General features: G+C 37.6%; 6 protein-coding genes and 1 pseudogene across 6 annotated transcripts; 2 read left to right on the forward strand and 5 right to left on the reverse strand.

The window, feature by feature from the left end:
• Positions 1-10,137: 10,137 nt before the first annotated feature.
• On the forward strand, positions 10,138-11,082 carry LOC118662982 (olfactory receptor 52E2-like). Its single transcript, XM_036322178.1, has one exon. It carries the CDS (start codon positions 10,144-10,146, stop codon positions 11,080-11,082), a length of 939 nt encoding a protein of 312 aa, XP_036178071.1. The 5' UTR covers positions 10,138-10,143.
• Positions 11,083-16,480: 5,398 nt separating this feature from the next.
• LOC118664313 lies at positions 16,481-19,049 on the forward strand (annotated as a pseudogene).
• Positions 19,050-24,071: 5,022 nt separating this feature from the next.
• Positions 24,072-25,019, reverse strand: LOC118662988 (olfactory receptor 52E4-like). The gene has a single exon (XM_036322192.1). The coding sequence runs from the start codon at positions 25,017-25,019 to the stop codon at positions 24,072-24,074; it is 948 nt and encodes a 315-aa protein (XP_036178085.1).
• Positions 25,020-32,647: 7,628 nt separating this feature from the next.
• On the reverse strand, positions 32,648-33,592 carry LOC118662993 (olfactory receptor 52K2-like). The gene has a single exon (XM_036322206.1). The coding sequence runs from the start codon at positions 33,590-33,592 to the stop codon at positions 32,648-32,650; it is 945 nt and encodes a 314-aa protein (XP_036178099.1).
• A 7,845-nt stretch (positions 33,593-41,437) lies between these two features.
• Positions 41,438-42,424, reverse strand: LOC118664316 (olfactory receptor 52K2-like). Its single transcript, XM_036324289.1, has one exon. The coding sequence runs from the start codon at positions 42,422-42,424 to the stop codon at positions 41,438-41,440; it is 987 nt and encodes a 328-aa protein (XP_036180182.1).
• A 10,161-nt stretch (positions 42,425-52,585) lies between these two features.
• Positions 52,586-53,572, reverse strand: LOC118664317 (olfactory receptor 52K2-like). Its single transcript, XM_036324290.1, has one exon. The coding sequence runs from the start codon at positions 53,570-53,572 to the stop codon at positions 52,586-52,588; it is 987 nt and encodes a 328-aa protein (XP_036180183.1).
• A 9,237-nt stretch (positions 53,573-62,809) lies between these two features.
• LOC118662998 (olfactory receptor 52D1-like) lies at positions 62,810-63,754 on the reverse strand. The gene has a single exon (XM_036322222.1). The coding sequence runs from the start codon at positions 63,752-63,754 to the stop codon at positions 62,810-62,812; it is 945 nt and encodes a 314-aa protein (XP_036178115.1).
• Between the last annotated feature and the right edge of the window lie 8,335 nt (positions 63,755-72,089).

The raw sequence follows: 72,089 nt of genomic DNA on the forward strand, positions 1-72,089 counted from the left end.
GGTGCCCAGGAGAGGCCAAGCTTAGTGAGAGGTACAGTGTGACTTAGTGAGAGGTACAGAGCATACTGAGGCCAGGTGATACTTGTTTGAGAAATTTTAAGCAAGTGTGAAGCATGAGCCAAGACAAGCCATTCATATAGAAAAGCCACTGGAAGCAGCGTGGGTGGGCCCACAAGTTAGGTGGGCTGGGGTCTCAGGGAATTATCAGGGCAGAGCTTCTGCCTGCTCTGTGGGGGAAAGGCTCAGAAAAGGAACAATGGCCTCTGCCAGCCATTCTGTCTGGGAGAAAGCTGCCCCTAAAGATCTCATCCTGATACTTCAGTTCCTCCCCTTAGTTCCCTGGTTCCTTCCGCTCTGTTGTTCTAGCACTAGAGCTCAGAGCAGCCGTGGGCAAACTACGGCTCGCGGGCTGGATCTGGCCTGTTTGAAATGAATAAAACTAAAAAAAAAACACCGTAACTTTTATGTAATGATGTTTACTTTGAATTTAAATTAATTCACACAAACACTCCATCCATGCTTTTGTTCCAGCCCTCCAGTCCATTTTAAGAACCCATTGTGGCCCTCGAGTCAAAAAGTTTGCCCACCCCTGGCTCAGAGTGATGAGTCCAAGAAAGTCTGTGTATGGGCCCTTTAAGATAAATGGCTGGGACTCCAGCAGTCCTCTGTCTCACTCACCTACAATCCCTACTGGTTTTTACAGCCAGAAATTATGGGGACCTCTCTTTCTGGCACTGGGACTCAGGGGATCCTGGAGGGGGGAGGCTGGGACTCCTCTCTCCTCAAGGGGGACTTCTGCAACTGCGATACCCTCCCTATTATTTATTTATTTATTTATTTATTTATTTATTTATTTATCCTCACCCTAGGATATGTTTCCACTGATTTTAGAGTGAGTGGAAAGAGAGAGAGAGAGAAAAAGAGAGAAAGAGAGAGAGAGAGAGAAAAAGAGAGAGAGAGAGATTGGTGTGATAGAGAAACATCGATCAGTTGCCTCCTGTATGCACCTTAACAGGTAATTGAACCTGGAGACTAGTAAGTGCCCTGATTAGGAACTGAGCTCACAACTTTTTACTATATAGGACTTTGCTCCAACCAACTGAGCCACCTGGCCAGGGCCCTCCTGTTTTTTATCTGCCACATGTGAGTGTGGGACCAGCCTGTTCCACACCTCTACTTCTCCTACCAGTCTCCAAATGGCTTATTATTTATATCTTTAGTTGTAGGACATCTGTTCAATTAGATTTCAGTCAGTTCTGAATGATGGTTGTTCTGTAGTTAGTTGCAATATCTTAAAAAAATATTTTTTACTGATTTTTTACAGAGAGGAAGGGAGACGGATAGAGTTAGAGACATTGATGAGAGAGAAACATTGATCAGCTGCCTCCTGCACACCTCCTACTGGGAATGTGCCTGCAACCAAGGTACATGCACTTGACCGGAATCGAACCTGGGACCTTTCAGTCCTCTGGCCGATGCTCTACCACTGAGCCAAACAGGTTAGGGCATTAGTTGTAATTTTGATGTAGTTGTAAGAAGATTCAAGTACTGCATTTATATATGCTGCCATCTTGACAAGAAGCCCTAGCGTTAACAACTTCATACCAGGAGAATCCAAGAAGGGTTGGGGGAGAGAAGGTGAGTCTTTCTTTATATTTCTCTGAAATCATATGTATGTACCAAGGAAGGAAATCTAGTGTATAATCCCTTCATTTTAAATAATGCCTTTTTATTTCTATTACTAGAGACCCAGTGCACAAACATTTGTGCACTCGGGGGGGAGGTCCCTCAGCCCAGTCTGTGCCCTCTCACAGTCTGGGACCCCTCGGGGGATGACCACCTGCTGGCTTAGGCCTGCTCCCTGGGGGATTGGAGAGTGGGCCTAAGATGGCAATCAGACATCCCATGGCAGCCAGGCAGCCCTCAGGGGATGTTCACTTGCTAGCAGGGAGCAGACCTAAGCTGCAGTCGGACATCCTTAGCGCTGCTGAGGAGGCAGAAGAGGCTCCCACCACCACCGCTGTACTGGCAGCCATCAGCCTGACTTGTGGCTGAGCAGAGCTCCTCCATGTGGGAGCTCACTGACCACCAGAGGGTGGCTCCTGCATTGAGTGTCTAACCCCTGGTGGTCAGTGTGTGTCATAGTGACCAGTCATTCCCAGTCTTTCTGCTGTTAGGGTCAGTTTGCATATTACCCTTTTACTATATAGCTTAAAGGCCTGGTGCACGCGTGGGGGCTGGCTGGTTTGTCCTGAATGGTGTCCCGGATCAGGGTGGGTGTCCCTCTTGGCCAGCTTGGGTGAGGGGCTGATGGCTGTTTTCAGGCTGCCCGCGCCCCCTTCAGGGTGGGCGTCCCCACTGGGGTGCCTGGCAAGCCTGGATGAGGGGCTGAGGGCTGTTTTCAGGCAGGCCAAGCCTGCAGCTGAAGCTCCCAGTCTCTCCTTTTTTTCTTTTCTTTTTTTATTCTGGGATTTATTTACCTTCTGTAATTGAAACTTTGTTGTTGCTCCAGCTCTGAGGCGGGCTGGCTGAAAGCAGGTATCTGGGGTTTGTTTAGCTTCTATAATTGCAACATTGTTGCTTAGAGTGCAGCTCAGAGCCTAGCCGTGGCAGGCGGGGAACCTTGGCTTCCTCCATCACTGGAGCAAGCAAATCTCATGTTCTTTCAGCTGCGTGGCTGCCGGACGCCATCTTGGTTGGCAGTTAATTTGCATATCACCCTGATTAGCCAATGGGAAGTGTAGCGGAGGTATGGTTAATTACCATGTTTGTCTATTATTAGATAGGATAGAAAGACAGAAAGAAAAAACTAACATTAACCATAATGTAACCTTGATATTTCATTTAACAGTATTCCATGATTTTCATATTTATATGATTTTGAATATTTCAATCATGTTTGACTTTAAATTTTTATATCGTGTTGTGATATACATGTTAATTCTTTTCATAGTTCATCAGAATAAATTTAAGTAAAATATTTAATTATATCATGATGTGATATACATCTTAATTCTTTTCATAGTTCATCAGAATAAATTTCAAGTAAAATATTTAATTATATGAAATAAAATTGAATTTTGATGAACATGTAATTGCACCTAAACATCAATGTGGAAAATTTGATATCTTTAAGCATGCAATCCTCTCAGCAATCTAGATTTAGTGTGCTTTCACATGTACTCCAAGCTCCTTTAAGATATCTGAACAATTTTTAAAAAAATTTATTAAATTTATTGGGATGGCATTGGTTTATAAAGTTACATAAGTTAGAAGTTTACAGTTCTGTACTATATCATCTATATATTGAATTATGTATGAACCACATAAATTCAAATCTCTTTCTGTCACCATATATTTGATCCCCTGTACTTACACTCCACTATCTACCCATCCCACCCTCCTTCTCCTCTACTAACCACCATAGTATTGTCTGTCGAGCTTTTGTTTGTCTTATTTGAACATTTTTTAAGTCTTTTTTAATGTCAATGCTACCAAATTTTAAAATGCAGAACTTGAAATTATATCATTTTATTTTTACACTTAATTGTATTTTTTATGTATATCTTAAGTATGAGACTTCTATAAATCACAATGCAAATTTGCCTACTCCCTAAAATTTCTGTGTAAAACTAAATAAATACCTGTGTCACTTTAACAGTTATTTGAAGATATGCAAAGAGGTGGGAAAAATTTTGAGTTGCCTGACAAGCACATCCCCAGCTGAATTTGATTAAGGTGAGAGTCTAGCTTTTGATTTTTAGCTGTAAAAAAGTGTAATTTTTGTATTCTATTCAGTGCCATGTTTTTTTAATGCTTTTTTTTTTTTTTGACAACTCCACTGTTTAAAATGGCCCCAAGGACAGCACTGAAGTATAATGGACTAAATATTTTATTTATTTATTTATTTATTTATTTATTTATTTATTTATGAAATGCACTGGAAGAAAATAATACTTTGCTAGTGTTCTTAAGTGCAAGAAGGTTGTAATGTACTTTATGGAGAAAATACCTGGGTTATATAGGCTTCTTTCAAGTATGAGTAATAACACTGTTGGTTGTGAGCTCAAAGTTAATGAATGAAAAATATGGTACACCCAGACAAAGGGAGAGGGAATTTGTCTATCTGTATATGAAGCCATGCTGGAATGTACTAAAGAAAATTCTGTTGTGCGTGGTAAAGGAATGAAAAAGAGGCTAAATTTGTGGGTTCATGAGATAACAACTTATTTTAAAAAAGGTGAAGTGGACGGTACTGTTGCAAGGTCAAAGATATCACCATCATAGAGTCAGAAAAGCGTCACAGTCTTATTGACTGTGCTGCCTAGCTAGCACATTTCAAAAGGCATCAAGGCATGAAAAGCAGTCAACCTACTGCTGAGGCAGGTTCTGCTTATCAGGAGGCCAGAGAAAAAATTTTTGAATGTCTGCTAAGTGTACAGGAGAAGGATTCTGTGAAAAAGCAGGTTTTCAACACTGATGAGACTGGCTTGTTGTGTAAGATGTTGTGAGTGAAAGTATATAATGCAAGTGGATGCCTAAGCTTCTGGCTTTTAACCATTTAAAGATCATGCAATTAATAATTTGTAAGAAATATGTATTAAATGAGTTGTCTTTAAGGAGAAACACACTTAAAACAAGATTGCATATTTATTGATTGACAAAATGTGACAAGAGGCTACAGGAAGCTAATTCTGCATTTCCCTTAGGAACAATAGTTCTATTTTTTAAATTTAGTGTTCAGAATGACTTTATAGAACACTAATGGGAATAATGAGAATAGACTATGTGTTCCTGCAAATACATATATATGTGTGAACACACACATTCGCACAAACACACTGTCCGGGGGTGGGCTTGCTCTCTTTCCCCCGTGGGAGAACTCATGGGCTGAGGGAATCTGTCCTGAGCAGAGCAGTGCTAGGTGGGAGGAGGGGTGATGTTGGTAAAGTAAAACTTTACTTCATATTCTTTCAATCTGTCTTTTCTCCTTCTATGCTCCACCGGGGTCATATAACCTCACCTCTGGATTCTGGAACTCTCACAAAGGTCTTTTCATAGATTTATGGTTGTTATCTTGGTGTTTCTATGGGGGGGGGGAAGGGAGGGGAGGGGGGATACTACCTCCTATTCTGTCATCATATTACCCTAAATCTCACTTTTCTGCCTTCATTTCCTTAGAAGCCAGAGCTCCTTATTTCTCTCTCTTACTGAGTTAGAGCCAGATTAGACACTAGATCCTCAGAGATCTGTGTCCTTTACAAAATGCCTCTAGGGGATTTTTCCATTGGAAGCTCCTCCCAGGCAAAGAGTAGTGCCCTCATAAAAACCAAGCAGGTTGAGACAAGATAGAGACAGGATTCCTGGTGCTCAGCCCGGTGAGTCTTCCCCATGTCCAGCTCTCAGAGCATCCTTACATCACAGTGATGGATGAAGGAAGAAACAAACTGAGGAGAGGAAGAGAAGAGACACAGGATATGCTTTGGGGAAAGAAGACTAAGGCTGAAACTTAGGAAACGAATAGGATCACATTTTATTTTTATTTATTTTTTTTTTTTTTTTCTTTTTTTTATTTCAGCTCCCCTTCTATAAACAAGCATCTAATGTACAGTCAACTTTTTTGCATTTTTGTACTTGTGTGTATGTGAGAGATTTTATAATTTAACATAGCCCCTATGTGTAGAGCTAAAGTTCTGTCTACTGTTCATAAACACAAGATTTTGATGTGCCAATAGAGAGAATAAGTGTGCTAGATTAATTTCATTCAGCCTTAAGTGATAGTCCTGTTGGAAAAAAAGCTCAGTGAATCAACAATATATTAAATACAGTATCTTTAAACAGAAATACACCTAATAAAAAGGGATGTATTGGTTAGCTGATGAAACTTTATGACTAGAGGCTCACAGGAAACTCTAGTCATAATTATGACTAGAGGCCTGATGCATGAAATTCATGCAAGAGTAGGCCTTCCTTCCCCCATCTGCAGGCACCAGCTTCCCTCTGGCACCCAGGACCCAGGTTTCCCTTGCAACACTAGCTTTGTCCAGAAGGTCATCTGGAAGGATGTCTGGTCTAATTAGCATATTATGCTTTTATTATTATAGATTATTATTATGATTATTTCTTTTTTTTAATTAAATCTTTATTGTTCAGATTATTACATTTGTTCCTCTTTTTTCCCCCCCATAACTCCCCTCCTCCCAGATCCCGCCCCACCCTCCGCCCTCACTCCCCACCCACTGTCCTCATCCATAGGTGCACGATTTTTGTCCAGTCTCTTCCCGCATCTCCCACACCCCTTTCCCCCCCAAGAATAGTCAGTCCATTCCCTTTCTATGTCCCTGATTCTATTATAATCACCAGTTCATTCTGTTTATCAGATTATTTATTCACTTAATTCTTAGATTCACTTGTTGATAGATGCATATTTGTTGTTCATAATTTGTTTCTTTACCTTTTTCTTCCTCTTCCTCTTCTTAAAGGATACCTTTCAGCATTTCATATAATCCTGGTTTGGTGGTGATGAACTCCTTTAGCCTTTCCTTATCTGTGAAGCTCTTTATCTGACCTTCAATTCTGAATGATAGCTTTGCTGGATAAAGTAATCTTGGTTGTAGGTTTTTGGTATTCATCACTTTGACTATTTCTTGCCACTCCCTTCTGGCCTGCAAAGTTTCTGTTGAGAAATCAGCTGACAGTCGTATGGGTATTCCCTTTCTCTTGCTGTTTTTAAGAGTCTCTCTTTATCTTTTGCTCTTGGCATTTTAATTATGATGTGTCTTGGTGTGGTCCTCTTTGGATTCCTTTTGTTTGGGGTTCTCCGCGCTTCTTGGACCTGTAAGTCCATTTCTTTCACCAGGTGGGGGAAGTTTTCTGTCATTATTTCTTCAAATAGGTTTTCAATATCTTGCTCTCTCTCATCTTCTGGCACCCCTATAATTCTGATGTTGGTACGCTTGAAGCTGTCCCAGAGGCTCCTTACACTATCCTCGCATTTTTGGATTCTTTTTTCATTCCGCCCCTCCGGTTGGGTGTTTTTTGCTTCCTCGCATTTCAAATCATTGACTTGATTCTTGCGCTCCTCTGGTCTGCTGTCGGGAGTCTGTATAATATTCGTTATTTCAGTCCGTGTATGCTTAATTTCTAGTTGGTTCCCCAACATAACATCGAGGGTCTCATTAGTTTTCTTGTAGATCTCATTAAGTTTATGGGCGGCTTCTAAACAGTTCTTGAGAGACCTTAAAAGTGTGGTTCTGAACTCTATATCTTCCATTGACAATTTTGTCCTGTTTCTTTGTCTCCGCATTTTGTTATGCTTCCTTGGTGCACCCCCTAGTGGTCTTTGTTCCAGGATCACATTTTAAAAGGGCCATATAACACTAGATTTCAGCCTGAATCCTTTTGTTGTGCATTTTAGAAAAATGAATTTCTTGATATCTAAAGAATGACAGATAGCATAGTATTTTTTGGAATAGGTTCAAAAATATTTTAAATGAATTACTTGTTTAAAACTATGAACACATTTATCTTATCTGTATTTTATAGGTAAAAATGCTCGTTGTTTGCTTTCTTTTCATTACAGAGTGAATAAGTTTTAAAGTTAGTTTCAACGCAATTAGTCTGATGGTGGAGCTCATGCTTTTAAGCATTGCAAAGTTCTGTGCTATAATAAACCCACAGAATGATGAGGATTTAAACTAGTTCTATCAGAATACAACAAATGTACTGATTTTAAAGATATTGAAGATGCCGAAACCGGTTTGGCTCAGTGGATAGAGCGTCGGCCTGCGGACTGAAAGGTCCCAGGTTCGATTCCGGTCAAGGGCATGTACCTGGGTTGCGGGCATATCCCCAGTGGGAGATGTGCAGAAGGCAGCTGATCGGTGTTTCTCTCTCATCGATGTTTCTAACTCTCTATCTCTCTCCCTTTCTCTCTGTAAAAAATCAATAAAATATATTTTAAAAAAAAAATAAAAAAAAAAAAAAAAAAAAGATATTGAAGAAGTAGAATCAGTTGTGTTTTTAAATGCTTGGGAGGGGAGGAAGATGCTATTCAGATTTTTTCATCTAGCCAGTTCACGGAATAATAATGATGCAGGACAAACAAGTACAAAAGTTCATTTTTTCTGTATGTCTTCAAATTATTGCTACACTGTCTTTTTACTTAACCAGCTAATAAGGCTCTATTGCAGAACACAATTATCTGAGTTGAGAGATATAATTTCCTCATTATTTTGTTTTTGACTACAGAATATAATGCCATCCTTCCCTCTAAGAACAACTAAAAAAACCTCACAAACCCCAGAAAGGCAGCTTATTCTCTTGTTTAATGATGAGCTCTGCCCCTACTAGCCAAAGTAATTCTATTTCTTGAGAATCTAGTGCACATAGGAATGATGGAAAAAAGGAAAACATTGTTTTCTTACTTTCCTGAGACTATTTGCCTACACTTCTGATCTGAGATGTTATTTATGAATACAAGAGCTTTATTTAATACAAGAACTTGCCATTGGAACTTACACTGATAAATCACAGAAAATTTTGCTTTCATAATTGGATCCTACTTTCATTCCTTATGTTGTCCATGTCACACCTTTTTGCTGTCCCATGACCAGGCCAGAGCATTATATTAGAAAGACTTTATTCCTTTAGACATTTCACAGAGTGTCTCACTCAAATGACATCTAATGCTCTTAGATCCCTTTCCAATATTTAACATTTACTCCTAGGAGTTCCTTGTTTCCTCACCCATATTGTACTTTCCTTTTATTACGTATTTATCATGAACAGAAAGGACACTCTTCTTGGCTTTGTTTCCCAGGTATCAGTGTCTTTATAATATCACAACTGTCTTAATGAAACTGTGATCATAATTAGTATTGTTCTTTGGAATCCTCCAGTGATGCCAAATCATGAAAAGGCACTTTTTACTATAAAACAGCTATACATAATGAATTGTCAAATGCTTTGAAAATACATACTCTAAGGTACATGAAATTACATGAGAACAGTGTAAGTATCATTGAAAATGATTGATTCAGTTTGTTCAGAATATACTTTCTATCTAGTTTCTTCTTCAAAATATTTGCCATGTATCTTAAACACTTAAAGTACAATTGCTTCAGATTTATAGTGAGGATACTGATATCTCTTTTTTAGATATATGTGAGCTTAAAAGACACTGTGTTTGAGTAACTGTGTGTGAAAGAGGGGGCTCTGTATATATGACATGAGTGTGAGGCGTGGATTATATTTTTCTTATGTTCATTATCTTTCCATTTCAACTCAATTATATTCTCTCCACTTTCTACTTACTTTTTATACACCTTTATTAATTATAAGCATTTTAAGCATTTGGCAAGTCATTTAAGCTATTTCAGGTTCAGATCAATATGTAAAAATTCAAGTTAAGAGTGTTTATAAAGATTAGGGATGATATTTGCAAAGGTTCTGACAGCATTGAAAGTGGTAGGCAGTACCTCAATAAATGGTAGTTGATAATGTTTTGTTCACTACATTTACTTCATATTTTGTAATAATAAGAAATAAATATTAACAAATGGGTTGATTTTAATCTTTTAGATTTATTTTTAGTATTTGAGAACACATCTTAATGAATCTGGGTGTTCATCAGCACTTACTGCCCATCTTGTAATTTAACTTGAGTGTTACTATTCAACCAACCAAATGGAATTAATAGAAATAACCATTTATAGAGGCTGATAGAGCCCTTTGAATGTTAAAATTGAAAGTAAATTATGTTGGTGATGATAAGAAAAGGTAATTAATGAAGCCGGTATTAACGCAAAATCTTAGCATATTACCAATGAGGTAACCATTGCAAAGGAGACCATTCTTCTAACAGAGGAGGAAACGGTGCCAAGAAGGATGAATATATTATGTAGAATTTTTATTACAATCTACATGTAACTTCTTTTAAAGCCTTCTTATTGATAATTCACATCTTCACTTTGCTTTTTACATAGTACATTTCTAATTGTGTGAATTAACTAAAAAAGAGAATATTCACAACTGTCACTTTTCTTTAGGTCTAAAACACTGCAGAGTTTTACCTGGTAACCTACATACAGGTTGGCAGAAGCACATTTGGAAGGAACATGGACTTACGCATTACCTATCAGGATGTCCCTTCTCAATGACACTCAGTATCATCCCGCCTCCTTCTTGTTGTTGGGAGTTCCAGGACTGGAAACGCTCCACATTTGGATTGGCTTACCCTTCTGTGCTGTGTACATGATTGCGCTCATAGGGAACCTCACTATTCTGTTTGTGATCCAGGCTGAGAGCAGCCTCCACCAGCCGATGTTCTACTTCCTGGCCATGTTGGCCACCATTGACTTGGGTCTCTCCACAGCTACTATCCCAAAGATGCTTGGGATCTTCTGGTTCAATCTCAGGGAGATCATCTTTGATGCCTGCCTCACCCAGATGTTTTTCATTCACAACTTCACCGGTATGGAATCTGCAGTGCTCTTGGCAATGGCTTATGACCGTTATGTGGCCATCTGCAACCCACTCAGGTATAGCACCATCCTCACCAATAAGGTCATTTCAATGATTGGTCTTGGTGTGGTAGTGCGGTCATTTATTTCTGTGATTCCATTTGTATTTCTCATTTTGCGATTGCCCTTCTGTGGGAATCATGTCATTCCTCATACCTACTGTGAGCACATGGGTCTTGCTCGCCTATCTTGTGCCAGCATCAAGATCAATATCATCTATGGCTTGGCTGCTATTTCAATCCTAGTGTTTGACATTGTAGCCATTGCCCTTTCTTACGTTCAGATACTCCGTGCTGTTTTCCGCCTTCCTTCCCGTGAAGCCCGGCTCAAGTCTCTCAGCACATGTGGTTCTCATGTTTGTGTGATTCTTGCCTTCTATACACCCGCCCTCTTTTCCTTCATGACACATCGCTTTGGCCGGAATGTCCCTCGCTATATCCACATACTCCTGGCCAATCTTTATGTCGTAGTGCCACCAATGCTCAACCCTGTCATATGTGGAGTCAGAACCAAGCAGATCTATAACCATGTGAAAAAAATATTATTTAAAAATAAGTAATTAAAAAGAAATAGTGCCTAATATTTATGAGATGAAATGCCTTGTTATATTAAATTCAGTAAATTTAAATGTGCTTGACATAAATGTTTCTTTATTTTGGCTCCCTTCTGTAAGCATTTTAATGAGTTCAGACAGTCAAAAGTCTAAGCTTTGTTGTCCAATTCATATGGCAAAATATGGCTCATCAGTCTTTATATGTAATTTTTTAAATCAATGGTATCAGTAGATATTAAGTAGGATTTAAAGAATGTGCCATATTTCTGTGCAATAGCTACTCTCTATCATTCTTATGAATTAAAATATATATACATATTGATTTCAGAGAGGAAGGGAGAGGAAGAGAGGTAGAAACATTGAAGATGAGAGAGAATCATTGATCAACTGCCTCTTGCATGCCCCTATTGGGGATTAAACCCGCAACCTGGGCATGTGCTCTGACTGGTAATTGAACCACTGACCTCTTGGTTCATAGGTTGAGGTTCAACCATTGCACCACACTAACCAGGTACAGTATTCTAGTCTTATTCCAGCTGTGAATGATAAAGTTTAAATGTATTAATCTGTAAATGTTTTCTTTTAAAATTTTAAAGGCTACCTTATATGCCCTTTTTTTTTTTAAACAGTCTTTTTTATGTCTCTAAGCATTAACTTTTCTTTATACTTTCATGGCCTAAACGGTAAGTTGAAATCAGTGGCAAAAGCACTGAAACTATCTTTAAGTGCAGTTTCTCCTCAGATATATTTATAATATAATGCCCCAAAATATAGAAATATGTAAATTTCCATAGAAGTAAATTTATAGTTCTAAATACCTAAATGCCTCTATGTTAATTAATAAATTACATCACTAATTAATTACCTTTTCACCAAAATCAGGTTTTGATGGCTTTACCAGTGAATTCTACCAAATATTAAAGGAAAAGAAAATTACAGCAATTACCTAAAATCACTTCCAGAAAAAAATCACTTCATTTTATGAAGTTGGAAATACCCCAACACCAAATCCAGCTAAAGATATTATCCAAAAAATAAACAATTTTTAAAACGCTGAATATGCCTCAAAAATATTTCTCATGAACAGATGCAAAGATACTTGATAATATATTAGAAAATTGAAGCTAATAATTTATAAAAATAACTATATAGCATGACCAAGTGGTGTTTATTCCTGACATGCAAAGCTGGTTCAACATTCAAAAAACAATCAAGAAAAACAACGTAGAACCTCAGCTTAAGGGAGAAAAATTCTATTCATTGTATGAATGATTAACAAAAATATTTTTTAAATAGGTTTCTATTGATTTCAAGAGAGGGGTTGAGAGAGGGATAGAGAGATAGAAACAGTGATGAGAGAGAAACATTCATCAGCTATCTCCTACATGCCCACCACTGGGGATCAAGCCTAAAACCTGGGCATATGCCCTGACTGGGAATCAAACCAGTGATCTCTTGGTTCATGGGTGTATGTTCAACCACTGACCTATCCTGGCTGGGCAAGAAACATCTCTAAGGAAAACATGGCACATATTTATAGTAACACTTGCAAATAAGGAATAGAGAACTTTCTCAAGTTGATTTAAAAATAATCAAAATCTACAACTAAATATCTAATCTAATAAAAGAGACACATGCAAATTGACTGCACTTCTGCTACGCCCAAGCCATGCCCACCAGCCAATCAGAGTGACTATATGCAAATTAACCCAACCAAGATGGCGGCCGGCAGCCATGGAGCTGGAGCAAGCAGGAGGCTTGGTTGCCCCAGCGATGGAGGAAGCCAAGCTTTCTGCCTACACTGGCCGGCTGCGGCCTCCGCTCAAGGCAACAAAGTTTCAATTATAGAAGATAAATAAATCCCAGATACCTGCTTCTAGCCAGCCTCCACTGGGAGCTTGGGTGGCTGGAGGCCATGGCCAGCCTGCAAACAGCCATCAGCACCTCACCCGGGCTGGTCAGGCACCCCAGTGGGGACTCCCACCATGAAGGGGCTGTAGCCAGCCTGCAAACAGCCATGAGCCCCTCACCCAGGCTGGCCAGGCACTCCAGTGGGGACCCCCACCCTGAAGGGGGTGGGGCCAGTATGAAAATGGCTCTCAGCCTCTCACCCACAGTGGCTAGGCATCCCAGCAGGACCCCCACCATGATCTGGGACATCCTTCAGGGCAAACCAGCCGGCCCCCACCCGTGTACCAGGCCTCTATCCTATATAATAAAAGGGTAATATGCAAATTGACCCTAACAGCAGAATGACTGGGAACGACTGGTCTCTATGACACACACTGACCACCACGGGGCAGACCCTCAGTGCAGGAGCTGCCCCCTGGTGGTCAGTGTGCTCCCACAGGGGGAGCTCTGCTCAGCCATAAGTCAGGCTGACGGCTGCCAGCACAGCAGTGGTGGTGGGAGCCTCTACCGCCTCCTCAGCAGCGCTAAGGATGTCTGACTGCAGCTTAGGCCTGCTACCCGTTGGCAAGTAGACATCCCCCAAGGGCTCCCAGGCTTCCAGAGGGATGTCTGACTGCCAGCTTAGGCCCAATCCCCTGGGTAGTGGGCCTAAGCCATCAGGTGGTCATCCCCCAAGGGGTCCCAGACTGTGAGAGGGCACATGCTGGGCTGAGGGACTTCCTCCCTGAGTGCACAAATTTTTATGCACTGGGCCTCTACTCTATAGGGTGTCCCAAAATTCACGCAAGATTTGCAATAGAATTGAATGGCAATCTTGCTTGAATTTTGGGACACCCTATATAAAAGCCTAAGCAACCGTTTGACCATTTGACCAGTAGCTATAATGTGCACTGACCAACAGGGGGCAGGCGCTCAACTCACAAGCATGAAAACATGAAACAGACTGATGAATCTCAAAGGGAAGGGGTGAGGGGGAGGGCAGAAAGAGATTAACCAAAGATGTTATATGCATACTAGAGGCCTGGTGCACAGATTGGGCTGAAACCAGCTCTCCAACATTCCCCAAGAGGTCCTGGATTGTGAGAGGGAGCAGGCCAGGCCAAGGAACCCCACTGGTGCACAAATCTGTGCACTGAGCTGCTAGTATGCATAATAAAAAATAACCCAATTAAAATTTGAGCAAAATATTTGTCTATACACCTCATAAATACACATATAGAAAATACACAGATAAAAAGATACTCAACATATATTTCCATAAGGAATTGCAAATTTTAAAAGTACAGTAGGATTTCACTACCTACCACTAAAAATGGTGAAAATTAAAAAGAAGTAAAGCAATACCAAGAATAGGTGAGTATGCAAAGCAATAGAAACTTTCATCAGTTTTGATGGGAATGTAAAATGGCACAGCAACATTGGAATAAAGTTTGGAAGTCTCCTACAAAGCTAAAGATAGTCTTGCCACAAAATCCAGCAATCACACTCCAAGGAATTTACCCAACTAGTTTGAAAACTACATTCACACAAAAACTTGCACATATACATTAATAGTATTTTTTTCATAATTGCTAAGAATTAGATACAATGAAGATGCCCTTCAACAGATAAATGATAAAAGACTATTCAAATTGTGCTATACCCATTGTATATAACACAATGGTAACTATTCTGCATCAATAATAAATGAAATATCAAGCTATATAAAGATGTAAATAAATTTCAAATGCACATAGCTGAGTGACTTCACTTAGAAAAAGCTAATCTAAAGAAGATCCATATTATATTATTCTAGCCATATTATATTCTGAAAAGAGCAAAATTAAAGAGACAGTAAACATATTTGTTTACCAGAGGAAAAGGAGTGAGGGTTGTTAAATACGGGGGGAACATGGGAATTTTTAAGTTGGTGAAATACTCTGTATGGTACTATAAGGGTGGATGCATGATACTATACATTTGACAAAACGCATAGAATTATACAACTTAATGTAATTTTAAAAACACCATTTACTAATAGGAAGATCCCAAAATGAAATGCAGATTTTGACAAGTACAGTGCATTATAAATATAGGGAAAAAGAACAACCTTATTAAAGTGGATGGGGGAAAATGTGTTAACCTAAGTAACTTTGGGAATGAGTGGAATCTGAGAGACGAAAGGCAAAAAATAACCATGCATAAGCATTATACTCCAGTGAATAAGTTTTTCCCATGGGGATTAGAGGTTAACTGCCGGGGTCCAACCCCAGCAGGTCCAGGGGTCCCCAAAGGTGTGGATGGAGTCGGCGAAGAAGGAATGACACAGAGACAGCGTTCAGTTGATCAGCAGCCTAGCCAGGATCTCTAGCCAGGATCTCCAGCCAAGTTCTGCTCTGGATCTCCAGAGAGGTTCTGCTGTTTATTGTCTTGTTACATCCGTATTTATCCCAGTTGATTTTAATCCTGTCAATTTCTATTACAAAGGTTAGGGAGTTTCTTATCTCCATTCCAGGGAGTAAAGATTATGTAGCTTAAGCATGATTGTTTGTAGTGATTAACTGCCCGCCTGGCACTTAGTTAAGGAGTTTCATCCCCTCCCTGACTTCAGGGAAAAATTCCTACCTGGGGAAACAACCTTTCTCGGAGAGGTGACCTTGGTTAAAACACACAGCGCTAAGGGGAGCAAACATTAAGAACAGTATGCTATATACGCCAGGTCCCTTGAAACATATGCTGTGCAGATGTTTCTTTCCTGCAGCGGCTGTGTCAAGCAGCAAGGATGGACCGGCTTCCGGCAGTTAACACTGCTAATACATATGCATACTGTTATTAAACAGTTATGCAAATAGATGGCATATGGTGGTGGCCGGATTTATTTTTTGGGAGGTGGGGGAGGGCAAGATTAAATCTTTATACAATTAAAAACTTCTTAAAGAGATTTATTTTTACAATCTATTGGAGGTTTTCAGATCAGTGCCAACTAGAAATTAGGAAAAATCTCTATACATGTCAAAAAAGACCAAATACAATTTTTTAAAAAATATATTTTTATTGAATTCAGAGAGGAAGAGAGAGAGGGAGAGAGAGGGAGAGAGAGAGAGAGAGAGAGAGAGAGAGAGAGAGAGAGAGAGAGAGAAACAACAATGATGAGAGAGAATCATGGATTGGCTGCTTTCTGCATGCCCACTGCTAAGGACTGAGCCCCAAACCCAGGCATGTGCCCTGACCGCGAATCGAACTGTGGCCTCCAGGTTCATAAGTCAATGCTCAACTATGAACCATGCTGGCGGGGCTGAGTATAAATTTTAGTAATTAATTTGAAATGCAATTAAACTGCATTTCATAGATTCTGTGCAAGATGTGGTTAAGCTTAATTTATACTGAAATGCTTCTCTTCTATAATTATGAAACTTTCTCTAATTTTAACTAAACCTAAGCCAAAAGGTAGAAATACTTGGTTCCCATCCTGGAAGCATTTGTAAGTTAGAAATATTTGAAGCATGACCTTAGGATGATCATCATTGATCCCAGGTATCTACACTGTTATAAAACAACTCAGAGATTCAGTTCTGTTTCAATCAAGGAAGCCTCCAAAGGTTATTTCAAATTTAGACTCAACAAAGGTAAATGAGCAATTGACCCTGAACTTATGTTCAATTATACCCGTTATCATTGTTAGAAATGGCTTTTCTATCTTCATTGAATTGCTACATTGGTCACTTTATGCAATTGAATTTAGGACATGAAATGTGCCTAGTTCTGTCTTTTTTTCTATTATGTTCTACTTATCTATCATTGTGCAATTGCCACACTATCTTAATTACTATAGTTTTGTAAATTTGAAGTCCTTTATTGTAAGTCCCCCAGTTTTGATATATGTACTTTTTCCAATGATTTTAGGATATTTCTATAGTTATTTTAGAATAAGCTTACTTTTTTTGGTATTGATTGAAGCTGTCTTAAATTTATTGATAAATTTAGGAAGAATTGACATCTTAACATATTTGTCATCCAAACCATGAATGTTATAGAATTTTTAAAAATTGTCTCCTTAAATTCTTTCATGTTTTATAATTTAAATGTTTATTACTAAGTACTCCATGTTTTCATGACATTGTAAGTGATATTTCAAAATTTTACAAAATTATAATTTAAAATATTAATTTGTAATTGTTTGCTAATAGTATTGATGCTTATACCTGAGCAATTAATAAGCTAAATGATTGCTTCTACATTTTTTTATTTTTTTGTAACTGTTCAGGTAATTTCTAAATAGAAGCGTTTACTTTTTCATTTCAGTATTACTTTTTTTTTGGACATATTTAGCTTGTTAGACCCTCTAGCAAAATTGATGCTAATTGATGTTTTTGCCTTTTTTAAAACCAAGGGACAAACCTTCCAGTGTTTCACCATTCAAAATGATATTAGCTATAGGTTTTTCATGGATTCCTTTCACCAAATGAGTAACTTTTATTTTTTTGCCTAGTTGGCTAAAAGGGTTTTGTTTTTTACTCTCATATATGAATGCTGAATTTAATAACTACTTTTTCTAATTCAATTATGATCATCTTTTTTGCATTATTTGTTTATATAATGAATTACAACTTTTTGACTAAAAATTCTAATAATCGCTTCATCAATCACAGCATGGAAGCACCCATTTCATCAAAAGATAGCTATCACCACAGTCTTATTAAAGTAAAAAAGGGGAAAAGTAGCACCTACAGAATGGGACTATGCTGCACAGATGAGCTTCATAAGTGGATATCCTCTTGACCATCATATCCAAAGTTTCTTACATTTCAATTTCTTGCCCTTTATTAAAATAACATTTTGAGGGTTTCTCTTATGTACCTGATCAACTCAGGTACCAAAGTAACTTGAAAATATTACACAAGTTATGGTTACTGGGAGGGTAACCAGATGAGTATTTCACAAAAGAGTGAGCTAAAGATGACCATGAACCACTCTACCAGCAGAAAAAATTCTTTCTAACTTCCACAATCCCCATGGAATATTAAATGAGATAGGCAATAATTTTAATATCTCTGGTAGTTAACTAGCCTCACATTTCTTTCATTATGTTGTTAAGAGTTTTACTGGTATGCTATTACACATAGTGATATTCAGCCATCCCTTATATTTCCCCAGAAATACCAAAGAAGACAGTAGAGCCTTTTCCAAGAGTTCTCAGGAAAATGTCCTGTCAATGACACTGCCTCACATCCCTCTGCCTTCCATCTGCTGGGTATACCAGGTCTAGAAGATTTTCATATTTGGATTATCTTCCCTTTCTTTGTTGTTTATTTGATGGCACTTGCGGGAACTATTAAGACTGAGCAGAATTTTCATCAACCCGTGTTCTACCTCCTGGCTCTTATTTCCTTTATTGATCTAGGCCTTTCCACTTCAACCAACCCCAAGATGCTGGCCATCTTCTGGTTTAAGGAGATAGGCTTTAAAGGCTGCCTCATCCAAATCTTCTTTATCCATACCTGCACTGGTATGGAATCTGTTGTACTCTTGGCCATGGCAATTAACCACTTTGTTGCCATCTGTGATCCACTGAGATATACTACTATTCTCACCAACAAAATGATAGTCATCATGGCCTCACTTGTAGCGAGGAGGTCAGTACTGCACTCCTTGTCATTCCCCTCTACCCTCCTCTTAAATGATTATCCTCCTGTAGGCACTACGTTATCCCTCATACCTACTGTGAACATATGGGAATTGCCCATCTTGCCTGTGTTAATGCAAGAGTCTACATCATCTATGGCTCATTTTCTATTGCTGCCCCCATCTTTGACTTAATCCTTTTTGTCCTCTCCTATGTTCAGATCCTATGAGCTGTTTTCTGTCTTCCTTCCAGAGATGCCTGACACAATGCACTTGGTAAATGTGGTTCACATGTATGTATCATTTTAACCTTTTACACTCCAGCATTTTTCTCCTTTATGACTCACTGGTTTGGTAGAAATGTCCCTAGCTACATTCACATACTCCTGGCCAGTCTATATGTGGCTGTTCCTCCTTGTTTCAATCCAGTCATTTATGGGGTCAGGACAAAGCAAATTTAGAACAGAGTTGTAAGAATATTTGTAAAGAGTGTGTGACCCAAATGTATTTGGAAATTGATATTCTTTCCAGGTAATATTTAGCTTATACATCTCTCAGGGTGCCCCAAAATGAGACTATGTAAAAGTCACTCGGGCATTACATCAGCCTTTATTAGAATCTCTTAAACTCAGACTCAATGATTCCTTTATATTATTTGACTTTCAATCAATTATACTGCTTTTTCTCACTGAAAGTGACTGAGGACAGTAAGGCTAAGTAATATGTGTAATGAGATTCTTGAATGTGTGGGTTAATGATGTTCTCCATGTCAGTAGTATTTGTCTATTCTTTTGCCACTACCATGCTCTCTTAATTATTGTGGTTTTTCAGTAAGTCTTGAAGTTCAGTTATGTCAGTTCTCCAACTTTATTATTTTCCTTCAATATTGTGTTTGCCAAGTTAGTATTTTTACTTTTCACATATATTAAAAATCAGTTTTTCAATATTCAAAAATAATTTGCTGGGATTTTTATTGGGGTTATGTTGAATCTACAGACTGATTTAAGAAGAACTGACATATTGACAATATTGTCTTCCTAACTATGAACATGTGATATTTCTCCATTTGCTTATTTCTTTGATATATTTCCTCAGATTTATATAATTTTCCACATGTTGATACTGTACATATTTTTAAGGATTTATACCTAAACATTTATTTTTTAGATGCTAATATAAATTGTATTATATTTATAATTTCAAATTCCACTTCTTTATTGTTGCTGTATAGGTAAAAGTTTATTAAAAGTGTAAAAACTATATTAACTTTGTATCCTGAAACCTTGCTAACATTGCTCACTACTCCTAGGTAATTTTACTTATGATAAATGTAGGCCCATGTTCACACCAAGTCTTGTACACAGATATTTATAGTTGATTTATTCATAATATCCAAAAATGGAAACCAACACAAATACATAGCATGATGACTTGGTGGACAAATTCATACACATCCATAAAATATAATACTATTCAGCATTATAAAGAAAAAAAATAAGAATACACAACATGTATGAATGAATCTTAAAATAATTATGCTTAGTGAAAGAAGTATATACCAGAAGAAACAAGACATATTATTTTATTACATCTACATAAAATTGTAAAAAAATTAACCTAGTAGATATAAGCGGTAATTGCTAAGAAAAGTAGGATGGGTTTAGGGAATGATAAAAGGTATGCATTTCATAGGTACATGAGGAAATTTTAAAGGATAAAAGATATGCTTGTTATATTTATTATGACAATTGTTTCATAGTTGAAAACATATGGCAAAATACATTAAACTATTCAATTTAAATGTGTTCACTTTGTTGTATGTCAGATATTAATAAAATTATAAAAACATATATTTTTAAAAAATCCTCAATGAATGCCATACTTATTCACAATATAAGCCAAAGGTATTAGTGTTTCCTAGCTATTCTATACGTTGGGTGCCTGAAAATTCCTTGAACTTTCTGTCGTATTATTCTCTTTGTACATTATTCACAAACTATATTGCCTTCATCATTTCTTTCAGATTTTATGAACAGTGAAACAGTGTTTTTGCCTTTCTATTTCTTCACCCTAAAATACTTTTTATCAGAGATTGCCTTGTTAAAACCCTTCATTGCCTTTAAATACTCTCTCACATATCATCTGCCAAGTGATTCTTTTCCTGACAACTCTAAATATAAAGATACCCTTGTTAGCCTAGGTAGCTAGATATTAATAAAGGAAGAGATCAAAGAGAATCAGACAGTATTAAGTTAATAAACTAGGGAGCTGAGTTGGACAGCAAGCTTGCTTCACTAGAAAGTAACAGTATTCATATAGGGTCCAGACTTATTTCCTGAATGGGGCAGGAAAGATCATTACTGGTCATTAGCCAGTATTATTGAGGGAGAGATAAAACAATAAAGGGGGAATTCTCTGCTGGGCACATGCTAGTAGAAGCCAAGAGGTACTTCTACTATGAGACATGCATAATAGGAACCAAGATCAGACCTGTCTAGCCTGGGAAAAGGATCAGATTAGATAAGGGACAGAAAATCCCAGAAGATCTAGGAAATGGATTGGTTAGGGGGAGGGCCCAACACCAGCCTTCAAAGGATTAGGAAGTTGATTGGTTAGTTTGAAAGTGCACGTGGTCTGCCCAAACCCTAGATAATATAATATAATACAAGTTTAACAAAGGCAATCTCTCTCTCTCTCTCTCCCTCCCTCTCTCTCTCTCCCTGTAACACGTGTTCATTCATGCACTCGTGTTCCCATATTCTCTCTCTGTAACAGCCATGCAGGCCTAACAGCCAAGTGCCAGCTCCAAGCAGGAGCTTGTGTACTGAAATGTAGTGCCAGGTGGAGTGCAAAGACAAAGCTAGCTGGACAGGGACAGAGGCTGAATTGGACTAAGCTTTGGCATGGCAAAGAATCTCTGATCACTGGCTCTATTTCTGGGCCTGATAAAGACAATGCTGGATTTTTTCCAAAGTGGAACTGACAGAGATGAGACACCAAGAACCGGGGGGCAGCCTTCTATTTCTATTCCAATAAATCTTGCAACTCTGTGAAAGGACCCCATTTTCATCGGCCACACCTTCCACCACATACACAGCACTCCCCTAATTCCCCTTTTCTTGGTTTTTTAAACATAGCACTTATTTTTAACTGTTACATTATATTTATGCTTAAAACTTTGTGAATTAAGGTAGTCCAGTGTGGTTAAAATGCAATGACTCTACTACAACTAATCTCTCCCACAGTTTAAGACTAAAATTTGGACAAAATACAAAGCAGTCACCTATCAAATTAGAAAATCAGGCAAGTTGAAACAGGGGGTCAAAATTTGAAGAACTGACTGGTATCATGTGCAGTCTAAAAAAAAAGTTCCCCTATGTTCTTTCCTTCCACTGGTTAAAGAACAAGCACCCAGCAGGGAAATAGCAGGTTACACAAGCAATAAAAGAGAGGAAAGGAGGGAGGGAGGAAGGAAGAGAGGGAAGGAGGAAAAAAGATTTGGATTTAGAGATTAAGTGTGAAATCCCTATTTTTTCCCTTCTTTCCTTCCATTTCACTAACTATATCAAGTAGAAATAGTTTAAACACATTGATTTATGATGGAGCTAGTGAAATCAGATAAAAGAGCAAAATCCAGCTATATGTTGTGCACAAAACCCCACTTTATATATAAATAAGTAGTTAAGTTAATTTGTCAGGCAAACAGTATTTAAAAGAAACCAAAGTGGCTACATTAATATCAAACAGAATTCAGAATAAGACATATTGTAAAAAATAAAGATGGATGTTATATAATGATAAAAGAATCACTTCTTCAGGAAGACGTAACAATACTAAATGCACATGTACCTAACTGCAGAGCTCCAATTACATGAAGGTAAACAGATGGAATTAAAAGGAAATACAACCAAATCCACAGATATATTTGGAGAATTCAAGATTCTTTTCTCAGTATCCAATAGAATAAGTAGAGAGAAAACAAACAATCAAAAGGTATAGGATGTAACTGAAAAATGAATTAGACTAAAATTTATAGCATTACATACTATTTAAAAGGCTATATATATATATATAATCTCCAGCAACCAGAATGGCAGAACGACCAGAACGACCGGTGGCTATGATGTGCACTGTGGCAGCCAACCAGCCTTATCTGGGGTCCAATCAGCCTCTTTCCTCCCTCCCCTCCAGCCAGCCTGGCCCCTGATTGGCCCCCAACACCCCGATCAGGGGTGGGACTGGGCGGTCAACCACCAGTGGCTCCTCCCACACACCAACCTGGCTCGATTGGCCCTCATCGGGGCAGGCAGGCCAGACCCCACCTTTGCACAAATTCTTGCACTGGACCTCTAGTATGATAATAAGTATACATTACTTTTACTTACCATCCTTTAAGAAATTTTTCAAAAATCAGTTATAAACTCCACTAGAGGAAGTAATCTTTTGTTTATTATCACATCCTTTAAGACTAGGTAAGTGCCTGGTACATAACGATGATTGCTAAAATCAATGCCATCATTTTATTTTACTTATATTGCAGGAACAATAGTTCTGCTTCTTCAAATTTCCACAAGTTCGAATGATGCCCAATGTTCACACCAGCAGTGTGAATAAGTCATGTTACAATCAATATTCATTCTCAAGGGGCTCCCTAAAATGTGCCCTTCTCATCAGTAGCTAGGTGGAAAGGATAGGGCTTACCACACATTTTTCTCTTTTGCTCACTTCTCTTTAGCTTTCCCTTATGGTTATAATGAGAGTACAAATTAACCAAATCTTGATTGTCATCTAAATTATCTATTTTTAATTTTTTTGGTTAATTCCCACCTGATAATATATTTTCCATTGATTTTAGAGGTAGGGAGTGAGAGAGGGAGTGGGAGAGATGAAAAAAAAAATTGATGTGAGATATATCCATTAGTTGCCTTTGCACACACCCCAGCTAGGGCTGGGTATTGAACCTGAAACCCTAGGTAGATACCCTTGTCTGGGAATCAAACCCTCAACCCTTTAGTGTGCAGACAGATGCTTTAACCACTGAGCAACATTGGCCAAGGTGAATTATCTACTTGTAGATTCTTCCAATTTACAAAGCAAACAAAAAATACCAGCCACTGTCAGAAGGATGCTTTTATTTGATTAACCTTATAAGATAAACTAATGTGCATGCTTTGAAAAGACATTGAACAAATACATATTCAGGGAAGGAATGATATTAAAATAATCTTACCTTTATTAAGTGTTGAAATATGCTAGAAACAGTGCTAAACACTTTGCAATCATTAACCTTACACAGTTATTACATTTTTCTCTTTTATAGATGTTTAGATAGATTAAATTATATATAACTATAACATACAGAGGTAGTAAGTGGAAGAATTAAGATTATAATTCCTGATCTTGCTGATCCTATAATCCAAAAAATTTATGTCAAAGAAATTATTAGAGGAGGGAAATAAGTAGAAAAGTAGGGCCCATAAGTCTCAGTTGGTTTTAGTCATGAATAATTGTAGGACGGATTTTCGGATCTGTTTGGTCCTTACTCCATAGATAACAGGGTTCAGCATAGGGGGTACCAACAAGTACATGTTGGCCAGCAGGATGTGCGTGTGGCGTGGAACATGCTTGCTAAATCGGTGGGTGAGGAAGGAGAAGAGAGCAGGGATATAGAAAGTAAGGATGACACAAACATGAGACCCACAAGTACTGAGAGTCTTCAACCTGGCATCTTTAGAAGGGAGCTTGAAAACAGTACGGAGGATCTGTATATAAGACAGAGAGATGCATGCCACATCAGTCCCCACAATTAAGATAATGACTGCCAAACTGTAAAGACTATTGATGGAAATGTCAGCACAAGCCAACTTCACCACAGCCATATGCTCACAGTATGTATGGGGGATGATATTGGTCCTGCAATATGGCCACCTCTTTACCAGAAAGGGATGTGGTGTCATTAGCACTAACCCACGCAGAAGTGCCACTATGCCAACCTGAACCACCACAGAATTTGTTAGAATGGATGAGTGTCTCAGAGGATTGCAGATTGCCACATACCGGTCAAGTGCCATGGCCACGAGAAGCCCTGACTCCACCCCAGAGAAAGCATGGATGAAAAACATCTGAGTGAGGCAGGCATGGAAGTTGATTTCATGGTAATTGAACCAGAACACAACCAACATCTTGGGAAGAGTGGAGGTTGACAAGATGAGGTCTGTGATGGCCAACATGGAAAGAAAATAAAACATGGGTTCGTGAAGAGCAATCTCAGTTTTGATGATAAAAAGGATGAGTATGTTTCCCATGAGGGCAATGACATACATTGAGCAGAAAGGGATAGATATCCAAATATGCATGTCTTCTAGACCAGGTATGCCCATCAGGATGAAGACACTAGGATTGGTGAAGGCCGTGGAGTTAAAGTCAGGCATAATGATTCTGACTAAATGAAGACATCTCTTTCCCTCTTTTGTCCCTGGAGTAATCAAAGGCACATATATTCTTGTAAATATACAATATAGAATTATTCAGTGTAAAAATACAACCAAATAAATTTTAATTGCCTCTTGGTAAGTAGCTCTGAAATTAGAATTATTTCATCCCTCATTCCCAGATATTAATCTCATTAAGAACTAGTTGGAGTAGAAACTATCTTCTCCAACTGCTTACTACTTTGCCTTTGGCTCAGAACCTGATACTAGGTGCTTTCCTTCTGTCTATGAAAGCCAGGCTAAGTGAACATCCTGAAAAATAACACCAGCTCCTTGCATCCTAATAAGACAAGGGGGAAAAACTTTCATATCATCTTCATTGAAAAGTACCCCTCCAAAATAATTATGGACTTTGAGACGTTTTGCATGAGGTATACTCTAAATCAGTGATGGCAAACCTTTTGAGCTCGGCATGTCAGCATTTTGAAAAACCCTAACTTAACTCTGGTGCCATGTCACATATAGAAATGTTTTGATATTTGCAACCATAGTAAAACAAAGACTTATATTTTTGGTATTTATTTTATATATTTAAGTGCCATTTAACAAAGAAAAATCAACCCAAAAAATGAGTTCGCGTGTCACCTCTGACACGTGTGTTATAGGTTTGCCATCACTGCTCTAAATCAACCATTTTCAACCGGTGTTCCAGAAGAATTTTTAAGACATCCAATACCTGACTTTGTAGTTAGGGGTACTAACAGCTTTTTCCTTACATTGTCAAACAAAAAATGACAACAGCCAAAACAATGATAGCCTTCCATGTGAATGAGTCAAAATTATATTTATATATATTTTGTCAGACCGGCAATAGATACATTTTTTGATGTCTCACAGAATTTTCATAATTAATTTATGTGTGCCATGAGGTGAAAAAGGTTGAAAATCACTATTCTAAGTATATATTAATGAAAACAACATATAAAGGAATAATAAGCTCTCCATATTTACAATATTTTTAATGACAAAACTTTTTGAAATGTTCCTCCCTGATGAATTTTGGCCATAAAACAAACAACATCTAATCATCTAAATAGCTCTAAGACAGGAGAAAAGCCATTAACACACCCAAAGGGTATGCTGCCTGGATTTTCTGTTATCTCTAGAAAAATGTGACTTGAAAAAATATCCATGTTTTCATAGTAATTCAGATATGTAATTTAATGGTTACTCCTACTCTTGGATATATGTACCAGTATATCCTAAATATGTATGTCCTCAAAAGAGTAATCATTAAATATTTATTTTTACCAAATTTATATTGAGATGCTAACTACAGTACAGGAGCTTCTCACGATACCTAAGAATTCAGAATACACTATACACTTTGGGGAAGAAAGATTGGTGAGCTCTAAATCAATCAAGTAATCAAATGGGGTTTTTCCCACACCAACATGCAATTACAGACACCAGCTGGCTCAGTAATTTGCTACTTTTTGTGTCATAATATGTACCACAAAAAATGTTAAGAGTCATTAGCAAGTGTCCAGTTGCTGATTTGTATAAAATATTATGAGGTAACCTTTATCATTTTTAATTTATAAAAGAAACATGCACTTTACATAAGCTAAATTTCTCCTAAGTCACATACTCAGCATGTGCTTGAAGGATATAATACACCCTGATTCACTCTAAAATTTCACCATTGTTCCTCTACCATATGTAATCAAAATAAAGGGACAACAGATGGTAATGTTTTTTCCCAGGCATTATCATGAATGATTCTCATAGGGCACTTAGAAGCAGTAAGGACATATGTGCTTACTTATTGTTTTATAAATGTGGTGTTATGGATTAAGATGGTTTATAGCAAATCCATAAAATAATCCTAAAATCTTTCTATTCCAACATCTCAGTTGATTTCATTGTGATGGTCATTGTGAAACTAGTGGTAAGCATTTTATTTCTAAATTAATTATTCTTAACACCAGAGGACACATTTGCACCACTTCCTTTTCCAAAGTTGGTACCAGTTGACTGGTACATGACATCCTAAAGGATGGTAAAGGAAAAACTCAAGAGCATCCTGATCTAACCTTACAAGTGGCTTGTTCCAAGTAGCAGGACTACACTGATTTACCTGTTAACACGAGGCAGTCCAGAGAAGTCTCTAACTTATCTTCAGAGGTACCACACCGTCAGCCTCTGCTGCATGTTCTCAGTCTATTTGCAGCACAGCTGAGTCTCAAGAATCCACAGTAACTTTAAATATTTATTCCTCATCTCTATGAAGCTCTTCCTCATACCAGGGTGCTACAGTCTCCTCACTACTGCCTCTCATTTCTTTGGCTCGTTGTTAATACATGAGTTGTTAATGCCTCCAGATTAATTGTGTTGTGTTGAATCAAAGCCAGGAACTCAGTTTTTGAATCATTACCTGCATGGAAGGCTCATGCAGGTTTTATAGTCCCACTGGGGGGAAGCCCCAGGGGCTCAAACTCTGAAACAGATGCTTCTTCACCTTCTGAGAAGTGTGATACCTGCGGGAGAACACATTTTCTCTATCCCATGACATCAGTTGGTTATGAAATTTGATGTGAGCGAGATTAAAGGAGATTTTTAAAGAAACAGGTTATTTACACAAGTGCCTCTGACCCCACTAGTTAGTTAAAATTAGTTCAATCAAACCTAGTTCAGTTAAAATGAAAGTTGTAGTCATATAGGGGACTTAGCTAAGAAGACAACACGAAAGAAAGTAGTAAACTAGATTCCTGTGATACTGTCAGACTTAACATGCATGGTTCTCTCTCTCTTTCTGTGTATAAAATAATCATGTGTATTCAGATATATGTAGTTCTATACACATATGTAAACACATCCATTCACACATATATGCATATAAATATATAAATATACACACATACGTACGCATAAAAATTATTGCACCTATACAAAGCATGGTGATATTATATATTATACACAAAATAGATATACACACCTATATGTATTTGTGTATGTGTGTGATTATAAAAATTTGATGTTCAGTAAATATTTATTTAATGCCTAATATGTACCTGAGTCTATGTTAAATGCTTTGGAAAATAGCCCCCAATTTGGTTACTGTCATAATCCATTTTAGTTAAGGGTCTTTGAGAAACTAATGATAATGGTCCATGAAAGGAGATAATTCTTTCATACCATAACCCTTGATTTCTGTAGTTTCTTGGTTTTACTCTCCTCCTGCATCTCTTACCCTCTGGTGACCAGAGGTCTTATAGATGCTTTCTGCTGCCCATGCATAATTGTCCCCTTTGAAGCCAGTGGCCTAAGCTCAGACTTAACCAAATTAATTTTGGTTTAGTATCAAGGCCCAGCACTTTCTTTTTTTTTTTTTTTAATATATTTTATTGATTTTTTACATAGAAGAAAGGAGAAGAATAGAGAGTTAGAAACATCAATGAGAGAGAGAAACATCGATCAGCTGCCCGCAATCAAGGTACATGCCCTTGGCCAGAATCGAACCTGGGACCCTTGAGTCCGCAGGCTGACACTCTATCCACTGAGCCAAACCGGTTTGGGCAGCACTTTCTTTTATTTCACAAAAATTCAGTCAAACTGAATCATACACTTAAATGTAAAATTCAAAACTAAGAAACAAAAATACAACATAGGAGAAAATGTAGATGACCTTGGGGTTAGCAATGATTTTTATTTATTTGTTTTAGAGAGAGAGGAGTGGAGATAATGAGAGGGGGAGAGAGAAACATTAATTTATTGTTCCACTTATTTTATGCACGCATGGGTTGTTTCCTTTATGTGCCCTGACTGGGGATCGAACCTGAAACCTTGGCTTATCCAGAGGATACTCTAGCCAACTGAGCCACCCAGCCAGGGTAGCAATAATTTTTTTGATACAACACCAAATGCATTACATAAGAAAAAAATAATGATAAGTTGGACTTCATTAACATCTGCTTTGTGAAAGAAACTATTGAAAGGACATGACTATTAGTCACATGCTGGGAGAAAATACAAGGACATATCTGATAAACAACTCACAGAAATATAAACATATTTTAAATACAAGAAAATAAAGAGCCCAATTTAACAAGCAAAAGATCTAAACAAACACCTCACCAAAGAAGATATACAGATTTCAAATAACATGTGAAAATATGCTCAGTACCATATTTTACTAGAGAATTGGAAATTAAAACAACAGTGAGATACCACAATACCTCTATCAGGATTATCCAAACAATGTCAACACCAAATACAGATGAGGGTGTGGAACAACAGGAAATCTCACTCATTGCTTGTGGGAATGCAGAATCATATAGCTACTTTGAAGGACAGTTTGGAAGTTTCTTACAAAACTAAACAAACTCTTACTTTACAACGCAGCAATCACACTCCTTGAGACTTACCCAAAGGTGTTAAAAACTAGTGCCCACACGAAAATCTGCACATGAATGTTTATAGCAGCTTTATTCATAATTACCAAAACTTGAAAGCAACCAAGGGGTTCTTCGATAAACTGCAGTATATCCAGATAATAAAATATTATTCAGCCCTAAAAATAAACGTGCTGTCAAGTAATGAAAAGATATAAAGGAATCTTAAATGCATATTATTAAAGAAAAGAAGCTAATCTGAAAAGACTACATACTGTTTGTTTCCAAGTTAGTGATATTCTGGAAAAGCCAAGCCCATGGAGACAGAAAAAGAAATCAGTGGTTTCAGGGCCTGGGGGGAGGAAATAATGAATAGCGGTAGCGCAGAAGATTTTTACTGCAATGAACCTCTTCTGTATGACACTCTGCATGTTATGATGTATTTGTCAAAACCCACAGAATGTACAATACCAAGAGTTAACCCTAAGGAAACTATGGACTTTGAGTGATATTGATGTGCCAACATAGATTAATTGATTGTAACAAATGTATCACCTTCCATTTCATGTGGGATGTTGATAGTAGGGGAGGCTGTGTCTGTGGGGTCAGAGAGTATATAGGAACTCTCTATCTCCTCAACTTTGCTATGAGCCTAAAACTGTTCAAAAAATAAAGTTTATGTAAGTAAATGATTACATACATATACACATACTTACATAGATAATTGAAAATTTTAGAGAATGAATGGAATGTTCAATAAAAGAGAATATGTTAAATAAGTTTTAATATATCTATATCATGTAATAGTTTTTTAAGGTGAATAAAGATTGGATATTGATATTGGAGTTATCCTTAACATTTTCAAAATTATAAAGTAAAATTTAAGTGTTGAGTACATAAGTTCATTTAAATATATATTTCCGTTTCTAAAAATTTCAAAACCACTTACATTTGCCTGATCCTAAGACTTTCTTTAAATACAAGTAAAGGAAGGATGAAAGGTATAAAAAGATAGACAACTTGGTCACACTGGTGAACTTGAGAGAGGTCTTTGATAGTATATAAGGAATGGAAGAAGCAAATAAAAGTTAGGTAAGTATCTAGTGTCAAAAAGTAAACATGAACTGTCCACATTATGGGCAATTATATAATTCATATATACTCAAACCATAGTTTCATAAAAAGAAGACTGCAAAATTCCCACTGTGATTTTGGTAAGTATATTCAATTTACATTAAATTTTTTTTTTCCTTTACCTTTTCAGTGCTGTTCAAATTTTACAAAAACAAAATAAAAACTCAACAGCATAATCAGAAAAAATTTATAGTCACTGTCATTATGAATAAATTGAGATGCTCTATATCATATAAAGCCAAGTTAATAACAGATGCTGCAGGAGGTGGGGAGCGAATTGGAGGAGGCGGTTATAAGATAAGTAAGTCCTAGGATATAATGTACAACATGAAGGCTATAGTTAACATTGCTGCATGGTATATTTGAAAGCTGTTATAAGAGTAGATCATAACAATAAATTGCTTCTCATCACAAGGAGAAATTACTTTTATTTTTTATTATTATCTATAGAGACTAAACCTTTTGTGGTGATCGTTTCACAATTATGTAAATCAAATTATCATGCTGTACACCTTAATTTACACAGTGATGTATGTGGATTATTTCTTAATATAACTGAAAAAAAATAACATGCTGCATTTGTCCTCAAAAGTAATCCTAGTTGTTCTTACAAAGTTTGGAAAAGAAAACTTATAATAGGTTTGTGTTCTGGTGATGGATGTAGTTAGTTCTGTTTTACAAAAGCATCTACTCCCCTGGAGGTCTAGGAGAGCTTTGACAACCCCCGGGGGCAGTTTGTCACTCTACTGCTTCTCAGGAGGGAGAATAAAGTTTTTCATATATTGTTCCTGTATGTGTTTCCTTATGAGCATTCTGAATTGGGAACTTTATCTTACAGTTATTTCAGTAGTAATTTTAGACTTAGAGAACAAAACTATGTTTGTGGTTTTATGTAAATATTTGGTATGTGAATTACACAATTTTAATAAAATCATAGCTTTCATTATATCTAATTTGAGCTTTCAACTTCGTGTTACAGAATGTTTCTTTAAAGATATTTCAGTGAAAAGCATTATAAAAATATACAGATTTGTATGTCAATTTATACTTCAGAAAGCCATGTATTTGTCATATTTATGTTTTAAAAAACTTCCTAATTGTCTGAATGACTAAATGGTATTTAAAATGTCTGGTACCTTTGTCCAAAATTTTATCTATTGGAAACTATCAGCCATCCATGTTAAGAGTTCATAAGAAAGTATTTTAAAATTTTATATTACTAAGGTGTCTGTGTGTACCATATTTCTAAATATTCAGTATTAAGGCTATACTTTTTAAAACCTTTAAAAAAAGTGACTTGATTGCAGAATATTCTTGTTGGATGGGAAAGTTTATGCAGATTTCCATCTGACCACTATAACTTCCATTTCTATTTCTTTTCTTTTGTTTTATATTTTTTCCAAACTAAGATTTATTAAGGTATATGCTATTATTAAAACAAAACATCTCCTAAAATCTTGCTGTGGCACATACTAAGTTATATAAAACCTCTACATTACTTAGAAAACTCAAAGACTTTGTTACAAGCTAAAGTATTTTTAAATACCAAAGAATATTTGATAAGCTGTCTCAATCATAGTCCCAATTTCTTTAAAATGAAAAGAGATTTAAAATTTTCAGATACATACTTTGCCCATGATTATTATTCTACTTTTAGTTCCTAGATCATTAACTGCTAAAGCAAGAAAAAATGCTGTCTCTCTATAAAATTTGTACTGACACCTATATATCAGTTACTCAAGGTCAATGTACATATTTTAGCTAATAAATAATAAAATGAGCAAGCACTTGCCATTAAAATTATATATATATACCTATTTATACATTTTGAACTTGATTCTAGGTTTCTAGGTACTGGGCAGACATGAATTAAGAAATGACCCTATACTGAATATAGACATGTCTCTCACAAAATAGCACACAATTGCCAGGGCTACTTTATTTCATATATTAACCATACTCTTTAAAATAAATATGACACAATTTTTACCTGGAAAGTTTGTCTTCTCAGATAATATAGATTTACTTGAATATAAACAAGACCATAGTTCCATGGTAACACCTGTCTTGCTGATTAATTTTTTAAAAAATCATACAAACTCAAACATACATATTTGTGAGTACTTTCAGAATACTTTGCCGGATAATTTTGGTTTTAACACCATAGATGATAGGGTTCATCATAGGAGGAATCAGAAGATAAATGTTGGCTATAAAGATGTGGATGTGTGGAGCTATGTTCTGACCAAACCTGTGGGTGATAAAGGAGAAAAAGGCAGGTGTGTAAAACACTAAGATGACCCAAACATGTGAGCCACATGTGCTCAAGGTCTTGAGTCTGGCCTCCTTTGATGGGAGACGAAACACAGCATGAAAAATGAGAATGTAAGAGCAGATTATCATTATGAAGTCCAGCCCACCAGTAAGGAAGGCAAGAATTAAGCCATATAATCTGTGGACCCTGGTATTAGCACAGGCCAGTTTGATCAGGGCCATAAATTCACAGTAGGTGTGGGCAATGATGTTGGTTTTGCAATAGGGAAGCCTCATCAGTAAGAAAGGATGTGGAGTCAGCAGGATAACGCCACGTAGGACAATGGCCAGACTCAAAGCCATGATCACTCCATGTGTCAGGATGGTGGAATGCCTCAGAGGGTTGCAGATGGCCACATATCGGTCAAAGGCCATAGCCAACAGGAATCCCGACTCCATGGTGGACAAAGAGTGGACGAAAAATATCTGGGTGAGGCAAGCTTTAAAGTTGATTTCTCTGTCATCGAACCAGAAGAGACTGAGAATCTTGGGAACCACCGTGGTGCAAAGCATCAGGTCATTCACAGAGAGCATGCAGAGGAAGAGATACATGGGTTCATGAAGACTGGGGTGTGTCTTGATGATGAATACAAGGACACAATTCCCCATCACAGCCAGCAGATAAACCAAGCAAAAAGGGATGGAGATCCAGACATGAGCAGCCTCCAGCCCTGGGATTCCAAGGAGGAGGAAAGTAGCTGGGTGGACATTGGTTCTATTTGGAAATAACATTTCAGAGTCGCTAAACCTGCTCTAGCCTAAGTGTTGTGAAATTATTTTCAGTAAATTGAGCAAAACATATATTCTCTGTTTATACCTAAAATATGTGATACCTATTCTGACAATCAGTGGTAGGAAATTTTGCACCTGTTTCAAGTATGTGGTGAAGAGATGTGGAATTAGCCAGTAATATTTGCTTTAAACTCAAAATCCAAAAGATAAAAGAAAGAGTAGACTCTGTCTTAAGGAAACGAAAGAACAGGTCATGTATCTCATTTCTGCTCCACTATATAAATACCACCTAATAAGTGCTGCAAATATAACATGTGCTTATTTAAATGACTTATAATTTTATTAAACATATAAATTAATAAGAACAAAAGAGGCTGATTTTCAAATGAGAATTAGAAAGTTATTACTCTGATTATGTCTCCAAAGCATATTTTCACCTATGAGGCCCATTTATTTAACTTCATTAGAAAATTATTTATATATAAGCCAATCATAATATAAAGCACATTCCTATTTTAGGTTAAAAACAATGTTATTAAACCTAGTATAAGTCAATTTATGTGAATATGATCAGATTGATAAGCAAAGACAAATTTGAATATATGGACCATTTAAAGAGAGTATGATTTTTAGTTTTACTTGATCTCTATGTTACTATCACGTTATAAAGTGTAAACTAAGCATCCAGCCATATTTCCTAGACACATCTCCATAGTGGTGTCCTACTGTGCACTATCTCAGTATGAATAATTTCATTCATCATTATTCTATGTCTTAAATATCTTTACATCTCCAAAATATTTTGTTCAGCTGTTTATACTAGTAAGTCCATAAAAAGTTACTGAATGACTGCCTTTCTTTTACCCACCATGTGTTGGATACCCTGTAAATGACTTTACAATGTAGCCACTAAAATATTCAAGGCTGGCACTGCAAGAGAAGTGTCTGAGCCTGCTTCAGCCCTATGGCTGGAGTCCATTTGTTGCTCATTATCTATGCTGCATAGAGTGTTAAATATTTTTAATTCCTCTCCTGTTTTTCTTTCCACTAGCAATGCTGCTGTCTCATGTAGTCCTGCTACCTCTTCATCTGGCTGGTCTTTTTGCCTGGGTTGCACTCTTCTCTCAGAAGGCTATAAGACAAATCAGCTGCCTCCCACTTCTTCCTCCAGTGCCTACGGTCTTTCAAGAGGGTAATACAAAATGAATGCCTCATGTGAATGGCTGTCAATGGTCATAAATGAGAGGACCTTTCTTTGTTCTGATTGGGCAGATGACATCCTTTGAGGGCTTTGCAGCCACCAGAGGACTAGCCTCAGGAACTAATAATTAAAAAGTCTCTGGGAAGGCATTAGGGTCATAATGGTGATTATTTACTTATACTTTGGTGAGAGTAAACATATACTGATTATATAGGCAAAAAGTTCTCTTTGCAGCATGAAACTGATTTAGCTTTCCATAGTCCCACATTTTTCAACAGTAGAATTATGAGTCAGTATGGTTTAGAGCAGTGATTTTTTAACATTTTTCATCTCATGACACACATAAACAAATGACAAAAACATATTTTTTGCTAACCTGATAAAAATAGGTATGATTGCGATTGATTTGCAAAAAATAAAAATAAAAATAATTACCTACCCTTTTGGATCCAAAGTGATTTAAAAAAAAAATCAGGTGTCTCTACTTATACATTGGGTTATCAGGTACCAAATATCAACAAATCAGACACAACCTTCTTCTGCGATGTGACCAATAAGAGACATCTCTATTTTATGACCTATGTATTTATGGTTCAAGACAGGGTATTCACACCAGAAGGCTATTGTTGTGTTGGCTCTTGTCATTTTTTATTTGACATTCTTAAGGAAAAGAGGTCAGTTCCCTGACTAAATAGTCAGGTATTGCATATTTTAAAAATTCTTGCAGCACACTGGTTGAAAATTGCTGGTTTAGAGCAATACTAATAAAATATTAACCGTGCAATATCTGCCTCAAAATCACCTGATTGATCATATTTCCCCCCAGATATTTTCTAAAATTTCATATCTCTAGATATTGTCTATTATATCAATTATCTTTTATTATTTTCTTATCTTTAAAAGGTGGATAATGATATCTACTTTTCAGGAGTAGATTATTGTGTAATTGCCTACTTGTACTTCTTAATCCCTTTGAAATAAGTGGGAAATTATCTACACAGACAGAGCTCACTGTGCCAAGTGTCCTAACAGACTTAGTCTGACCACACAAAAGGAGCAGAGACTCCATCACTGTTGCAGGTGTTAAGCCTGCTACCTGCTACCTACTTTTCTTCCTCCCCTGAGGAACAAACTGAGATTTGCATTTGATACTTCAAAGTATATAATGGGAAATTTTGGAATTTTATTTGAGAGTTAAATTTCTTTTTCTTTATCTTTTCTAAAAAATGAAAACTGTGCCCTGCCTGTGTGGCTCAGTAGTTGAGCACTGACCCATGAACCAAGAGGTCACTGGTTCCATTCCTGCTCAGGGCACATGCCCAGGTTGTGGGCTTGATCCTCAGTAGGGGGTGTGCAGGAGGCAGCCAATCGGTGTTGCTTCTCTCTCATAAAGGTTTCTATCTCCCTATCCATACCCCTTACTCTCTCTCTAAAAATCAATAAAAACATTCTAAAAAACTGAAACCTGCCCTTTTAACATCTACTTAAAGATATAATTAACAACATAAACTGATGAACAAAAGATAGATCTAGAGACATAGAATCATAGAACAGACTTGTCAAACCTCAGAGGGAAGGCAGGGGAGGGTGGGTGGGGGTAGGGGTCTTTGAGGGGGTAATACATCAACTTGTATGCATATAAGCATAACCAAAGGACACAGACAATAAGGTGGGGGTGGGATGAAGGCTGGGGCTGGGAGGCAGGGGCAGGCTGGGAGAGAACAATGGAGGAAAAGGGGACATATGTAATACTTTCAACAATCTCTATATATAAAGAGCCAGGGTCTGTAACATCCAAAATGACCAAAAGCTCAACCAAACACTGGAAGTTAGTTCTGCAGTACGTGCTGTGGGCGTCGCAGTGACCCAGCACTGATTGCCAAGGGGGCTGTGGATCAGGACCTGAGAGAGTCCCAAGGGGACAAGCAGTGTCTGATCCGCAGCCCCCATGGCAGTCAGTGCTGGGTCGCTGTGGTGGAAGTCAGCACTGATTGCTGCTGCTGTGGGTGCGGCTACCCAGCACTGATTGCTGAGGGGGCTGTGGATCAGGCCTGGAGAGAGGCCTGGAGAGAGAAGCAGGGTCTAATCTACAGCCTCCGTGGCAGCTGTTGATCAGCTCTTGCTTCTCTTTCTCTCTGGGCCTCACCAGCAGCCTTGCTGATCAGCCCCGCCTCTCTTATCAGCTCCAGAGATAGGCCCAGAAATAGGCCCAGAGGAGCTGACTGGCATAGAAACTGACCAATCAGAACTAAATCTGGGTGAAGTGCAAGGAGTTAATGGCTGCCTAGGAGGCAGAGCTTTTGACTCTGACTGGCATAGAAACTGACCAATCAGAACCTAATCTGAGTGAACTACAAAGGCAGAACCTAAGGTGGGGGCTGAGGAGGAGTTTTAAGGGCAACAGCTGTTTAGTGTAAGGAGTAAGAAAGCGGTTCAATTTTTTAATGATCGGTTTAGCACTATAGTGCATATGGCTGGCTATTAGTCCAGATATAAGATATGTGTTTTGTCTGCCAAGAGCATATCCTCCTGCTGAAAAGGCTCCCCCCCCCCCCCTTTTAAGCAATCCTATCCTATATAATCTATCTATACTAATAAAAGGGTAATATGCTAATTAGACCGGGTTGACTGGCTTTCTTCCGGATGTCCGACTTGGTTCTGGACAAAACCATGGTGATGGGGCCGAGGCAGAGGCAGTTGGGGGTGATCAGGCTGGCAGGGGAGGGAAGTTGGGGGCAAGATTAGGCTGGTAGGGGAAGGCAGTTAGGGGCGATAAGGCAGAGGGGTTAGGGCAGGGGTGGGCAAACTTTTTGACTCGAGGGCCACAATGGGTTCTTAAACTGGAACGGAGGGCCGGAACAAAAGCATGGATGGAGTGTTTGTGTGAACTAATATAAATTCAAAGTAAACATCATTACATAAAAGGGTATAGTCTTTTATTTCAATAGTTTTATTCATTTCAAATGGGCCGGATCCAGCCCGCGGGCCATAGTTTGCCCATGGCTGGGTTAGAGGCAATCAGGCAGGCAAGCAGAGGCAATTAGGTGCGAACAGGCAGGTAGGCAGGTGAGGGTTAGGAGCCAGTGGTCCCAGATTGCGAGAGGAATGTTCGGCCAGTTTAGGGCATCCCACAAGGGGTCCCCGATTGGAGAGTGTGCAGGCTGGGCTGAGGGACAACCCCTTCCCCAGCACGAATTTCATGCACTGGGCCTCTAGTAAAGAATAATAATTAAAAAAAAAAAAAAAGATATGCTGGCTTCCTTTTGGAGCCATACAGAAAAAGGTATATCTACTCCTTATCATGGTCCTTTAAATATGTGAAGACATCTATAAATGTCCTTAGGCTATGCTGTGTTTTTATTTTAAAGAGATGATGTGTATATCCCTAATCATCTCATTTTCCTTGATATTTTCCAATTTTTTCACATTCTTAAAAGAAGGGTGCTTTAGCAGAATGTGCTGGATCACAGACAGGGAAGCAATTTACATTCCTGTGATCCCTACTTGAGATATGTTGCTTCACAAAAATTGTAGAGACTTTCTCCAACATTTATTATCATATCAGAAGCCTTTGTGATATACCTATGGTAAATATTTCCAGCTGTCTTATCCTAGAACATAGTTGCTAAATGATTTCACCTTAATTATGAGAGGTAGGTATAAAACTGGTAAATATTAAACTGCTTTATGAGAGTGATTCTAAAAAGCCATAATGCTTTCAATAGGAAATACAGGTTATAATAATAGAGAAAAACATTGTCATTTACACCTGAGAGCTAATTTTTAATTGCATCTTGAATTTCATGGCCTATATACGGGAGAAAATAAAATCAAAACAAGAATTTGTCAGTAAACTGCAACTCAAAATAGGCATTGTTGTGTGCCTAGAAGATTCGTGGTGTAATTATTTGTAATCCATATTAGACTTAGACTAAAGGGGACCTTACACTTAATGCATACATGCAATTGCAGTTAAATTTCTTAACAGCGTCATTCCTGAGTCTAATCACAAATCAGGTATTAAGATCAGAACTATTTCTAAAATGATTTTTCTTAATTCCAGAAGCTATCCAATGAAGTCTTAATCCAAATACACACAGAAACGTCAAATGTCCAGTCACCCAGAGAACATGGCATTTCAACTACTTCAGCTAACTCCATGGGTTTTGTTTCTTTGTTTGTTTTGTTTGTTATTGAATGATTCAGACTCAGATTTGTAATTTAATGTTTTCATTGTATTATCATAAATTGCCACATGAACACACTTTTTTTAAAAAAAAGCTTAATTTCACAACATATTTGGCATTCTCTTACTAACTTTACTCTCCATTTTCAATCATAATAAAAACAATAAGAGTAGCCAATATTTATTATATGTTTACTATGAATCAGATATTATGATTAGTGCTATAATTGTATCAGTGGTTCCTAACAAAGTTGATGAACTTTAAGGAGCATTTTAGAAATTTCTTGGTGTGGTTTTGTCATTGTCACAATTTGGGAATCACTATTAAATTTAGTAAATGTAAACCAGAGAGAATCCTCATGCAATACATAATTCCTCCATACTTCCAACCCTCCACAAATGTTCTGTATCTGAGAGAAATTTCAGATACGCAACTGAACATTGTGTAGTTAAAAAATACTTTGTATATTATGCTAAGGGAAATAAGCCAGTCAGAGAAAGAGAAAAACCATGTGATTTCACTCATATATGGAATCTAATGAACAAACTGAACTAAGAAGCAAAATAGAGACAGATTCATAGATAGAGAGTGGGCTGACAGCTCTGAGAGATGGGCAGGCAGAGGGAATGGGGGGATTGAGGAACAAAAGGGGGAAAAAAAGAATAAAACCAGAGTGTAGAGATTGTGGTGGGGAGGGGAGTGGGTGAGGTGGAAGAGGGACTAAGGGGATAAATGGTGGTAGGAAGATAAAATAAATACTATAATGTTCTGAATGTATAATTTTACCGTGCTTTGTATTTATTATTCTGAATGTAGTTTTTTAAAAAAAAAACTTTGCTATACTAGTTACCATAAATTATCTTTTCATGGTTTTAAAATGAAAACATGAACTTGATATTCTAGAACAGTGGTTGGCAAACTGAGGCTCAGCAAACCGGGGCTCGTGAGCCACATGTGGCTCTTTGTCCCCTTGAGTGTGGCTCTTCCACAAAATACCGGCTCTTCCACAAAATACCGACTTCTGTGCATGGGCCACGAAGTTTCAATCGCACTGTATGTGCACGCCCGCACATGGTATTTTGTGGAAGAGCCACACTCAAGGGGCCAAAGAGCCGCATGTGGCTCGCCAGCCGCAGTTTGCCGACCACGGTTCTAGAAAATTAACTATCATATATATAAAGTGAATATTGTATATTGTTGTGTTAAGACTATGAATAACAAGTTTTTCAACATTTTTAAATAGAAAAAAATTCCATTTTTTTTTTTTAAAAAATGATATCACCAAATGCAATATTTCTCATGGCATTTGAGTAATCGATAAAATATACCAGGATTTACCAGAATTTATAACTTTCGCATTCACATTTTTCTATGCATAAGTACAAGGACCTACTTTATTATCTCATCAAGTGTTGTCATATATATATGTATATTGCTACTTTTACTTTTATATTATTACTAGAGGCCCAGTGCATGAGATTTGTGCACTTGGGGGTCCCTCAGACTGGCCTTAGCCCTCTAACAGTGGAGGAGCCCTCGGGGGATATCCAACTGATGGCTTAGGCCCGTTTCCTGTGGGGAGCTGGCCTGCTGTCAGTTGGACATCCTTAAAGCTGCTGCGGAGGCCAGAGAGGCTCCCTCCACTGCCTCTGAACTTGCAGGCCCACCATGAGCGCAGTTCAGGGCTTCTGACTGAGCTGTGTTTCCCCTGTGGGAACGCACTGACCACCAGGGGGCAGGTCCTGTGTCGAGCGTCAGCCCGTTGGTGGTCAGTGCGTGTCATAGTGACTGGTTGTTCCGCTGTTCGGTTGCTTTGCATATTAGCCTTTTATTATACAGGATTTGGGTATTTACTTTTTAAAAAAACTTACTATTTTTTATTTAGGAGGGTAAAATATATATTAGACAACTTTGTTGCATAAAGGGGTAATTATATTTTACTATGTTCAGAATTATTAATGTATATTATTTTATTTAAGACTCAAGTTCACAACCATGGATTATGGATTATTACCTTTGTATTATATATGTCCCTTAATCTAAATCTCACATCTCAAACTACATAAAGTTTTCAAAGAATTTTTTAACAGAAAAATTTCATAACCCCAAGTTAGGCAATGTCTTAGATATAACACAAAAAGCATGATCCATAAAAGAAAATTAGATAAATTAGACTTCATTAAAATTAAAATTATTTCAATATAAAATTATTCATGGCTTAATAAATCCCAAAGACTATACTAAATACAAGGTTAGGGAAGATAAATAATACTAATAATTAAAAGTTTTGCTCTAATTTTTTCTACTTCTTCTGTATCTTCTATAATTGCTACTGCTCACTGAAGTCAATATACTTGCCAATCTTTAGTATCCAATATTAATCCAAAATTTAGATGAAAATTTTCTACTTCAGGGCAATGCTGATTCATTTTCAACATTTCCTGTTTAATAAAACTCTCATCTTTGTTGGTAATTTGGGGAATGACAAACCTTGCAAAGTAAAACACTTTTGACTGCTAACAATTTAAAGAATCCCTCCCTGATTCTTTTGGTTTTAACACCATAAATAATAGGATTCATCATAGGTGGAACGAGAAGGTATATATTGGCTATAAAAATGTGGATATGTGGAGCAATGTGGTGACCAAATCTATGAGTGAGAAAAGAGAAAAAGGCTGGTGTGTAAAACACCAAGATGACCCATACATGGGAGACACAGGTACTTAAGGTCTTCAGGCGGGCAGCTTTGGATGGAAGATTAAAGACAGTGAAGAGAATAAGGACATAGGAACAGATGATCAATATGAAATCCAATCCCCCTGTCAGGAATGCCACAATTAGGCTGTAGGCTCTCCGAATCTTGGTTTCAGTGCAAACCAGCTTTATCAGGGCCATAAACTCACAATAAGTATGGGAGATGACATTAGTTTTGCAGTAGGAAAGCCACCTCAGTAGGAAGGGGTGTGGACTGAGGAGGACAGCGCCTCTGAAGACAATGAACATACCCAAGCCTACAATCACTGTAGGTGTTAAGACAGTGGAATGTTTTAGTGCGTGGCAGATGGCTACATATCGGTCAAAAGCCATGGCCAAGATAAATCCAGATTCCATAGTAGACAGAGAATGGATAAGATACATTTGTGTGAGGCAGGCTTCAAAGTAGATCTCTCTGTCATTGAACCAGAAGAGACTCAGTATCTTGGGAAGTGTAGAAGAAGTAAGCATCAGATCAGCCACTGAGAGCATGCATAGAAAGAAGTACATAGGTTCATGCAGTTTGTGGTCTGTCTTGACAATTAATAAAAGGGCAATGTTTCCCATCAGTGACAGTAGGTAGACCAGGCAGAAAGGAATGGAAATCCATTTGTGGGCAGCCTCCAATCCTGGAATTCCAAGCAGTAGGAAGATGGTTGGTTGAAGACTGGTCCTGTTATAACCTGCCATTATCCAAACAACGGATATTCCATGATCCTGTCCAAATTAAACATCACAAAGACCAACTTTTTTATTGTTATGGCTGGGGAGAGATCTTAACATCCAATAACATGCAACTGGCTATTGAATTAATTTCTTCAGCAATAAATTGTCTCAATGCATCAATACACAGGGCTCTGATTTGGGGGTAAGAAAAGTAGTAGAAAGGAATTCTCTATTCCTCTTTTCTCCTCCTTCTCTCTTTGTCTCTCCTCTACTTTTTCTTTTTTTTTCATAAAGTGTTATCCAGTTGGCTACAGACATTGTAGCAATATTATATAGTTTTTAGAGGAAGTGTCAATATATTCCTGAATACCAAAATAGAATTTCCTACCATTTTAAACAGCCAAAAAAATAAAAGCCCAGTCACCATGAATGAGATCAACAATTCATATTTTTAACTCCTGCTACCACCTCCCGAAGATTGTGCTAATTGTTATAAGGAGAAAGGAGATGTTGGGAATACTAAAGAAAAATTGGCTCAATAAAGAAGTGAGGGCAAAACAGATCTTATAGTAGAAGATGAGTAATTGAGTTAATAAAGGAAGGAGCCTTATCTTCATAAAATCAGCCAAACAGAATGGTATTGAAGATAATCCAATATAGAAAATGGCTAAGTCTGGAAAGTGCTGGTGTTCAGGTTACTAGATATTTGTCCTCTTTCTAAAATGATCAATTAAATTCTTCCAGAAGGTACATAATATATTCTTCAGTCATACAATTCACTTGGTGCTGATTTTTGCTTCCCAAGTAAATTTAAATGCAACTCTTGGCTCAAGATAGCAGGTTATCAGAAGTGTGTATTGGGATATACTGTTTTAGAAATGTATCCTAACCATCCTAAATTTTAAACTGATAAACATTACTTTGGTTCAATCATTTGTATATAATAAGCTTATATAACATTAGGCATCCTTTGAGTCTGAATAGAACAAAATTTAATAAAAACAAATAAGGTTTTGAGAAAATGTAATTCAGGACTAAATTCTAAGGCTAGCTTAACAAAAATTATGAACAACACATACATTTCAGCTTAAATATTAAGTTAATCTTCTTCTACCTTATTTTTTGTCAATTCAAGAAGTTGTGCCATCTGTCAGACAACCACCAAGGCTAAATCTTCACTGCTGTGACTGGATCTAGGACCTCCAGCCTAGGCTCCACCATTCTCTTATCAGTGAGTTGTCCCTTCTTACCTTATTCACAGCTCCTCTGTCTATAATCTGATTATCTTACTTCCACAGCTAGATGGACTCACTACTCAGACTGAGGCTCAACATAATATTAGATATAATTACAACAGGGCCCATTACATTTCTTATCCTAGGGGAGCAGAGGCCTGCAAGGAATATCCTATGTATAGACTCTTATGAGATTGCTATTTGATTGTAGGCAGTTTCACTAATCTCAGTCTCAAAAGGCACAATTTGGTCTTTTGGACTCAGTCTTATGGTGTTCACGCCACTTGAATTCTGAGCTTAGACATCAATAGGAGATAGTATCTGGACTCCAGGTCTTGTGAGATCATTGGTTTATTGTACCTATGGGTTTAAGCACTAAATGGTTTCTTACAACACATGTATTGAGAGCTAGTAGTGAAGGATATTTTGGAGCAATGAATTTATGAATAATCACGGTGATTATATTAATCTTTACATGCCTCTAGATATTCTTAAATAATTCACCTGAATCAGTTTTAGTTCTGAAAGTCAAATGAAGCTCCAGGATATTTTATAGTATGTTTCTATTCTTGATTTCCCCTGAAATTTGTTAGATTGAATACAGTTGTATGCATTATTCCCACGTATAAAAGCATTATTATGTGTGTTTTAGTTGGGATGCTATACACTGATTGTATATATTTTGCTACACACATGTTCCTTCTCATTCTCTTGTGCTCTGTATTTCAGGAAAAGTGAACATTACAGGCTATGTTTCTCAAGATCATAGATCATCTTTCTTTAGACAGGGCTTGTTCAATGTACTAGGACAATTCTATTTCTCTATTTCTTCAACTGTATGTATTCCATGGTTCCATATTTTGCCAGAGGGTACTTCCAGGGTTTCAGCTTCTAGTGAGAGACTCATATTTCTGAGATGTGATTTAACTAGTGGTGCTTCTGTGTGTTGCTGGCTAGAGTTTTTGTGGATTTTTGTGGTTTCTAATTTCTGGAAGTCCTCACTGTCAAATATTGGGTTTTTCTGAAGTTCTATAATTTGTGTAAATAATTAAGTGTATTAAAGATGCTCTGTAATAAATAATATTTCCTGGTTTGATTCTGACTAACATAGATGCCACTCATAATAATATAGGGCTAGTTACCTCAGAAATTCATTGAATTGAAGAAATGATAGAGTGTTGTCCTCCTAATTATCTCTTTAAAAATATTAAAAGGGAATAATCAAAAGATATCAACAACCTCAACAGAAAAAAATATCATATATGAAAAATACTCAGAACTACTTTGTGATAAACAATGAAATACCGAAAATGTTTCCTCTACGGTCAGGAGCAAAGCAAGAATGCCCACTTTTACTATTCTTATTCAACATAATACTGAAAATCATAGCCAGAGAAATTAGACAAGAAAAAGAAATAAAAGACATCCATTTTGGAAAAGTAAAATTAACTGTTTGCAACTAAAATCACCTTATAAATAGAAAACTATAAAGATCTCTCTCTCCCTTTCTCAGACACACACACACACACACACACACACACACACACACACACTCTAGACTTAATATATTATCAAATTACAAGTTACAAAATTATCATGTACAAAACAGTTGTATTTCTCTACACTATAAATGAGCCATCTGAAAAAGAAATTATACAATTTCATGGACAATAATATTAAAAAATAAAAGAGGCATAAACTGAAGCTAAGATTAAAATTTATACACTGAAAACTGCAAAAAATGCTGAAAGAAATTAAACACAAATAAATGAAACATATCTTGTGTTCATGGATTAGAACACTTAATATTGTTAATATGCCAATACTACCTAGACTGATCTTCAGATTCAGTGCAATTTCTATCAATGTTGCAATGGCATTTTTTGTAGAAATATAAAAATCCATATGAATTCTCAAGTGGTCCTGAATCAAAAAAAAATATATATATATATATATATTGAAAAAAATGGCACTTATGAGAAAGCTATAGTAATCAAACTGGGATAAAAACAAATATATAGACTATGCATAGAATAAAGGACCCAAACTTAAGCTCTTACAAAGATGTTTAAGTAATTTCTGGAAATGTGCCAAGATCATTCAATGAGGGAAAGGTAGTTTCTCAACAAATGGGTTGAAACACCCAGTCTACATACAAAAGAATGAAGTTGGACTTTTATTTAATCTAACAAAAGAGAAACATGCAAATTGGCCATAACTTCACTACATCCCAAGCCACGCCCACCAGCCAATCAGAGCAAATATATGCAAATTAACCCAACCAAGATGGTGGCCGGCAGCCACGGAGCTGGAGCAAACAGGAGGCTTGGTTGCCCTGGCGTTGAAGGAAGCCAAGCATCCTGCCTGCCCTGCCTGGCTGTGGCCTCTGCTAAAGGCAAAAAGTTTCAATTATAGAAGATAAATAAATCCCAGATACCTGCTTCCAGCCAGCCTCCACTGGGGGCTTGGGTGGCTGGGGGCCGTGGCCAGCCTGCAAACAGCCATCAGTCACTCACCCAGGCTGGCCAGACACCGCAGTTGGGACCCCCACCCTGAAGGAGCTGTGGCCAGCCTGCAAACAGCCATCAGCACCTCACTCAGCCTGACCACACCCTCATGGGGTGAGGGTCCCCACTGGGGGCCTTGGCCAGCCTGCAAACATCCGTAAGCCACTCACCCAGACTGACCAGGCACCCCAGCAGGACCCCCAACCCTAAAGGGGGTATGGCCAGCCTGAAAATGGCCCTCAGCCCCTCATCCAGGCTGGCCAGGCAACCCAGTGGGGATCCCCACCCTGAAGGGGCTGTGGCCAGTCTGAAAATGGCCCTCATCCCCTCACCCAGGATGGACAGGCATCACAACAGGACCCCCACCCTGATCCGGGACACCCTTCAAGGCTAACACCTTCAAGCCAGCCCCCACCCATGCACCAGGCATACAATAAAAGGGTAATATGCAAATTGACCCTAACAGCAGAACGACAGGGAATGACTGGTCACTATGACACACACTGACCACCAGGGGCCAGACGCTCAATGCAGGAGCTGCCCCCTGGTGGTCAGTGTGCTCCCACAGCAGGAGCTCTGCTCAGCCACAAGCCAGGCTGATGGTTGCCAGCACAGCAGTGGAGGCGGGAGCCTCTCCCGCCTCCTCAGCAGCACTAAGGATGTCCAAATGCAGCTTAGGCCTGGCCCCTCCTGGTAAGGGGATATCCCCTGAGGGCTCCTGGGCTGCCAGAGGGATGTCTGACTGCCAGCTTAGGCCGGATCCCCCAGGGAGTGGGCCTAAGCCAGCAGGTGGACATTACCCGAGGTGTCCCAGGTTGTGAGAGGGCACAGGCCAGGCTGAGGGACCCCTCCAAGTGCACAAAGTTTTGTGCACCGGGCCTCTAGTTTATCCTACCTAATAAAAAGGAAACATGGTAATTGGCATACGACTGCTACCCTTCCCATTGGGTAACCGGGCAATATGCAAATTAACTGCCAGCCAAGACAGCGGCCGGCAGCCAGGCAGCTTGAAACTAACATGAGGCTTGCTTGCTTCAGTGACAGAGGACTCCAACATTCCCCGCCTGCTGCTGCAGGCCTCTGAGCTGCGACTCTAAGCAACTATGTAACAAATATAGAAACTAAACAAAACCCCAGAAACCTGCTTTAGTCCGCCGGGCTTCAGCCAGCAGGATCGCAACATTATAAGCAAAGGCCAGAAACCTACTTTCAGCAGCAGAGGCCTAAGAGCTGGAGCCAAGCCTCAAAGCTAAAGCTGGCCCAGAATTTAGAAAAAAAGGAGTGGTTGGGAGCTTCTGTCACCCCCAACCTGAAAACAGTCCTCAGCCCCTCACCCAGACTGGCGAGGCACCCCAGTGGGGACCCCCACCCTGAAGGGTGTGTGACCAGCTGCAAATAGCCATCATCCCCTCACCCAGGCTGGCCAGGCACCCCAGTGGGGACCCCCATCCTGATCCAGGACACCCTTCAGGGCAAACCAGCCGGCACCCACCCGTGCACCAGGCCTCTACCCTATATAGTAAAAGGGTAATATGCCTCCCAGCACCGGGATCAGCGGAACCGCGAGGCCTCCTGGCACCGGGATCAGCGTGACAGGGGGCAGCGCTCAAACCCCCTGATCGCCCTGTGGCTCTGTGTATGACAGGGGGAGGGGCCACAACCTCCCTATCCACCCTGCTCTGTTCATGACAGGGTGCGGCGCCCCAACCCCCTGATCGGCCCTGCTCTGTGTGTGACGGGGTAGAGCCATAACCTCCCCATCGGCCCTGCCCTGAGTGTGACAGTGGCAGCGCCCCAACCCCCTCATGGGCCCTGCTCTGTGCGTGACAGAGTACAGAGCCCCAACCCCCCTGATTGGCCCTGCTCTGTGAGTGACAGGGGGTGGCGCCGCAACCTCCCCATCAACCCTGCCTTGAGTGTGACAGGGGACGGTGCCCCAAACCCCCAATTGGCCCTATCCTAAGCGTGACTAAGGGAGGCATCACAACCTCCCAATCACTCTGCTCTGTGCATGACAGGGGAAGGCGCCCCAACTCCCCAATCAGCCCTGCTCTGAGCCCGACCAGGGGCTGCACCTAGGGATTGGGCCTGCCCTCTGCCACCCAGGAGCAGGCCTAAGACAGCAGGTCATTATCTCCTGAGGGGTCCCAGACTGCAAGAGGGCACAGGCCGGGCTGAGGGGCCCCCCTACCCTCGAGTGCACAAATTTTTGTGCACTGGGCCTCTAGTATATATATAAAGAGACAGGGTCTGTAACATCCAAAATGACCAAACGCTCGACCGAACACCTGAATTTAGTTCTGCAGTCAGTGCTGTGGGTGCCACAGTGACCCAGTACTGATTGTTGAGGGGGATGTGGATCAGGCCCGGAGAGAGGCCCAGAGAAAGAAGCAGTTTCTGATCCATAGCCCCTGTGGCAGTCAGTGCTGGGTCTGTGTCGTGGAAGTCAGTCCTGTAGTCAGTGCTTGGTTGCTGCGGCAACCCAGCACTGACTGCCAAGGGGGCTGCGGATCAGGCCGGGAGAGAGGACTGAAGAGAGAAGCAGGGTCTGATCTTCAGCCTCCGTGGCAGCTGTTGATCAGCCCTTGCCTCATTTTCTCTCCTGGCCTCACCAGCAGCCTTGCTGATTAACTCCGCCTCTCTTATCAGCTCCAGAGATAGGCCCGGAGACTCTGACTGGCATAGAAACTGACCAATCAGAACCAAATCTGGGTGAAGTGCGAGGAGCTAATGGCTGGCTAAGAGGCGGAGCTTTTGACTCTGACTGACATAGAAACCTAACAATCAGAATCTAATCTGGGTGAAGTGCAAAGGCAGAACCTAAGGTGGGGGCTGAGGAGGGGTTTTAAGGGCAACAGCTGTTTAGTGTAAGGAGTAAGAAAGCAGTTCAATATTTAATGACTTGTTTGGCAGTATAGTGCATATGGCTGGCTATTAGTCTAGGTATAGGATATGTATTTTTGTCTACCAAGAGCATCTCATCCTGCTGAAAAGGCTCCCCCCTCCTTTTAAGCAATCCTATCCTATATAATCTATCTATACTAATAAAAGGGTAATATGCTAATTAGAACGGGTCAACTGGCCATCTTCCGGACGTCCAACTTTGTTCTGGACAAAGCCATAGTGGTGGGGCCGAGGCAGAGGCAGTTAAGGCTGATTAGGCTGGCAGGGGAGGGCAGTTGATGGCAAGATTAGGCCGGTAGGGGAGGGCAGTTGGGGGCGAGATCAGGCCTGCAGAGGAAGCAGTCAGGGGCGAGATCAGGCTTTCAGAGAAGGGCAGTTGTGGGTGAGATCTGGCTGGCAGGGTGGGCAGTTAGGGGTGGTCAGGCAGGTAGAGTAAGTTAGGGGTGATTAGGTCAGAAGGAGATAGCAGTTAGGGGTGAGATCAGGACGGTAGGGGAGGGCAGTTAGGGGGGATCAGGCAGAGGGGTTAGGGGCAATCAGGCAGGCAAGCAGAGGCAGTTAGGTGTGATCAGGCAGGAAAGCAGGTGAGCAGTTAGGAGTCAGTGGTCCCAGATTGTGAGAGGAATGTTCAGTTACTGGTTTAGGACATCCCATAAGGGGTCCCCAATTGGAGAGGATGCAGGCTGGGCTGAGGGACAGCCCCCTCCTCTGCATGAATTTTGTACACTGGGCCTCTAGTAAAGAATAATAATTTTTTTTAAAAAAGATATGCGGACTTCCTTTTGGAGCCATACAGAAAAAGGTATATCTACTTCTTATCATGGTCCTTACATATGTGAAGACATCTATAAATGTCCTTAGGCTATGCTGTGTTTTTATTTTAAAGAGATGATGTGTATATCCCTAATCATCTCATTTTCCTTGATATTTTCCAATTTTTCACATTCTTAAAAGAAGGGTGCTTTAGCAGAATATGATGAATCACAGACAAGGAAGCAATTTACATTCCTGTGATCCCTACTGGAGATATGTTGCTTCACAAAAATTGTAGAGACTTTCTCCAACATTTATTATCATATCAGAAGCCTTTGTGATATACCTATGGTAAATATTTCCAGCTGTCTTATCCTAGAACATAGTTGCTGAATGATTTCACCTTAATTATGAGAGGTAGGTATAAAACTGGTAAATATTAAACTGCTTTATGAGAGTGATTCTAAAAAGCCATAATGCTTTCAACAGGAAATACAGGTTATAATAATAGAGAAAAACATTGTCATTTACACCTGAGAGCTAATTTTTAATTGCATCTTGAATTTCATGGCCTATATACGGGAGAAAATAAAATCAAAACAAGAATTTGTCAGTAAACTGCAACTCAAAATAGGCATTGTTGTGTGCCTAGAAGATTCGTGGTGTAATTATTTGTAATCCATATTAGACTTAGACTAAAGGGGACCTTACACTTAATGCATACATGCAATTGCAGTTAAATTTCTTAACAGCATCATTCCTGAGTCTAATCAGAAATCAGGTATTAAGGTCAGAACTATTTCTAAAATTATTTTTCTTAATCCCACTAGCTATCCAATGAAGTCTTAATCCAAATACACACAGAAACGTCAAATGTCCAGTCACCCAGAGAACATGGCATTTCAACTACTTCAGCTAACTCCATGGGTTTTGTTTCTTTGTTTGTTTTGTTTGTTATTGAATGATTCAGACTCAGATTTGTAATTTAATGTTTTCATTGTATTATCATAAATTCCCACATGAACACACTTTTTTTTAAAAAAAAAAAAGCTTAATTTCACAACATATTTGGCATTCTCTTACTAACTTTACTCTCTATTTTCAATCATAATAAAAACAATAAGAGTAGCCAATATTTGTGATATGTTTACTATGAATCAGATATTGTGATTAGTGCTGTAATTGTATCAGTGGTTCCTAACAGAGTTAATGAACTTTAAGGAGCATTTTAAAAATTTCTTGGTGTGGTTTTGTCATTGTCACAATTTGGGAATCACTATTAAATTTAGTAAATGTAAACCAGAGAGAATCCTCATGCAATACATAAGATAATTCCTTCATACTTCCAACTCTCCACAAATGTTCTGTATCTGAGAATAATGTCAGATATGCAACTGAACATTGTGTAGTTGAAAAATACTTTATATATTATGCTAAAGGAAATAAGCTGGTCAGAGAAAGACAAACATATGATTTCACTCATATGTGGAATCTAATGAAGAAACTGAACTAACAAACAAAATAGAGATAGATTCATAGATAGAGAGTGGGCTGTCAGCTCTGAGGGATGGACAAGCAGAGGGATTGGAGGGACTGAGCAACAAAGGGGAAAAAAAGAGAGAGAAATAGTGAATACAAACCATAGTGTGAAGATTGTGGTGGCGAGGGGAGTGGGTGGAGGTAGGAGAAGGTATAGGGGGAATAAATAGTGGTAGAAAAAATAAAATAAATACTATAATGTTCTGAATGTATAATTTTACCATGCTTTGTATTTATTGTTCTGTATTAGCTTTTTAAAAAACTTTGCTTTATGAGTTATTATAAATTATCTTTTCATGGTTTTAAAATGGAAACATGAACTTGATATTCTAGAGAATTAACTATTATGTATGAAAAGTGAATATTGTGTTAGAATATAAATAACAAGTTTTTAAACCTTTTTAAATGGAAAAAGAAAATTCATTTTTTTAAAAAATGACATCACCAAATGCAATATTTCTCATGGCATTTGAGTAATAGATAAAATATACCAGGATTAACTGGCATTTATAACTTTCACATTCACATTTATTCTATGCATAAGTACAAGGACCTGACTGCTTTATTATGTCATCTAGTATTGTCATGCACAAGTATATATATATTGCTACTTTTACTTTTATAGTATTATTTGGGTACTTATATTTTTTTAAACTTACTATTTTTTATTTAGGAGAGTAAAATAGACATTAGAAAACTGTTGTATAAAGGGGGAATTATATTTTATTATGTTCAGAATTATTAATGTATATTATTTTATTTAAGGCTCAAGTTCACAACCAGGGATTATGGATTATTACCTTTGTATTATATATGAACTTTAATCTAAAACTCACATCTCAAACTACATAAAGTTTTCTAAGAATTTTTTAACAGAAAAATTTCATAACCTCAAGTTAGGCTATTAATTTATCAAATATGACACAAAAATCATGATCCTCAAAAGAAAATGAGATAAATTAAACTTCATTAAAATTAAAATTATTTCAATATAAAGTTATTTATGGCTTAATAAGTCCCAAAGATTATACTAAATGCAAGGTTAGGGAAGATAAATAATACTAATAATTAAAAGTTTTGCTCTAATTTTTCTACTTCTTCTGTATCTGCTATAATTGCTACTGCTCACTGAAGTCAATATACTTCCCAATCTTTACTATCCAATATTAATCCAAAATTTAGATGAAAAGTTTTCTACTTCAAGGCAATGCTGATTCATTTTCAACATTTCCTGTTTAATAAAACTCTCATCTTTGTTGGTGATTTGGGGAATCACAAACCTTGCAAAGTAAAACACTTTTGACTGCTAACAATTTAAAGAATCCCTCCCTGATTCTTTTGGTTTTAACACCATAAATAATAGGATTCATCATAGGTGGAACGAGAAGGTATATATTGGCTATGAAAATGTGGATATGTGGAGTAATGTGTTGACCAAATCTATGAGTGAGAAAAGAGAAAAAGGCTGGTGTGTAAGACACCAAGATGACCCATACATGGGAGACACAGGTACTTAAGGTCTTCAGGCGGGCAGCTTTGGATGGAAGATTAAAGACAGTGAAGAGAATAAGGACATAGGAACAGATGATCAATATGAAATCCAATCCCCCTGTCAGGAATGCCACAATTAGGCTGTAGGCTCTCCGAATCTTGGTTTCAGTGCAAACCAGCTTTATCAGGGCCATAAACTCACAATAAGTATGGGAGATGACATTAGTTTTGCAGTAGGAAAGCCACCTCAGTAGGAAGGGGTGTGGACTGAGGAGGACAGCGCCTCTGAAGACAATGAACATACCCAAGCCTACAATCACTGTAGGTGTTAAGACAGTGGAATGCTTTAGTGGGTGGCAGATGGCTACATATTGGTCAAAAGCCATGGCCAAGATAAATCCAGATTCCATAGTAGACAGAGAATGGATAAGATACATTTGTGTGAGGCAGGCTTCAAAGTAGATCTCTCTGTCATTGAACCAGAAGAGACTCAGTATCTTGGGAAGTGTAGAAGAAGTAAGCATCAGATCAGCCACTGAGAGCATGCATAGAAAGAAGTACATAGGTTCATGCAGTTTGTGGTCTGTCTTGACAATTAATAAAAGGGCAACGTTTCCCATCAGTGACAGTAGGTAGACCAGGCAGAAAGGAATGGAAATCCATTTGTGGGCAGCCTCCAATCCTGGAATTCCAAGCAGTAGGAAGATGGTTGGTTGAAGACTGGTCTTGTTATAACCTGCCATTATCCAAACAATGGATATTCCATGATCCTGTCCAAATTAAACATCACAAAGATTTTAAATATATAAAGACCAACTTTTTTATTGTTATGGCTGGGGAGAGATCTTAACATCCAATAACATGCAACTGGCTATTGAATTAATTTCTTCAGCAATAAATTGTCTCAATGCATCAATACATAGGGCTCTGATTTTTGGGTAAGAAAAGTAGTAGAAAGGAATTCTCTATCCCTCTTTTCTCCTCCTTCTCTTCTTGTCTCTCCTCTACTTTTTCTTTTTTTTCATAAAGTATTATCCAGTTGGCTACATACATTTTAGCAATATTATGTAGTTTTTAGAGGAAGTGTCGATATATTCCTGAATACCAAAATAGAATTTCCTACCATTTTAAACAGCCAAAAAAATAAAAGCCCAATCACCATGAATGAGATCAACAATTTGTATATTTAACTCCTGCTACCACCTCCCGAAGAGAGCCAATTGTTATAAGGAGAAAGGAGATGTTGGGAATACTAAAGAAAAATTGGCTCAATAAGGAAGTGAGGACAAAACTGATCTTATATTGGAAGATGAGTAATTGAATTAATAAAGGAAGGATCCTTATCTTCATAAAATCAGCCAAACAGAATGGTAAGAAATCACTTTGCGAAGATAATCCAATATAGAAAATGGCTAAGTCTGGAAAGTGCTGGTGTTCAGGTTACTAGATATATGTCCTCTTTTTAAAATGATCAATTAAATTCTTCCAGAAGGTACATAATATATTCTTCAGTCATACAATGCATTTGGTGCTGATTTTTGCTTCCCAAGTAAACTTAAATGCAACTCTTGGCTCAAGATAGCAGGTTATCAGAAGTGTGTATTGGGATATATTGTTTTGGAAAGGTATCCTAACAATCCTAAATTTTAAATTGATAAATCATTACTTTGGTTCAAATATTTGTATATAATAAGCTCATATAATATTAGGCATCCTTTGAGTCTGAATAGAAAAAAATTTAATAAAAACAAATATGGTTTTTAGTAAATGTAGTTCTAGACTAAATTCTAAGGCTAGCTTAACAAAAATTATGAACAACACATACATCTCAACTTAAATATTAAGTTAATCTTCTTCTACCTTATTTTTTGTCAAGTCAAGAAATTGTGCCATCTGTCAGACAACCACAAAGGCTAAATCTTCACTGCTGTAACTGGATCTAGGACCTTCAGCCTAGGCTCCACCATTCCCTTATCAGTGAGTTATCCCTTCTCATCTTATTCACAGCTCCTCTGTCTATAACCTGGTAAATTAGATGGTCTCAGTATTTACCTTGAGGCTCTGCATAAAATTGGATATAATTACAACAGGGCCCATTACACTTCTTATCCTAGGGGAGCAGAGGCCTGCAAGGAATATCCTATGTATAGACTCTTATGAGATTGCTATTTGATTGTAGGCAGTTTCACTAATCTCAGTCTCAAAAGGCACAATTTGGTCTTTTGGACTCAGTCTTATGGTGTTCACGCCACTTGAATTCTGAGCTTAGACATCAATAGGAGATAGTATCTGGACTCCAGGTCTTGTGAGATCATTGGTTTATTGTACCTAGTTTAAGCACTAAATGGTTTCTTACAACACATGCAATGAGAGCTAGTAGTAAAGGATATTTTGGAGCAATGAATTTATGAATAATCACGGTGATTATATTAATCTTTACATGCCTCTAGATATTCTTAAATAATTCACCTGAATCAGTTTTAGTTCTGAAAGTCAAATGAAGCTCCAGGATATTTTATAGTATGTTTCTATTCTTGATTTCCCCTGAAATTTGTTAGATTGAATACAGTTGTATGCATTATTCCCATGTATAAAAGCATCATTATTTGTGTTTTAGTTGGGATGCTATACAATGATTGTATATATTTTGCTACACACATGTTCCTTCTCATTCTCTTGTGCTCTGTATTTCAGGAAAAGTGAACATTACAGGCTATGTTTCTCAGGATCATAGATCATCTCTCTTTAGACAGGGTTTCTTTAATGTACTAGGACAATTCTTTCTATTTCTCTATTTCTTCAACTGTATCTATTCCATGGCTCCACATTTTTCCAGAGGGTACATCCAGGGTTTCAGCTTCTAGTGAGAGACTCGTATTTCTGAGATGCGATTAAACTAGTGGTGCCTCTGTGTGTTGCTGGCTAGAGTTGTTGTGGTTTTTTGTGGTTCCTAATTTCTGGGAGTCTTCACTGTCAAATATTGGGTTTATCTGAAGTTCTATAATTTGTGTAAATAATTAAGTGTATTAAAGATGCTCTGTAAAAATAATATTTCCTGGTTTGATTCTAACACAGATGCCACTCATAATAATATAGTGCTATTTACCTCAGAGATTCATTGAGTTGAAGAAATGGTAGAGTGTTGTCCTCCTAGTTATCTCTTTAAAAATATTAGAACGAGAATAATCAAAAGATACCAACAATCTCAACAGAAAAAAATGTCATATATGAAAAACTCAGAACTACTTTGTGATAAACGATGAAATACTGAAAGCTTTTCCTCTACGGTCAGGAGCAAAGCAAGAATGCCCACTTTTACTATTTGTATTCAACATAATACGGAAAATCATAGCCAGACAAATTAGACAAGAAAAAGAAATAAAAGGCATCCATATTGGAAAAGTAATATTATATGTTTGCAACTAAAATAACCTTATAAATAGAAAACTATAAAGATCTCTCTCCCTCTCTCAGACACACACACACACACACACACACACACACACACACACACACACACACACTCTAGACCTAATAAATAAATTATCAAATTACAAGTTACAAAATTATCATGTACAAAAACAGTTGCATATCTCTACACTTTAAATGAGTTATCTGAAAAAGAAATTATACAATTTCATTGACAATAATATTTAAAAATAAGAGGCATAAACTGAAGTTAAGATTAAAATTTATACACTGAAAACTACAAAAAATGCTGAAAGAAATTACACACAAATAAATGGAAATACATATTGTGTTCATAGATTAGAACACTTAATATTGTTAATATGCCAATCCTACCTAGACTGATCTTCAGATTCAGTGCAATTTCTATTAATGTTGCAAAGATAGTTTTTGTAGAAATATAAAAATCCATATGAATTCTCAAGTGATCCTGAATATCCAAAAAGAAATCTTGAAAAACATGGAACTTACTAGAAAGCTATAGTAATCTAACTGGGATAAAAACAGACATGTAGACTACTGAATAGAATAAAAGGCCCTAAAATAAACTATTACAAAGATGTTTGAATAATTTCTACAAAGGTGCCAAGACCATTCAATGAGGGAAAGGTAGTTTTTCAACAAATGGATTGAAACAACCAGATATCTACATACAAAAGAACGAAGGTGGACTTTTATCTTACGTAAAAAACAACACACAAAACAAACAGACAAAGAAACAAAACAACCTCAAAATGGATCAAAATCTAAACAGAAGAAGTAAAATTCTTAGAAAAAGAAAGAAAACTTTTGTGGTATTAAATTTGACAAAGATTTTTTTGGATATAACAAAGGCAACAAAAGTAAAAATTGATAAACTGGATTTCACCAAAATTAAAAAGTTTTGTGCATCAAAGAACACTATACATACAGTGAAAAGGTAAGCCAGAGAATCAGAGAAAATATTTGCAAGCCTTATATTTGATAAGCAATTAATATCCAGAATATATATTTTAAAAATCTTAAAACTCAACAACAGTTTTAAAAATCACTGGATTAAAAAATGGGCAAATAATTTGAATAGGTTTTTATTCAGAAAATATGTTCAAATGACCAATAAACACACAAAAGTATGCTTAACATCACTAATTATTAAGGAAGTGCAAATTAGAACCACAATGAGATACCATTTAAGAATGGTATTATTAAAAGAATAGCTATTATTAAAAATAAGGAAGAAAAATTATTGGTGTAGATGTGAAAAAATTGGAAAGAACATTTGTGCATTTCTAGGAGGAATGTAAAGAGATATAATTGCTACAGAAAAAGGCATGACAATTACTAAAAAAAAATTAAACATAGAATTATGTGATCCATCCATTTCACTTTTGAGTATATACCCCAGGGAAGTAAAAACAAGGATTTAGACAGATTGTTGTATGTTCATAGCAGCATTATTCACAATAGCAAAAGGTGGAAACATCACAAGTCCCATCCACAGATGGATGAGTGGATAAAAAAATAAATTCACATAACATTAAAAAGGAAGAAATTTCTAACACATGTTAAAACATGGGTGAACCTTGAAGATATAATGCTAGGTGAGCTTGCCAGTCACAGAAGGACACATATTTTGTGATTCTATTTATGTAATTCTAGCATAACTAAATTCATAGAGACAGTAGTGGAATGGCAGTTGTCAAAGTATGTAAAGAAGTGGGAATGGGAAATTAGGGTTCTATGAATATGAAGTTTCAATTGGGGAAGATAAAAAAGGCTCTGAAAGTGAATGGTGGGGCTGGTTGCACAACAGTATAGTTCAGTACTAATTCCACTGAACTATATACACTTAAAAACAGTTAAAGTGATAAATTTTATGTTATGTATATTTCACCACAATAAAAAAACCACACCAGTGAAATGCTCTTTAGTTACATTCCATACTAATGCTAATAACATGAGTGCAGATATTAGTTAGACAGGTGAATAGAACTTTATGGACTTTTCTTTGTTATTAATATAAAAATACATATTAGCAATGATAAATATCAGGAGAGGCTTTTTTTCAGTTGTACACTGAGCTGCTCTATAAATAAGAATGTGAAGGGTATTACAGTGACATTTGGCAGTAAAAGGTATTTGAGGAAGAAAGAATAGCATATATGAGCATGTGCAAATGCCATCAAACAAAATATAGCCTGTTTTCTTAACAATTTAGTCTAGAGCAGTGGTTGGCAAACTCATTAGTCAACAGAGCCAAATATCAACAGTTCTTCTTCAAACTAGACTCTCCCAGGCCGAAAACCGACTTCTGCGCATGGGTCACGAAGTTTCAATCGCACTGTATGTGTGCCCACACGTGGTATTTTGTGGAAGAGCCACACTCAAGGGGCCAAAGAGCTTGCGAGCCGCAGTTTGCCAACCATGGGTCTAGAGCACCCTAATGTGACACCATCTCCTTAGTTCATATGATAAAAGAGTAGAAAGGTGTCCCTGAACAGGCAGAGAAAGCTGCAGAAAACTTGCCCTAACAGAAGATGAGTCAGTTTATGTTTGCCAGATACACCTGCTATCAAAGGATTCTAAGTAGCTTAATTACGGTCTCTTCATACTTATTTTTGTCTCAGGGGAAAAGAAGAAAAATGATTGAATTAATGGTAATGGAGGGATACATCTCAGTGTTACAAAAATTAGTCCAAATAAATCTGAACTTATTTAAAATACATTTTTTGAACACATTATAAACAAATGAATGGTGAGTGATGTCAGAGGAATGACAATGTAAGAAATCCCCTTGGTCTCTCCCCTTGAAGTTTCAACAACTTGAACAGCTATAATTCAACAAAAGATTCCCTGCTCAATGCAGAAATATGCCCGAAAGGTCTACATATTGAAACATCTGAAGGTGGACAAGTGGGAATGGAAGGGGAAGGGGAGAGGAGAGAAGGGCTTAGATGAACCATAGAAACAGCCCTGCTGCCTGGAGCCCACAGCAGAGCTCGGGCGGGAGAGGGAACAAATCCAGTTATGGCTAATGTTCCCTTCAGCTGGAGGGACCAGAGAGATTCCCTGGGCATTCCCGCAGAGATGAGTAGTGCGAGCTGCAGCTGACCCCAGCGACCTGGGCAAGGCCAGAACATGGGGGTGCCATTGTGACTGTTGGGCTCTCAGCAATTTAGGCAGAGAAACAAAGTCACAGAACTCTGCCAACCCATAGCCCAGAACTCGCTTAGGTCACCCTTGGTGTCCGGTTGAGGAGCACATTGTCTAGACATCTGACCACTGGTGCTACAGAATAGCTTTTTTCTCCCCGAGCAAAGGGTGCACTCTGTGAACAGTCAGTCCCAGGGTCAGCACCCAGGGACGTCCTGGCAGACACACAGAACAATGGAACAGAATTGAGAGCCCAAAAATAAAACCACATGTATTTGGGCAACTAATTTTTGACAAAGGAGCCAAAAATACACAATGGAGAAAAGAAAGTCTCTTCAATAAATGGTGCTGGGAAAATTGGAAAGCCACATGCAAAAGAATGAAACTAGACCACAGTTTGTGCTCAGGTACAAAAATTAATTCAAAATGGACTAAAGACCTAAGATATAAGATCTGAAACAATAAATTACATAGAAGAAAACATAGGTACTAAACGTGTGAAGCTTGGCCTTAGAATTTGATCCCAAAAGCAAGGGAAGTAAAGGCAAAAGTAAATGAACGGGACTATATCAAACTAAAAAGCTTCTGTACAACAAAAGACAAAACAAAAAGGCACCTAACCAAATGGGAGGTGATATTTGGAAACAACAGTTTAGTTTGCAAACAAGGCATTAATAACCAAAAGTATAAAGAACTCATACAACTCAATACCAAACAAACAAACAATTCAATTTAAAAATGGGCAAAGGATGTGAACAGACACCTCTCCCAGGAAGACATAAAAATGACCAATAGACATATGAAAAGATGATCAACTTCACTCGCTATTAGGGAATTACAAATCAAAACTGCAATGAGATACCAACCACCTCACACCTGTTAGAATGGCTATTATCAACAATATAGGTAATAACAAGTGTTGGAAAGTTTGTGGAGGAAAAGAAACCCTCATTCACACCGGTGGGAATGGAAAATAGTATGTGGTTCTTCAAAAAAATTAAAAATGGAGTTACCATATGACCTAGCAATCTCTCTTCTTGGTATCTCCCTGAAAAACTCAAAAAACATTTATGCATAAAGATGTATGCTTCCCTTTGTTCATTGTATAATTAATCATGGTTGCCAAGACATGGAGACAACCAAAGTATTATTGATAGACAAATGGATGAAGAAAATGTGGTACATAAATACAATGGAATACTACCCAGCCATAAGAAAAGATGAAATACTGCTATTTGCGACAACATGAATGGACCTTGAGTATATTATGCTAAGTAGAATAAGTCAGTTAGAAAAAAACTAAGAACCATATGATTTCACTCATATGTGGGATATGAAACTGAAACTCATAGGGCATATGGTTACCAGAAAGAAGGAAGTCGGGGTTAGTGAAATGTAAAGGGAGCCAACTCAAAGGTGATGGAAGATGATTTGAGTTTGGATGGTGGGCACACAAAGCAATATGCAGGTCATGTATCGTAGAAATGTACACGTGAAATACATATGATCCTGTTAACCAATGTCACCAATAAATTTAATAAAATAAATAATTGAATGAATGATTAAATGATTTTATCAACAAAAGACATTAAAGGTAATTACTATATTCTTATCACTATTCTATTGCACTGCATTAAAACTATCCTATTCTCCAGAAGAGCGTAAAGTTATCAATATATGGCATACTATGAAAAAACATAATATACAGCAAAGGAACTAAAACACAAGTTGTGGTGTTGTTTTGGGGTTTTGTTTTTGTTTTGTTTTTGAGGTGTTAGTAGATTTACCAAATAAGTGGCTAAAAGGGAATGAAATCAAATATATTCTTTATATAAATAACAAAAATACAAATAATACACAATTGCAAAGATGGTAATATTAAATAAGATATGGTATTTCTTAAAGCAGTTTAAACAAAGGGTACAGAACATAGAAAATTATAATCATAGTGGAAGAATTTAAAATATATGGTTTATTTTGTCTCCTCTATGCCATAGCACCGATCTTCTTTATATGTTTCATTTAATTGCTATACAATTATATGAGGTAGATGCTTATTTTATCTCTGTCTTTAAATATTATAAAATTGAGGGGAAGGGGAATCAAATAGCAATAAAGCTAGCCAAGCAATGAATACCAGACTTGACCTGAAGCAGTCTAACTATAAAGCCTGGATACTTAAATATTAAGTGAATAGACTACCTGGAAAAAATGTCATGAAGTCTAAATTCTAACACAGTAAGAATGTTAGTTTGCACATCTATTAGGAAGTCAAAGAAGGATTTTCAAATATTTCTGGTACTCCAAAATAGAAAGCTTCACACTCTCCCCATATTTGAATTATGAAGCGAGAATGGTGAATTCAGAGATGTTAGTCTGCATGTTTAACAATGGGTGTGAGCTTCTAATAAGCAAGGGGAGATAAAAAGTTTCAAAGCATAAATATCAAAGCACAATTTTTACATATCCAAATTATAAAACAGGTCCACAGACTTTAGGTTATATTTTAAAAAAAATAATAAGAAATAGATAACTGGGTTGGGAATCTAGTGTCAATGAACTTGTAAGTCCCTGGTACTGGGACAATATTTCAACATTGTTGCTAATAAGAAATTTCAGATCTTGTTTCTTGATACTGGATTCCAAGTCATCTAATTAATAAATGAGGCAGAATCAATGCACATGGTAGCCTGGTAATTTGGTAATATTGACTAGTATTTATCAAAATGGGAATTCATGACCTCAATTTTAACAGACAACAGACTTCATGATATTAACTTATTTTAAGAAATACACTCCTCCTCTATCAAAATTTCTCCAGAAAATGGGTCAGCCTTAATACTAAAATTAGAGCCTTCGCACCAATTCAAGTTCGTTTGTTGAGACATTTGCTCAATATCGTTTAATATTTAAATATTATTTCTACTCCTTTATCTAAATGAACAATAATTCTATAATTTGATTGCATTATAGAGGAGATACAACACTGATCACCTATTCTATGAAATCATAGCTACACACATAATCAAATGGCTTCAAATTGCCAGGTATATACTGGACATCATTAAGTTCTCTGGAAAGTTTTTCTCTATTATTTACTTTTCTTTTTCCTCTTCCTTTACTGTTTACTCTGTATTTGTAATTACCCTCTAAAAAACACATACCTAAGGGGAAATTAATTTGTTCTCCAACATTTAATAAATAAAAAAGCTGAAACAACTTCTCAAATTAGAATTTTTGGGATTTATAGACATCTAATAAATAAAATACCTTTCTGGTGGTAAATGCAATTCAGTTTGTGAGAGTGACAGCAGTTATTGTCCTTAGAGTATCCCCATTTATTCTTGAACTAATTCTTTTATTGATTGATCCAACTAAAATTAAGCAACTTTGACCATTAGTATCCTAAGAACATGTTCGCGTATTTTCTTGGTCCTTACTCCATACACAATGGGGTTGAGAAAAGGGGGCACCAAAAGGTACATATTTGCAATAAAAATATGGACATGTGCAGGCACATGTTTCCCAAAACGGTGAGTAAAAATAGAAAAACCTGCTGTGGAGTAGAAGACAAGAATAACACAGACGTGGGATCCACACGTGCCCAAAGCCTTAAAGCTAGCGTCTCGCGATGGCAGGCGGAATACAGAGCGCAGAATAAAGGCGTAGGACACAGCAATGAGAACCGCATCGCACGAGCCGATGATTGTAGCCATACTGAGGCTGTAACGTTTGGTGGCTCCTGTGTCCATACACGCCAGCTTCACCACAGCCATGAACTCACAGTAGGTGTGGGCAATTCTTCGAGTCCTGCAGTAGGGCAGCTGTTTGAGCAGGATGGGATGTGGAGAAAAGAAGGCTACACCCCGAATCACCACAATGATACCCATTATAGTGATGTGAACATGGGTGAGAATGGTGCTATGGCGCAGTGGATGACAAATGGCCACATAACGGTCAATGGCCATGGCCAAAAAGAAGCCTGATTCCATGGCAGTAAAGCTGTGGATGAAGAACATTTGGGCCAAGCAGGCATCAAAGGCAATGTCATGGGCTCCAAGCCAGAAGAGACAGAGCATGCGGGGCAGCGTGGACGTGGAGAGGACCAGGTCAGTGACCGACAGCATGCACAGGAAGAGGAACATGGGCTCATGGAGGCTTCGCTCTGCCCTCACCACAGCCAGGATGGTGACATTCCCCACCACAGCCACTATGTACATGGAGCAGAAGGGAATCCCAATCCAGACATGCAGGTGCTCTAGTCCTGGGATGCCCATCAGCAAGAAGGTGACAGGGGAGGGAAGAGAAGTATTGAGAGGAAGCATGATGATTTTTCTTTGACTTTTATCAGTGCTTCTGAAGATAAAGTTGCTATGTCAAGATGATCACAACCAGATGCTTAAAACATATGGAGATTTTGTTCAGAAGGGCCATTAATGATGTGTTGTTAAAAACAATTCAAATTCATAATTTGGAGTAAAGTCACTAGAATCAGATTAATAAAATTAGCAATAACATACCAAATAATTGTTTTTGGAAATATAGAAAGATAATGCTTATATCATTTCAGAACCTATTAGTCACTTTGTCCTTTCATTTCCAGTAAAATATTCCATCTGCAGTCATACTTGTCCTTAATTCAACAAATATTTATTGAGAAGTCATTATGCTTCTCCTTTAAGCTCTCATACAGTAATTCTCTCATAGGAGTGAATTTTCCATAACTGGCAGTGATCAAATCAGAGGCTTTGTGAAAATTGTAGAGCATTATTTAAAAGACCCTTAAGTGGGAATAGAAATAAATGGTCTCTGTCCCTCTCTGTCTGAACATGATATTGAAGTATTTGGCATAGCTTTTGAAATAGGACTAACTCAAAATGCATCTTCAGCCTTTCACTTTCCCCTCTGCATCTGTGATTAATCTGACAAATAAAATATTCTGTTTTATTTTTCTATTATTTTCTTCTATCATGTTCCCTTGAAGTAGGTATATATTAAGTTCTTTTATATCACTATATCTTACTAAGGATAATTTATTTCTTAACATTAACCCCACTCACTACCTTCTCATCTTCATTGTCTTAGACAAAGATAATTTCACTGTGCAGATAAATCCTACCTGTGCCTTTTCAGTTGTTGATCCAGAAACCCATATTCTAAACCATCCGCAGAAGTCTACTCATTGGATTGGTAAGTTGACCCAATGATGTCAAATCTCCATGGCAGAGATTCCGTGGAATAAAGTAGTTGAGCATGAAGCAGAAAGTGGAAGGGTTAAAAAAAAAAAAAAGAAAAAGAAAGTACTCTTCAGTCACCACAAATACTTCAATTGTAGAGAAAATCTTGGTTACTAATTTCCTGTTTTTCCCATCTACCCTCAAGGCAGTACTTGGTACTTGGATAGTACTATCATTAACACTTAAGGAAAATCTACTTTCTCTGTCTCAAACCAATTGTTATACAGTAAATATAATAGGCATCAATAAGAACTGGCATAGAGATACTTATACTTTCCAGAATCATGCCAACACACCTTCTCCAAATACCGTTAACTGGAGGAATATTATCTAGGTGTTTATATTTACATTTCTGGGCTTTATTAAGTGAAAAACACTTGGACAATGCAAAGATGGCTTTTTAAAACAAACTATTTAGATTTAAATAAATAATTACACATTAACTTTAAGCAAGTAATTTATAAGGCAAAAACTTACCTCAAATGGGAAGATAGAATGAATTATGTAGAAGTGAAATTAAGAAAACAAATTTAATTTAGTCAAGGAAAGCATTCTTGAATAGATAGCACTTATGTTGGAGTGTAAAGAATATATGACTTCAGCCCATGGGATTTTAATATAGATGAATAGGTATTGATATATCTATCTTTCTATCTATCATCAATCTATCCACATATGCACACACATAAAGAAAGGAATATAAATAGAGTTCCATCAGGAAGGACATTCATGTTGTAATGAATTAAAATCTAATGTAATGGGTATGCTAAGATTACAAGAAGATAGATCCAAGTGAGATGAAAAGGGCCCCACATATTCATGTATAATCACATAAACAACAGAAAATTTTATAATCCAATCTCTAGATTAAAGGCTGTCACTCAGGTATTCAATAAGCTTATGTCAGAGCAAATATAATACGGAGCACTACAAAACATATTTGTAAAGTGAACACACATACATACACGAGTTCCCGAAACACTTTTTTTTTTTGTACAAACATGCATAATATAATCTATGTGATACCTTCTTCCTAAAAATACCAACCTGTAGTTGAGTCCAAACATTATAAGGCATTCATATTTTTGTTCCTTAATAGATTCATACAAAATGAAATATGGTCAAATGAGAGATCATTTTTACTTCTATTATATCCTTAAATAAACGTTTGCGTCCTAGAATCTAATTTTGTATTCATTTCATTCATAGAGAATGAGAAATGTTCATTTCCTCTGTTTCAAAGGATTATATCTCTTCCCTTGAATCTAAGTCAGCTGTAAAATTAAAAAGATGCTATTTGAGGGAGTCCCAGATACTCTAAAAAATAATTTAGGTTACTCAGACTATCTCTTTCTCTACATCCCTCTCCATTTTCATAACAGCCTTAATTAGCTCAGAGAGAAACTGATTCAGAGCAAAGAAGCAACCTAAAAATGGAGCTTCTATATGTAGAAACATCAACGTAGTAATCTCAGAGGAAAAGCAGGAATAACACCTGACACAAACAGGTCCTTATGGAGTCATTGGAAGAAGGGGAGTGTTTGTATCACTGGTAATTCATAATCTTCTTAATTTTAGGGGTAGTAATGTACCTGTGCATTTCCTTAGGGTTATAACTATCTCTCAGTATTTTGAGTAATTATCAACCAGTTAAGAGTACCAATTCTAAAGGGAACTGAAAAGACACAGACGACATTCTTTTTTCTTAAATATGTCAACTGCATTCAAATATCAACTTAAGACATAAACCTTGCAGGTAAGAAGAGAGTTAAAAGATATATTTGAAGTGTTTGTGAGGGGGGGATAAAAAAATTCTGTATCACCGTAACCGGTTTGGCTCAGTGGATAGAGCGTCGGCCTGCGGACTGAAGGGTCCCAAGTTCGATTCCGGTCAAGGGCATGTACCTTGGTTGCAGGCACATCCCCAGTAGGAGGTGTGCGGGAGGCAGCTGATCGATGTTTCTCTTTCATCGATGTTTCTGACTCTCTATCTCTCTCCCTTCCTCTCTGTAAAAAATCAATAAAAATATATTTAAAAAAAAAAAAATTCTGTATCTGTCAAAACTACCCTTCCAAAATGAGGAAAAGATTAAGGTATTTTCAGAAAACAAAAGCTAAAGGTGTTTATTACCACTAGACCTGCTCTATAAGAAATACTAAAGGGCGACCTTTATGTGGAAATTAAAGGAAACTAGAGAGTAACTCAAACATATACAAAAATATAAAGTTCTTCAGTAAAGATAAATACATATACAAATAGAAAAAATAGCATTATCATAATTTTGGTTCATAACTCCACATCTTATACTTCTACAGAATTCAAAAGACAAAAGCACAAGCAAAATTATAAATCTACTAGAGGCCCGTTGCAGGAGGATTCCTGCAAGAATAGGGCTTCACTCCCATCTCTGCGGCTCCTACCTCACCCTTCTCTGCGGCTCCTACCTCACCCTTCTCTAGGGCTCCTACCCCGCCCATTTCTGGGGCTCCTACCTCGCCCTTCTCTGTGGCTCCTACCCTGCCAGTCTCTGCAGTTCCTACCCTGCCCATCTCCACTACCTCAGCTCCGTTGCTTGGCTTCCTTCTACAGTGTCTTCAGTTTTCCCTCCCAGCCAGTATATGCAAATTAGCCGCCATCTTTGTTGGCAGTTAATTTGCATATCACACCGAATAGCCAATGGGAGGCGTAGTGAAGGTACGGTCAATTACTATGTTTGTCTATTATTAGATAGGATGTGAATGGGTACACAATACATAAAGATGTAATTTATCACATTAATAACCAAATGTGGGAGTAGAACTCCAAAGGAGTAGAGCTTTTTGTATGTGATTGAAGCTAAGTTGCTATCAATTTTAAATATATTGTTATTAAACTAGGATGTTATGTGTAATTCCTGTGCTAACCACAAAGAAAATATAAAATATGCACAAAAGGAAATGACAAGGACTCAAAAGGTGTCATTACACAAATCAACTAAACACAAAGGAATGCAGTATGGGAGGAAATGAAGGGCAAAAATGTTATAAGACATACAGAAAACAAAAATGGCAATAGTAAGTCCTTCCTTATGAGTAATTACTTTAAGTGTAAATGCTTTAAACTCTCTGGTCAAAACACATAGAATGTCAGAATGAATTAAAACACCAGGATGTAGACTTTAGTTTACCAGTTTGGCAAGTGAGAAGTTGGAACTTGACACTTTGCCTTAATGGTAAAAATTTGAACTAATTGAAAAATCAACAACTCTTCTTATATCTGTAAGGCAGGGTGATCTGCTGCCCCCAAAATTAAAAAAATCAATAAGTGAAGATAAAAAAATCACAACTTAACAGAGCAGAAATCTCCATAAGAAACAGTGTTAAGGCAGGAAAGTGAACTGTTATTAACTAATTGCTGGAGGCTTAGTGAAGGCAAGCCTGAGAGATAAACTCTAGGGCAGTGGTTCTCAACCTTCCTAATGCCACGACCCCTTAGTACAGTTGTTGATGTTGTGGTGACCCCCAATTTCATTGTTACAAATTGAACATAATTAAAGCATAGTGATTAATCACAAAAACAATATGTAATTATATATCTTTTTTCTGATGGTCTTAGGCTACCCCTGTGAAAGGGTCATTCGACCCCCAAAGGGGTTGCGACCCACAGGTTGAGAACCGCTGCTCTAGGGGAACCCAGTCATTGCTAAGTCCTACAATTTTGAGTTTTGTCTTCAGGAGCTCACTATGTCCTCTGAATGATATCACAGAAAAATCTGCCCATGCTTTTGGTGGGGTGAGGGGAAAAGGACCATTTTGAAAAACACCAGACCATTCTATTCTTCTTCACAAAGTCTACCTGCTAGATTTTTTAAAAGGAAGAGAGGAGAGAGAAGGAACGAGAGAGAGAGGGAAAGAGAGAGAGAGAGAGAGAGAGAGAGAGAGAGAGAGAGAGAGAGAATAGAGAAACATCAATTGATTGCTTTCCACTCACACAGACCAGGGATGAAACCCACAACCTGGGTATGTGCCCTGATCAGGAATCAAACCCACAACCTTTTGATGTATAGGATGACACTGCAACCAACTGAGCCACACCAACCAGGGAACCTACTAGGTAATAATCTACTATACTAAGTAAACTTGATAAAATACACTAAATCTTACACATGAACTTCTATATTCATTATTTTATTATAGTCTTGACATAAAAAGAGCTGATTAATGTAAAATATATAAAATTGAAAATAGATCATATATGAACAGTTATCTGAATATGATAAATATGCTATAAGATGCAGTAGAGAATAACACCTTTTTTCTATTCAATATATGATGCTGAGTAAATGAAATATTCATATGGGAAAAAATTAACCTTGATTCCAACCTCACACTGTGGAGGAGTAGCAGAGTTTTCCAACCCAAAATATACCTCTGTGAGATATTGGTTATTTTAAACTAGTTATTTTTAAGAAACGAAAAATTCAGGAAAAACCACTGACCTTCCCCTTAACTGCCTCAAAGTATTTAGAGACCTGCTCCAGCAAGGAAGCTGTCATCATAGATAACAATAGTTTAATATGAACTAGTGTGTGATAGATATAGTGAGGAACCTAGAAGGCCCATTTGATCAATGTCTTCTCTGTGTCTCATTGTTAGAGATGGTCCAACAAAAACATTTGTCAACATTAGAATGTCAAAATCTGTAGAGAATTTTAATTAATATTTATTCATTTCAAAGAGAGAATATGCCTGGAAGCAAGATCTCAACAGACTGAGAAATAAGCTTTGGAGAATAATACTTTGCAGTTTCTTTTATGCATTTGAGGTTCAGGAGGGAACATAAGGAAGATTGCATGTAGGTGGATGAAAGCAAAGTGGAGATTGGATTATAAACCAGTTAAGAATATGAGTCTCAGGGTCATGCTTCAGTAGGAGGGGTTTGAAAGGAGGCATTTCAAAGGTGTGTCAAACTAGATTCACAGAAACAGTGAACAAGGCTTGCTTAAGGCAAATATGTCTTTTATTGAAGACGTTATATATTCCATGGTGACTACCCATGGTGATAAGGTGATGGGGATGGGGGTTGAGACACAAGTAGGAGATGGGGGTGGGGGAGTTAAAGTGCTTAAGCCAAGGCCTTTCCTAGGGTGTCCACAGCAAAGGCAAGGTAGAGAAGGGTGAACACTTTAGGATTAGCTAGTCTGAATAATTTGGATGGACCTTGAGTATAGGAGTGGCTTCTACTTGCCTGGTACCTAGAATGATTAAGACAGATGACTACTGCCTCCTGGAGTGCATGGACAGATAAAGGGGGTATGGATTGGTTTGTTTGCACTGCACAGCTATGCTCCTGGCTGGGACCTTTGCTATCTCTAAGAATCTTCTAGCCCAGATAGGGAGGGGCAGTCTCTCCCCAGGGAGAAAGGTGTTTTAAGATGTCAAAAACCACAATATACAAAAAAAATTACATAAATATATATATATATCTGAAAGTGACCCATAATTTGAGATTTCTTGGTTCTTATTTCTTGGAATCAACTCAGAGGTACTAAGTATTTCCTGGCTACCTGCCCTCAAGCAAGGGTTTTCTTTTTCCCATAAAAGAGAGCTGGGTTTCAGCAGTGTAATGACCTCTCTAGGGCAAGGTTTGAAAATTGCACTGGGATCATTAAGATCCTAAAGCCAAGAAAAGCAACAGCTAATGACAGTCCATGAAAGACACTTAGTAGCTAATACCTTTCAGAATCCAAAGCCTGGCAGAAAAGGGCTCTTCCATCCACTGATTCTACATTCTAGCCAGCTATCTGTTTTTCTGGGTAAGTTTCTTCTCCATGAATTGGGGCCTGTGTACTGCTCATAGTTTCTAAATGCAGCAAATTTTTAAAAATATATTTTTATTGATTTCAGAGAGGAAGGGAGAGGGAAAGAGAGATAGAGCAATCAATGATGAGAGTGAATCATTGACTGGCTGCCTCCTGCAGGCCCCACACTGGAGATTGAGCCCACACCCCGGCATGTGCTCTGACCAGGCATTGAAACGTGACCTCCTGGTTCATAGGTTGACACTCAACTACTGACCCACACTGGCCAAGCTAATTGCAGCAAATTTTGACAGAAGTGGAAAGTGCAGTGAATTAAATAATCTTGATCCTGCATCTCTCAGTCACAAACTTTCCTTTGGCATGTCACCTTTTTCCTTCTTATGCAAGTTATAAGAAGATAGATTATACTCATGTCATTTAGCGATAGAAGAGATGCAAAGATGATCTATTACTATCTTCTTAATTATATTTGAAGAAAACTCAGAACTGGAACATTCCAGTTAATTAGTGGCAGAGCAAGATGAAAATAAGGTTTCAGCTTCCTTTTCTAAAGTTTTCCTACAAAGTAGCTCTAATATTGCTTAGTTTATTAAAAATAAGAGGAGATGATCTTGTGGTTTGGAAAGTGTGTGTGTTTGCAGTTTGAGCAGGAGAACTTTAAAAAATATAAGTCAAAGCTAGAAGCATCCTGTTATTTAAAGAGCTTTGGTGTCTGGTCTTGTTGTTGCTATAACTACAACTCAGATCTTGTCCCCTGAAATACAGTCTATTCTTTATTTAGGGCATTAAAACATCATTTGTTTGTTTTTCTGTCTGTGTTTTTTTCTTTTTCTTTTGTCTCTTGTTTCTTACTTTACCCTGTATCTATCTCCACTTAAGATTTCTTTTTATTCCTTTTACTTTCTCTTTCAAGGAGTCCAGCAATAACACTTGCTGATCTGATTACCATAGAAAGACAAGTTGCATAAAATGCATGCTTTGGATGTCTTAGAAGCTATTTTTAAAAATCTAAACACTTTCAGAAAACTACTTTCCCTATTTACATGTTTTCCATCTACCAAGTAAGACTTTTACGGGGAATATGATTATTTTTCAGGTGAAGTGGCTAAATCAATTTAAATAAGTGAAATACTAGTATGTTGCTCTACCAAGGTCTCCACATCACTAGAGGTCGTTTCATCTGCTACATGAATGTCCAGTCATATAGATCAAATTGAGGACAGTTATTCTGTTCCGGAATTTTCATCATCTCATGGATTTTTGATCTTTTCTTCAGAAAGTTTCCTCATTTCTGAATTTTGTTTTAGATGTCCTTAAGAAGGTAGTAATGTGTCTCTGTCTCCACAAAAGTTATCTAAAAGTTCTGACAAACACTAGCTACCAAAAATTAAGTAAATACTTTCTTCCATACTTTGCACTGAATTTTTCATGTATAAACTTATTTAGCCCTTCCAATAATTCAATGAATTAATTGATATTATTATTCCCATGTATAGTTACGTAGGCTAAAAAAATGTGAACAAGATTCCATGTGAGATAAATGCGTAGATCCAGCATTAAATTATATTTCTAAATTCCTATCCCATGATTTTAAATACTGGCTTTTTGTTGTTGGTTGGTTG

The sequence above is a fragment of the Myotis myotis genome, unplaced genomic scaffold (assembly GCF_014108235.1).
Source record: "Myotis myotis isolate mMyoMyo1 unplaced genomic scaffold, mMyoMyo1.p scaffold_m19_p_10, whole genome shotgun sequence".
In the NCBI taxonomy this organism is placed as follows: Eukaryota; Metazoa; Chordata; class Mammalia; order Chiroptera; family Vespertilionidae; genus Myotis; species Myotis myotis.

What these genes read in the sequence shown, in the direction of transcription:
- LOC118664316 (XM_036324289.1), bottom strand. Translation starts at nt 42,424, where the DNA reads ATGGCAGGTTATAACAGGACCAGTCTTCAACCAACCATCTTCCTACTG.
- LOC118662993 (XM_036322206.1), bottom strand. Translation starts at nt 33,592, where the DNA reads ATGTTATTTCCAAATAGAACCAATGTCCACCCAGCTACTTTCCTCCTC.
- LOC118662998 (XM_036322222.1), bottom strand. Translation starts at nt 63,754, where the DNA reads ATGCTTCCTCTCAATACTTCTCTTCCCTCCCCTGTCACCTTCTTGCTG.
- LOC118662988 (XM_036322192.1), bottom strand. Translation starts at nt 25,019, where the DNA reads ATGCCTGACTTTAACTCCACGGCCTTCACCAATCCTAGTGTCTTCATC.
- LOC118662982 (XM_036322178.1), top strand. Translation starts at nt 10,144, where the DNA reads ATGTCCCTTCTCAATGACACTCAGTATCATCCCGCCTCCTTCTTGTTG.
- LOC118664317 (XM_036324290.1), bottom strand. Translation starts at nt 53,572, where the DNA reads ATGGCAGGTTATAACAAGACCAGTCTTCAACCAACCATCTTCCTACTG.